Here is a 72,089-nt window from a genome sequence, read left to right as displayed (position 1 = left end):
CCTGCTCCATGTCGCTCTCCGATTCGGACGTCATCACGGAGGGCCGTTGACACGTGCGGTGAAACACGTCTGCGATGAAAATGTGAGATTATTTTTTTATTTTGTCTAAATTTTAAGATTTTTTTTCTTTTGTAAAGAACAGCGAGGGATTGAGGTGATAATTTAATTTAAGAAAGAGTTTTATGTTCCCCACGTTTTTTCTTTTATAGTTGTAATGGTTTGACACGGAGAATATGCATAGAATTTTTCGCAAGATTAATTTTACTCCGTACTTTTCAATTGCTTTCAAATGATGTTTTCGGGGTAGTCTTTTCCCCTTTCCGTACAATAATTTGTACGGATGGGACTAAGCGAAAAGGACGATAGAGTTGAGAAATTTGTTTCAAGGAGATGGAAAACGGTTGTCACGCGAGGCCAAGACTAGTTAGAAACTTGGAATTGGCTCCCTTGATTATTTAATGACATGATAAGATGCCTAGATGGATGACTCATAGGTGTTATAAGAAAAATCTTTGAGGATCACCAAGAAGAAATGACCGGACAGAACAGAAATTTCCGGCAATCACAAGATAATGAATTATGAAATTGTACCAACTTCCAACTAAGGTGATGTAATCGGAAAAAAAAAAAAAGGAAAAAAAAGTGCGCATAGCTTTTCCAGGTTGCTTCATCCACTTGTGTAATCGAAAAGATCTGTCACCAACTTAAATAGACATGATATATTATTTTGATTGCATTCCCAAGCTATGAAGATGACAACTCCACCGTTGGTCCATCTATTCCCTAGCTTCTCTAGTAAATTTTTTTGTTTCTTATGGTTCTTGTTGACCCATCCATAATGGCTTGACTGAAGCCATTTGAGTTCCCACCTTGAACAAGGCTCTGTTAGTATGGGATAGCTTAGAGCCTTCATCTGCTATTTTGAACAAAACAAAAGCAAGATCTATCAATAAAACCAAATTGTTGACTGTTCGACCTTTTACTTTCTTAGAATTTAAAGATCTCTATATCCAAGAAAGCTCATATAATGACCAGTTGCTTTTAAACTACGATAGAAACGAATTGCAATTAGTGCAACTTCTTGCAGGTCAAAGAACTGATAAAATGGATATATCCAGTCCTGTTGCAAAAGGAAGAGAGCAGCCCCAAGCAGCCATAATGCATTCAGCCTAACAAGCATGGGTGGAGTTGGGTCCACTCTTTCCATCAAACCAATAAATAAAGTGACAAATTGTACATAGAATTACTCAAAACCATGAGTGCTAAAATCATCAACCTGAAAATTCATTTGCACTTCGACTGTAGGAGATATTGTTAGTATCTTAAAATTTATGCATGCCCCTTCTTTTATAAAAGGGCTCGCAATCTACTCCCATCAGTAACGCTTCTATTGCGGCGTTCTCACAGAACAGCCCATTCCTTTGGCATTCCTCTTTGACCCCATTCATCCTGATACAAGAGTTGTAACTTGTGGAGCTGGTTTCAGTATCAAATGCAACGACCTTAAGTAATAGACTGAATGCGCGTTGGTGAATCTGGCATGTAAAGCCAAAGTGTTAGAGAAGCTATATTGTCAGCTAGGACAAAAGACATGAGACCTAGTGCATCAGTCAATGTTTTGAGTCCATAACCAAACAATTAATAACAATCACAAGAGAGAGAGAGAGAGAGAGAGAGAGGGGTGTGGATGAGGAAGAGAAAGTCAAAATGATAACCAGAAAGCTAGCGTATTTTTGGTAGAAGTCTATGCGGATGGCAGAGGGCAAGGCAAAAAAAACAAGTAACACTTAGAACTCAGAGGCAACGGGCCATCACCAATGTCATACTTCAGTGCCAGGGAAAGACAACTACTAGCAGTTTTCCTAAGAAGCAGCAGCAGCAGCATTATTGCCACAGGAAACTGATAGCATCATCATATTATATTAAGGGGAAAATGAAATTTATGATGCAGCCTATTACCAGGAAAAAGATGATGCAGCCGTATAAATATTAACTTGATGACGACTGCATGCCTTTGACGAGAGAGCCAAATAAATAAATGCATTGACAAAGGCCTGATTTTCTGGCCAGAAAGAGAGAAAATGAGAAGGTTCACAATTCAACTCCATATTATCAATGCTTAAAATGATCTTCTGATGGTGACTACTTGATTGCCTATAGGCTGAAAGGAAAATAGATTCTAGCAACCAGCTCGATGTAATAGTTTATCTATTAAACCATCCCTCCAGAGTCATCACAAATGAAACCAAAACCTGTCTGTAGAGAGACTAGAGATAAAGTGGACACAGGAATATCTAGTTTCAGACAATTATTTAATGGTTTGTCAAGGGACTAACGGTTGAAGGGTTACCTCCCTTCATCCCCCAGCCACTCCAAAACATTGGTATTCAGAACATAACCGGACATCAGATCAGCATCACTGAATGGGCACAGTAAAAGCCTGAAGTAGCGACCTTGTCACCTTCAAGCTTTCGCATAACCAAATATGTTGCTACTGAAAAGATGATTTTTCCCAAATCTCCTATCAGGAGGGAAAACTCTGATTAGAGTACTTATAAAATAGAAATTTCTAAATGCAAAGGAGATGCATTTTAATAACTAAGGATCTGTTTCAGTAAATCTGCCAGATCCGGCAGCATAGGCTAGCGAGAGGGAAGGGAAGAGAGCATGAGCGAAGGGAGGGAGAGTATGCGGATGCTGCATGTCCCAATACCTGCTGGAAGGAAAAATAAAAAGATCTCTTGAGTTTATTTTCCCCTTTCCCTTCGCACAAGGATTGGGCCCTGCGACCCCCCATGTGCCCTCTCTCCCTCCCACTCTGTAGCATTCTCTCCCACGCACACTCTTCGTCCACCTATCCTGCCAGATCCTGCAGCAGGATGCTGCCAAAAAAAAGCAGAATTTTGAAAAAAAATGTCATAGACATCTAAATAATGGGGAAAAAAATACATGGAACAGAAGAGGTCAAAATTTAACATGCCCCCTCAACAATAAGCAATATTGCATCAACATAAAATCAAAAGCTTACCAGCCACAGAAAAAAAGAGAACAATAGCAATAGAAGAAGAGAACAATAAATTGTCTCTCAAACTTTTGGAAAGCACAAAAGCAGGAAAACAATGATCAAGTGCAAGTCCTCACAGCAAACAGTGGCACAAAAACTCAACTTCAACAAACTGTATATCCCACTCACCTTGCCTTAGTTATTAAACTAGTGCAACAAAAATTTCTTTTGCTCCCTTCATACAGGTCTTCCATCGACAACACAGTATAATACACCCAACTGTTGAAGATAATTGAAAGAACTCACACAAAATCATTTCTCTTTTTATTTTTTTATTTTCATATATAGTATATCTATGTCCATCACTCTTAATATTCAGGCTCTTCTTTCGCTCCACATTAACGAGTTCTGTCCATGATTATATTTGCCAGACACCTAAGATGTATGTGATGAGTGAATATATGTACCCCTTATTTTGTTTTATTCCAATTCTGGAACTCATACTTGTGCACTAATGCAGCATCCGTGACCGAGTTACCATCTTTTAGTTACACAGCCTATGACAAGAGTAACTTTAATGTTTCAAACTCAATTCATGGAGTTATTGTTAGCCTTTTACTCAACTGTAAAAAACAATTTCCTTTCATTTGCAAAACTTTGGCTTTGACTATATTTTAATATGAAAGAAACCAAAGAAAACCCAAATGACATCAAGAAGCATTTTATTGTCAGACTGTGTGACTCGGAAGCATGCTAGAAAAAAAACTGATAAGCAATTTCTGAATTTCTTAATCAGTTCCATTTTTTAATGGAATTTGGATCGGTTATCCAAGAGACATCCAAAGTAAAATTAGCTAAATATGTTTTCCTTTTGTATTTTATGAATTGTTTTGGCAACTACAGCATAATAACTTCAGCAGAGGAGGATGGATACAATTGCAGATGGCCATGCCATTTGAGCAAAAGAAGATATGAGATGTTGATAGTTGCAGTGCACTCGACCACATTTCTTTTTAATTAATTTGAAATTGTCCAACTCCAATGCAAAATCAGGATCCTCATAATAGTACATCATATTGGAGATCTACATACAAAAATAAGTATGTTGCACTAGCAAATTTGTCTGCTATGGTCTTGCCCAAACAATTTTTCAACATTGAAAGGTTCTTAGTTTAAGACCAGATGCAGATGAGAGAAGATATTGATTTATCACTGCGTTTAAACCTCACAATAAAGTCTCCATTGTGAAGATCTTGGAACAGTGAATCCAAAACAATAGAAACATGTTAATCCTAAAGAAAAGAGCTTAGTTTACCGGTTTCACGAAGGCATCAGCTGGCTCCTCTTCGCCACAGATTCCATCCCTCCAAATGGCCCCGACTTCCGACCACCTCGCCGCCGCCGCCGCCGCATCCATCCGCACCGCAGGCGAGGACTACGGCGTTATCTCGGCGGCATCGGCGGCCGATCGGCGCCGCCACCAGTACGTCCGCTTCGAGAGCCATCAAGATTGAAGGAAAATTTGGCCATCAATTTGGGAGCGATCGAAATGCGGGGAGATCGAAAAGCGAGGATGAAGTGAGAGAGCTAAACCCTAGCGAGGTCGCGTTAAGAAGAAAAAATGGTTTTAGATTGACCGCGCGCCTTCAACTGCGAACGCAGCCAATCTCGATGTATAGCACGTGAACGGTTGTGGAAATCCAACGGCCTCTAGGTGCGTCACGGTTTATTATTAATAAAAACGCTTCGTAACCCTATCATTGTACCAAAGGGCCACTGCTACGTCTCAAAAAATTATTGGCCATTTAAACCGCGTATCCCACCGAGCCAGTAAACTAGGAGTGGTAATCGTGTCCACTCGGATCAGATATTTATTGGGTTGGACGCAGGACGGATCAAAAATTTAACAATCTAAATTTAATTTATTTGTTAAAAAAATTAAATTTGAATTCAAACTATTTATTAAATAAATAATTCAATTCAATCTGTATAATCTATTTGTTAAACAAATTAGATGAGTTAGATAAATTTATTATTAATAAAAATACTTGGAGCCCATCATTGCATCAAAGAGATCCACTGGTGTATCTCAAATTTTATTGGTGATTTAAACCGTGTATTGCACCGAACGCATAAACGTGTTAGATACCAGTTGGATTAGATGCAGTTTGGATAAAAAAATATTAATTTAAATTTAATTATTTATTAAACAAAATAAAATTTAAAATTTATATCAAATCTATTTATTAAATAAATAACTTAATTTGATTTATATAATTTATTTATTAAATAGGTTAAATAAATTAGACAAATATTAACGGCTGTCACGATTTATTATTAACAAAAATGCTTCGTAACCCCATCATTGTACCATAGGGGCCACTGCTACGTCTTAAAAATTATAGGTGATTTAAACCTTCCAATCTCATCGAGCCACATTGATGGAGGCCCCTTCGTACTTGGTGGTTCGGACCCGTAGCGTTGGCCTTTCGTTTCTTTTTTTATTTTTTCTTTTTGAAGCTCGGAGAACTGTTAGGATCCAAAGCAACGCTGTGTTTTTTGTTATATATATATATATATATATATATATATATATATATAGAGAGAGAGAGAGAGAGAGAGAGAGTAAAAACAAACAGAATAAATATAAATAACTGATTGTTTTACCAGCATCCAAAATGAAAGCCAACTCAGCTGATTGAGGTTGAAAGAATACGCCTCCTTGAAAAATAGCCCGGAAGCTTTCTACTCCGCGAAATCTGACGGTGTTAGTGCAATATTTTTTAGGTAGTGCATGCATATAGAAAAATAAATAGAGCTGCCGATTGAGTCGCCTCCTATGCAGTACAGCATTCTGAAGAGATCTTCTCCACAGTTTTGACAGATTATTATTTTTGATTCTGTTGATTGTATGTATACTAGAATAGGATGAGCAGCTGTTGTATTAAAAAAATATTACTAATAATAATAATAAAAAACTGCAGCATACCGGGCTATTCAGTCTAACGCTTGGTTACCCTCGCAGTATACATGGGCCGCTTTAAAAGCAAAAAGACTCCCCTTTTATTGAAAGATATCCTATAATAATGGATGACGCACATTCCTCCAAGCATTATTCGCATTAATCCAAGATGGTACAGCAGCTGAATCACCTTTTGACCAGACCTGCTGTGCATTGCATTGTTGAATAAATGCAGCAAGACCCAAGCAAGCTACAAGCAGCTCTGCAAAAAGAAACTGAAGAGCTGGTTATCTTCTTACCATAAGTGCATAACATCTTCCCAAACTGATCTCTCTGATCAGAAATCCAGCTGCTGCAGAAGGCCCACAAACTGAACCATGCATCAAAAGTTTATTTTTAGCACACCCAAGAGAAGAGGCAGCCACAAGATATAAGTAAGATTTGAATAGATGTTATATTGATAAAAAGAACCATCCAAGTTACTTCACTGTGCAGAAATTCCTTGTTCATTTATTAAACATAGAACCGTTCTTACCACTTGCTGCGGTGTAGTGGTAAGAATGATTCTATGTTTTAGCTTAACGTTATTTTCTTGAGAAAATCTATCTTGAATTTGTTCCCCTTTAATGGTTTTACTTCCTACAAAATATTAGTTTGTGATCCACATCAAGAAGTCCAAGCAGTTGTTTTTAAGGAAGTCCTGTGCCTGCTAACCAATCAGTAGCAACATTAGTCTGCCTAGAAACATGTTGAACAGTGAAGTTCTGAAGGAAGGAAGTTATCTCCTCTCAGCAGAGGAACCATTAAATGGGATAACTTCTTTAACCATTGAATGACAGCAAGGGAATTTCGAGACAAGGACTACCAAACTTTGTAGTTACCATCACAATATCTTCCCAGGCTGCACGAAGTTCAGTGTAGGAACAAAACTTGAAGAAAAGCATGAAGCACCAACCTCCACAAAGTTTGCTCTGATATCATTTCTATCACAATTCAAGACCTTACCTTACAAGATTAGTCGGAAAGTATTTTTTTTGGCTTCTTAGTCCTGTATAAATATCCAAAAAATTTTCAACGAATAACCGACGTGAAACTAAACACATGCTCGTACGGATTCTCATGAGAAGACTAGAGTTGCAAATGTTCTAGGGCTGAGGGTTAGAAAAAGATTCAAGCCATTCTTTTGCCAGTCTAGTAGAGCAGTTAGCAATGTTATCAAGAGTCAAAACTTGGTCCTCGGAAGTACTTGAATTCCTAGCAGACCAGGGAGACCAACTGCAGTAAGCTACAATGGATTTCTATAGATTATCATGGGATTGGGAAAGAAATTGTAGAACACCTTCTAGCGAATCATCAAAAAGCACCGCATTCCCAGTAGCACCAGCAATCAAAAACCACATAAGTCAACAAGCCAATTGATCTACATCCAGTAATCAGCGTTGAAGTAAGAAAAACTTGCAAGGCGGTCTTTTTCACAGTATTTTCCACCAAAAATAGTTTGACTCTTGGTGATGTAGCAAGTTTCCAAATGATAGAGAAGTTCACTTGATCTTCCCTCTCTGAAATATTTTGACGTATTAGCTCATTATAAATCTGATGTGCCTTCGCTGAAGTTGAGGCGGATTGATACCAAGTGCCGCAATCCTCGGCAATCTACCTTAATAATGGGAGAGAAGTAATTCTGCTGACCAAATCATGATTGACGCACTCATGGAGAATAGTAAGATTCCCACTTAGCGGGCTCAGTAAAGAGAGTACTTGTTTTTACGACATTGATGTCCTCTTTTTTTCCTTCTAGTTAGGAAGTGACCAATCCTGCTCAATTCAGGCATCTAGAAAGATGTTAAGATCTCGGTCCATATTTTCAAAATAAAATATTAAAAACTGACCATTGTGATAAATGTGAGATTAAAAACTATATTTAACTATTAATTTGAAATTTATTACTTAAAAACATATCTACCGAAGTCAAAAAGTGATTAAAACTATCTATCGGTATGAACATATAATATCAGCTGATTTCTCATATAAAGACTATTTATCAATTTATATTGGTCAATGTAATAGGATCAAGATTTCTATAATTATTATAATGGAAGATGCTCAATTCCTATATTGAACCAAGAATTATTTTCCTTGTTTTTTTCCCCCAAGAAGCAAAGCACCTCACATGTGAGCGACCATCTTCCTTTAGGGCAAATCATGAGAGTATATGGTTAATTTGTTGATACCATATTTCTTCTTTTAATTAGAAAGTAAAAAATAGTGCTCAAGATTACGACTAAAATAATTGCAGTAATTGATCTTTAATACACGAATTATAAATTATAATAATGAAAAAGGGTCTAGGAGTTAGTAGATAAATGATTAAGATCTCATTAGTCATTGATCAACAGTGTGTTTAAAAGTGGACTATTTGTCAATCAGCATCTCTTTTATAGAATAAAATTTTAGGAGGTGAAATCTCATTAGCTGAAAATGAAGGGGAAGAGGACATTTGCAGGGCACTTCACTGTCATGAACCATTTTGTTGCTTGTTTTATAATCTACATAATGGCAATCAAAATAGGGGCGGTATAAAATTATTATAGTTCACATCTACACTGCTCATTTTTTATTATGATTGATAAAGAAGCACTATTTTGTTGTTAAAGGACGAAAGAATTATATAAGGTTTCAATACTGTTCCAAGGTCATTTAACAATTTAATGTTAAAAGGACTGATGCATGTAGGCACACTGACATATTTTTATATCGGTAATGAGACAAGCTAACTGGTGTGAGAATGAATTGTTACAGCACAAAACCTTATCCAAAAATACTGAAAACCTTCTGCTTTGTGCAGCCTTCTTACTAGTGATGTGGCTGTGCTCATGCGAAAGTAGTGTGAATAGCTGATGTATACATGTATACATACATACATACATACATACATACATACATACATATATATATATATATATATATGTATATATATACATAATATAAACCTTTCAGTTTCTTTCTCCTGTCCTCTACTTGAAACTGCATATCCTTTTCCTTCTCGCTGTCAGCCATTCGACCGACATTTGACACAACCCGGCCTCCTCTCTCCGACTCTCTTTAGCCGCCTCCCTGCAAGTACCCACATTGAGACCGCCGACATTGGCTCTCTCTATTCCATTTTCCTTTCCTGCTCGTCCTTTGCTCCACGATCGTATCTAGTCGTAGGTGTGTTTAGCTTATTTAATTTTGTGGAGTTTGGGTACCCCGTCTCTCCGATCCCCTACCCCCCACCCTCGCTGCATCTGTTCTTCTCACCCGGATTGATTTATGTGGGGATTGGATCATCTGGACAAGGGTGGATTTAGAGTGGAGTTCCACATTCTAATTCTTTAATTAAGATGAAATCCTAACCTTCTAATTTATTTTATTTTTAGAAATTTAATTTCGATCGAAGTAGATTAGGGTAAACATGGAATTAGGGTAATTTAAGATTTAAAAAGAAATAAATGATTGATTTAAATGCTCAACTGGTGCTTGATCATAGATAGGTGGGTTTCTAGATTTTTACGAGGATAATTAGTTTCCTTAATTATGTTAAATTATTGATATTAATTTGATTGGATATGCTTGCCATTTTGTGGCTCGTGGGCATATCCTGATTTGGGTTCTATTGCCCGTTAAGGGTAAGAATTTTCCTTTGCACACTTTTTTGCATGAATGTACACTTTGATATGCTTATATTTATTATAGAGGATAGAAGAACTTGATAATATTTTTATATTGTTTATTGTAAGTTCGATGTATACATGAAATTGATATAAATGTGGCTTGCATAATTTGATGGTTGATGGTAGTGATGGACTAGCCATATTTATCGTTCCTCATTACAGGCTAGAAACGTAGTATTATCCCCATCAAAGACCGAAAATATGGTACCATCGTTTTTCCGTCATAGGCTAAAAATGTGATCAGGGATGGTCCAAAGTCGAAACTAACTTGAAACACTTGGTATACACTTCTGATACTTATGGATGAGTGAGGTATATGGGCTAAACTCGTTAATATCATTACTCCATCACAAACTATAAATGTGCCATCGTTTTCCCATTCTGAAAATTTTGCACCATCGTTGCCTCATCATGGGCTAGAAACATGGTCCACTCGAAGCTGAATTCAAATTAAACTATATTTGTTAATTGACATCTAAATAATGGGGACACAATACATGGAACAGAAGAGGTCAAAATTTAACATGCCCCCTCAACAATAAGCAATATTGCATCAACATAAAATCAAAAGCTTACCAGCTACAAAGAAAAAGAGAACAAAAGCAATAGAAGAAGAGAACAATAAATTGTCTCTCAAACTTTTGGCAAGCACAAAAGCAGGAAAACAATGATCAGGTGCAAGTCCTCACAGCAAACAATGGCACAAAAACTATCAACTCCAACAAACTGTATATCCCACTCACCTTGCCTTAGTTATTGCATTAGTGCAACAAAAATTTCTTTTGCTCCCTTCATACAGGTCTTCCATGGACAACACAGTATAATACACCCAAGTGTTGAAGATAATTGAAAGAACTCGCACAAAATCATTTCTCTTTTTATTTTTTTATTTTCATATATAGTATATCTATGTCCATCACTCTTAATATTCAGGCTCTTCTTTCGCTCCACATTAATGAGTTCTGTCCATGATTATATTTGCCAGACACCTAAGATGTCTGTGATGTGTGAATAAATGTACCCCCTATTTTGTTTTATTCCAATTCTGGAACTCATACTCGTGCACTAATGCAGCATCCGTGACCGAGTTACCATCTTTTAGTTACAGAGCCTATGACAAGAGTAACTTTAATGCTTCAAACTCAATTCATGGAGTTATTGTTAGCCTTTTACACAACTGTAAAAAACAATTTCCTTTCATTTGCAAAACTTTAGCTTTGACTATATTTTAATATGAAAGAAACCAAATAAAACCCAAATGACATCAAGAAGCATTTTATTGTCAGACTGTGTGACTCAGAAACATGCTAGAGAAAAAACTGATAAGCAATTTCTTAATTTCTTAATCAGTTCCATTTTTTAATGGAGTTTTGATCGGTTATCCAAGAGACATCCAAAGTAAAATTAGCTAAATATGTTTTATATTTTATGAATTGTTTTGGCAACTACAGCATAATAACTTCAGCAGAGGAGGATGGATACAATTGCAGATGGTCATGCCATTTGAGCAAAGAAGAGATGAGATATTGATCGATGCAGTGCACTCGACCACATTTCTTTTTAATTAATTTGATATTGTCCAACTTCAATGCAAGATCAGGATCCTCATAATAGTACATCATATCGGAGATCTACATACAAAAATAAGTCTGTTGCACTTGCAAATTTGTCTGCTACGGTCTTTCCCAAACAATTTTTCAAGATTGAAAGGTTCTTAGTTTAAGACCAGATGCAGATGTGAGAAGATATTGATTTATCACTGCGTTTAAACCTCACAATAAAGTCTCCATTGTGAAGATCTCGAAACAGTGAATCCAAAACAATAGAAATATGCCATCTCTATGATTCCATGTTAATCCTAAATCTTTCCAATGGCTGCAAATCATGTTTTGACGGCGTAATATTTGCATGTTTCTTAGCCGCAAGGCCTTGTTATATTTTCAGGATGGAAACAGCATTTATGAAACCAAATCTGCAAGAGTGACGTTATCATGAGGAATAGGATAATCATTTCAATTGTCAAATTCTAGGACCATATTATAAGAGATGCCATGCCAAAGGATGAGGATGCTAGGCTGTTAGAGTTATGACCTTTTGCTTTGATTCTTCCACAGTTCTTCAGAATCTTGATGACTCAGGTACAATTGAAAATATTATTAATTATGTGTTTTTATATGGTCCAAGCCTTTGTGCAGATAGCACTTGTAGGAAAAATACTTGTTAGTGATAGCTAGGCTGTGGGACCACAAATCTGCTCCTCGGGAGGAGTGCTCCTTTGGAGAGAAAGGGATGTACAAATGAAGAAAGACAGACATAGTGTTAAGGAGGGTTGGTGAAGAAAGAAAAAAGGCCCTTAAGAAGATGCATGGAAGTTGCGAGGAACGATTTAAAAGTGCCCAGTCATATGGAATTTATATACCTTGCTAGGAAGGCAATTATACTGACATTCTGTCCCACTTCAATATAGTTAGATCGAACAGACTTAATAAATGAAAAATCCACCCCTGTCTATCTCTAGCAATGTTATGAGGGATAACATGTCTGAGTTTGAATGTGATCAAGAATGTCAGGTTGGGAATATTTTTGCCTTAACATAAGAATATCCTACATTGTATTAATCATACTCCTCGAGATTAACTCTACATACTCAATCAGGATAGCAGTACTTTACGAATTGATTGTCTGTCTTCTATAAAGAGGGTCAGTGTATGCATCAACTATAATCTATATTTCATTCTGCATAGCTTCCATATCATGTCAAGCATGTGCATATTAAACATGTGACAGCATAATCTAATCTTAAAGAAGATCAATTCAAAATCAAAAGAATGGCTCTATCCATTTCTGGGCAACTTTGTCATGGTTTACGGTGACATATGTTCATCCATTAAGAAAAAAAAAAGCAAGCGTACAGGTGAAATTCACAGCGTGAGACACCTGAGAACCATATTAACAGATTCAACAATCAATGGTAGAGTTTTTTTTTTAACTTTAATAGGATTTTTCGATCATGTAAATTGGGTGTTTCATCTTATAATCATTTTCCTTCTACACAAAAATCATTATATTTTTCTTTTATGTACTTTTACAAATATGATTTTTGATTAATGCAATGGATCCTGGTAAATGTTCTCAAGCAAGCATGCGTATTCCTTGATGGACTAAACCATGATAAAGACCGGCATAAAGGGTGCTGTAAACATGCCTAGAAAAGCGTCTGACATGTTAGCTAGATCTATGACACTGTGTTTTCTAATGCCAATAGCTCATCAAAGTTTTCAATTTTATATTTTGGCTTTGCGAATAAGCTGAAATTATCGTGCATTTCAAAATATTTTAAAGCTCTCGGAATATGAACCTTTTAGTTAAACATTAGAAAGGTCCAAAATTTTGAATCACAACAAAGAAAAAACAAAAACTGAGAATAAATGGTCGTGACAAGTTCTGCAAATTGATTCAGATACACTAATGTGTTGATTAATAAAATAAAGAGTTCTATAACTAATTCAATGAATTAGTCTAAGACCCTACAAAATCTCTAAATTTCTTGTATATATACTAAAACTTTCCAAAGCATAACAAGAACTAAAGAAAACAGCTTAGTTTACCGGTTTCACGAAGGCATCAGCTGGCTCCTCTTTGCCACAGATTCCATCCCTCCAAATGGCCACGACGTCCTACCACCTCGCCGCCGCCGCCGCCGCCGCCGCCGCATCCATCCGCACCGCAGGCGAGGACTACGGCGTTATCTCCCCGGCATCGGCGGCCGATCGGCGCCGCCCACCAGCACGTCCGCTTCGAGAGCCATCAAGATCGAAGGAGAATTTGGCCATCAATTCGGGAGCGATCGAAATGCGAGGAGATCGAAAAGCGAGGATGAAGTGAGAGAGCTAAACCCTAGCGAGGTCGCGTTAAGAAGAAAAAGGGGCTTTAGGTTGACCGCGCGCCTTCAACTGCGAACGCAGCCAATCTCGATGTATAGCACGTGAACGGTTGTGGAAATCCAACGGCCTCTAGGTGCGTCACGGTTTATTATTAATAAAAACGCTTCGTACCCTATCATTGTATTGTACAAAAGGGGCCACTGCGACGTCTCAAAAAATTATTGGCCGTTTAAACCGTGTATACCACCGAGCCAGTAAACTAGGAGTGATAATCGTGTCCAATCGGATCAGATATTAATTGGGTTAGACGCAAACCGGACCAAAAATTTATAAATTTAAATCTAACTTATTTATTAAATAAAAAAATTAAATTTAAATTCGATCTATTTATTAATAGATAATTCAATTCAACTTATATAACCTATTTATTAAACAAATTAGATGAGTTAGATAAATTTATTATTAATAAAAATACTTGGAGCCTATCATTGTATCAAAGAGGTCCACTGTTGTGTCTTAAATTTTATTGGTGATTTAAACCGTGTATTGCACTGAGCGCATGAACGTAATTGTGTTAGATACCGGTTTGGATCAAAAAATTATTAATTTAAATTTAATTTATTTATTAAACAAAATAAAATTTAAAATTTATATCCAATCTATTTATTAAATAAATAATTTAATTTGATTTATATAATTTATTTATTAAATAAGTTAAATAAATTAGACAAATTTTAACGGCCGCTGGGTGCATCACGATTTATTATTAATAAAAATGCTTCATAACCCCATCATTGTACCAAAGGGGCCACTGCTACGTGATGCAGAAGGACTGCAGAAAGGAGAGGAAAGGGAGAAGAAGAGGAGGAGGAAGAAGAAGAGAAGGGGGAGAAGAGGAGGGGGAAGAAGAAGATAAGGAAGCTAATTTTGATTCATCATTCATCAAAAAACTAAACATGAGGGTTGACCCATATAAATAGGGTCATAAAATAACAAATAGATCCCTACAAATAAAACAATCCCGAAAAAGGCCCTAAAATGACAACATGCAAATAAACCCAAATGACAATATGCAAATAAACCCAATCAACATAAAATAAATCGAACTAAAATAAATCAATCTAAAATAAAATCAGGCTGGCTGAATCGGCCAGGACCCACTGAGCTGGCTGGATCCTGTGGCGACCGGCTGACCTGGCACTGATGTCCGCACCACTACGTCTTAAAAATTATTGGTGATTTAAACTGTGCACTGTACCGAGCGCATGAACCTGCCAATCTCATCGAGCCACATTGATAGAGGCCCCTTGGTGACCGGTGGTTCGGACCCGTAGCGTTGGCCTTTCATTTTTTTTTCTTTTTTTCTATTTTTCTTTTATAAGCTTGGAGAACTGTTAGGATCAACCGATCAAAAGGCAACGCTGTATTTTTTGTTATAAATATATATATATATACACACACACACACACACACATATATATATATATATAGATACACACACACACACACACACACACATATATATATATATATATATATATAGAGAGAGAGAGAGAGAGAGAGAGAGAGAGAGGGGGGGGGGGGGGGGAATTACCAGAAAAAGTTTAAAAAAAAAATAGAATAAGCTCCCATATAAATGAGAGTGTTTTATTAGCATCCAAAATGAAAGCCAGCTCAGCTGATTGAGGTTGAAAGAATATGTTTCCTTAAAAAGCAGGTCGGGAGCCTTCAACTCGGCGATATCTGATGGATGGTGAGAAATTGCAATATTTTTTAGACAGTGCATGTGTGTCGAAAGACGAATAGAACTGCTAACTAAGTCGCCTTCTATGCAGCACAGCATTTCGGAAGGATTCTATAGACCGACTGAGATACTCCTCTTATACAATTTTGCCAGATTATTATTTTTAATTCTGTTAGTTGTACCTATGTTTGAATAGGATGGGCAGTCGTTGTGTTAAAAAAAAAAAACTACTACAGCATATCGGGCTATCTAGTCTAACGCTTGGTTATCCTGACGGTAAACATGGGTCGCTTTAAGACCAAATAAACTCCCCTTATATCCTGTAATAATGGATGATGCACATTCCTCCAAGATGATTCGCATTAATCCAAGATGGTACAGCAGCTGCATCACCTTTTGACGAAAACCTGCTGTGCATTGCATTGCTGAATAAATGCTGCAAGACCCAAGCAAGCTACAAGCAACTCTGCAAAAAGAAACTGAAGAGCTGGTTATCTTCTTACCATAAGCGCATAACATCTTCCCAAACTGATCTCTGATCAGAAATCCAGCTGCTGCAGAAGGCCCACAAACCGAACCATGCATCAAAGTTTATTTTTAGCACACCCAAGAGAAGAGGCAGCCACAAGATATAAGTAAGATTTGAATAGATGTTATATTGATAAAAAGAACCATCCAAGTTCCTTCACTGTGCACCATTATGAGCATCAGTAACAGAAAATCCTTGTTCATTTATAAAACATAGAACCGTTCTGACCACTTGCTGCGGTGTAATGGTAAGAATGATTCTATGTTTTAGCTTAACGTTGTTTTCTTGAGAAAATTTATCTTGAATTTGTTGCCCATTAACGGTTTTACTTCCTAAAAAATATTAGTTTGTGATCCACATCAAGAAGTCCAAGCAGTTGTTTTTTTTTTTTTTTTTTTTTTTTTTTTTTTTTGGTAAACCGGCTTCTCACTACATACGACGATGAGAGAGCCCAGAACTGTCACAAAGCAAAACACGATCAAATGCCTGCGGCACATGGTCGGGGGAACCCCAAAAAACAAAACCAGAATGGTGGGCAGCATAGGAGGCGACCCAGTCCGCAGCCCTGTTCGCCTCCCGAAACACATGTGAAACCCGGAGTAAGTCTAGCTCCTCCCCCATGCTCCGGATGTCCCGAAGTAATGGGTGCAAATCCGACCTGGTATGTCGGCAACGAATCCAGTCCACTACTGTGGTCGAGTCACCCTCTAGAAAAATCCGTCGGGCACCCAGGTGTACTCTAGCATATACAAGACCCTCCCATGCCGCGTGCAACTCCGTCACATGGACGGATCCATCAAAGGTGCGCCGGCCTCCGGCCGCAATCAGTCTGGAGTCATGGTCTCTGATAACAAAGGCCACTCCACATCTGCTCCCGCCCTCCGCTACGCTGCCATCGAAATTCACCTTGAGAGAACCAGGGGGTGGGGGCGCCCAGGATACCAGTGGTATCATCGCATATCTATGCGGGGAAGAAAAGGCGCCCCAGGTATCCCTATCCTCTCCAGATGAAGAGTCAGCTGCAGCGCTCACCAACTCAGCTGCATGTGCGAAAGCTCTAGTAACCACCGATCGCGGATAGAAACCTCTACCCTCAAATATCCTCGCATTCCTATCCAGCCAGATGTGATATGCCACGTGAGCCCATACTACTCCCCTGTCTGCCATGTCGACTCTCCGAGCTGAGTCCCTCACCTGACTCAAAAAGGCCTCAGTAGAGATGAAAGACTGGCGGCGGGTCGCTACGAGGCCCCACACCTGACGCGCCCGCGGGCATGTAAACAGAACATGACCGATGGTCTCCTCCTCCCCCGGGCATCCCTCACAATCAGCTGGTATCGGCACCCCCCTCCTCGCCAAGGTCCCACGGGTAGGTAGAATGCCCCATGCCACCCTCCACAGAAATAGGGCAACACGTGGGTGCACACGTAATCGCCAAATCCAGCGACCCTCCAGCCGGCGTACAGAACCTATGTCCACTAACGCCTGGAGATCACTAACTGTAGCTCTCGCCCTCCCAGTCGAGCTCCATACCCTCCTATCTGTCATCCCCTCAAGGGGTATAGGTGTGGCCAGTACCCTCTCGGCTAGGTCGTCACCGAAGAGGAGATGGATCCGATCAACATCCTATCTGGGCTCCCCGGACACTAGAAGATCGCTCACTCTGCTCCCGGCTATAGCTCCCGGATCAAACATAGTGGGCCATCTGGATAGCGATAATCCGGCCAACCATCTATCCTCGACCACATCAATACTGCGACCATCGCCCACCGCCCAAGAGATATAAGGAAGGACCCGAGGAGCTCGGGTGCACATCTCACGCCAGATGTAGGAACACTGGCGCCCTGGTCTGAAGGAGTCTCCAGCACACCGCTCCCCATACTTCGCTCTCATCAGCCTGCTCCACAGCCCATCCGGCTCCAGAAGGAATCTAACCACATGCCTCGATGCTAATGCCTCCCGTCTAGTAATAAGGGAGCGAATGCCCAGCCCCCCGATAGCCGTCGGCTGACAAAGAACCTCCCAAGCAAGCAGATGAATGCCGCCTCCCGGTGCTCGCCCACCCCAAACAAACCTCCACATCCATTGCTCCAAATGCCGTAGACATGCTATCAGAACCATAGTGTTCGAAAGCAGGAACAAAGGAATAGAGCTCAATACTGACCTCACCAATAAAACTCTGCCCATCATGGACAAGGTGCTCGCCTGCCACCCCTCCAGTCGCTGTCGAAGTCTGAGCTCCACCCCGGAGCAGTCTGCTCGGCGCAGTCGCCGACCGGTGATGGGAACCCCTAGATACCGCATAAAACCGTCCTGCTCCTCAATCCCCAAAATCTCTGCGATGGCTGCCTTCACCTGAGGATCAATCCTCGGACTGTAGGAGATGGACGACTTTGCTAAGTTGACTCTCTGCCCGGAAGCACTACAGTACTCAAAAAGGATCCTCCGGATTGTCCCTGCCGACCTCGTACTCGCACGTGACATCAAGAAGCAGTCATCAGCAAATAACAAGTGGGACAACTGGAAAGTACCTGACCTCGATGAGTAGGGCTCCAGCTCAGGGGTCTCAGCAACATGTCGAAGAGCACGGGATAAAGCATCTGAGCAGAGAATAAAAAGCAGAGGTGACAGCGGGCAACCCTGCCGCAAACCCACAGAGGACCCGAAGAAACTCGTAGGCGTACCATTCACTAAAATAGCAAAGGAGGGGTCCCTGATGCAACTCAGCACCCATCTGATCCACTGGTGATGAAACCCAAAAGCCTCCAAGGAGTGTGCAACAAAGTGCCAGTCCAATCTATCATACGCCCTCTCCATGTCCAACTTAATGCCCATCAACCCCCGCCTACGTGGGGCCTGCCTGAGATCACACATAAACTCCTGAGCTATCAATATATTATCTGAAATACTCCGGCCCCCAACAAAAGCCCCCTGCTCAGGACTAATCAAGTCAGTCAGTAACCCTCTCACTCTCCTTACCAGAATTTTGGCTATGATTTTGTAGAGGGTGGTGCAAAGGCTAATGGGCCGAAAATGGCTCGGCTCTGTAGCATCCTGCTTTTTTGGAATGAGAGTAATAAGGGTCTGTTTCCACTCACTAGGAACAGTGCCTGAGCTAAAACACAACATGATAGCCTCTGTCACATCTGTCCTAACTATATGCCAGTACCTCCTGAAAAAAAGAGGGGGGAAGCCATCCGGCCCGGGGGCCTTGTCCTCAGCTAAGGACCAAAGGCTTTCCTGAATCTCTGATACTGACACCGGCCTGATCAACTCATAATTCTCCTCATTAGAAACCTTCCTGGACGGGGGAGGTTGGGTAGGCAGCACCCCCCCACCGGTAGGCTCAGTCCATTTGGATTTGAAGAAGTCCTCCAATATCCTCCTAACCAAAACAGGGTCATCAGTCAACTGCCCACCGCTCTCTCTGATGCTATAAATCCTGTTCCTCTGCCGGCGAATAATGGTGGCCTGATGAAAAAACCTGGTGTTACGATCCCCCTCCATAATCCACTGAGCTCGCGATTTTTGTCTCCAAAAGGTCTCCTGCTGTCGTAGCAGTGAATGATGCGTAGCCAACTGCGCCCGGAGCTCAGTCTGCTCCTCCTCCGACAGCCCACCGTTCTGCTCTTCCCTCTCCTGAATAGCTGCAATCAAGCCTTCAGCCCCTTCGATCCTCCTGAAAATATTCCCCACCTCCACCTTGTTCCATTTCCGCAAGCGTCGTTTGGTCATCTCAAGCCTACGTGACACCCTATGAATAGCATCCCCACGAACGGGCACCTGCCAAGCTTCCCTCACCACCTCCCAAGATTGTGGGTATGAGAGCCACAATTTCTCAAACCGAAAAGGGCCACAACTATGGACAGTGGGGGAAGTACATACCAATAAGGGGCAATGATCTGACGCAATCCGTGGCAGATGACATACCCTGAAATCAGGCCAGCTCTGAACCCACCCAGCTGTGGCGAAAACCCGATCAATACGCTCCCATACCCTAGCACGACCCAGTCTGTTGTTGCACCAAGTGAATCGCGGCCCGGAGAACCCCAGATCCACCAATCCATTATCCATAATGAAGTCCTGAAACTCCCTTACCTCCAGTTTATTCGTGAACGGTCTACCTCCCCTCTTCTCCAAGTGGCTGTCAATACAATTGAAATCCCCGGCCACTAGTGTTGGATAGCCATGCTGGATAAGGCTACCTACCTCATCCCATAAAATTCTCCTCTCCTGATAGTCAGTACTAGCATAGATAGCAGAAAACACCCATGGCTGCCCATTCCCCTCCGATATAATCATCACAACATTCTGATTACATTCATTGAAGACATCTAATTTGCAACCATCCAACCGCCACATGACAATAATGCCTCCTGACAGTCCACATGATTCAATAGCATAAAATCCCCATGAACTGGGAATCCTCCTTCTTGCTTGTTCCAGGCTTCTACCAGAAGGTCTGGTCTCAAGGATTACACAAATGGTTGGTTCATGCGTATGAACTAACCTCCGAAAAGCCGGCCTAAATGACGGTTTCCCGGCACCCCGGCAATTCCAAACAAGAATCTGCATATCAATTGTTAGAGAGGGAGTGACAGCCCTCCCCTGGCCTAGATCCCTCAAAGGAAGCCTCCCAGCCTCGCATGGCCTTCTTCAACTTGGAAGCAACACGTTGATGGGCCGCCACAGTGATTTGCAGTCTCTCCGTCTCAGCACCAGGTCCACCTTGTTCACTCAGTCGACCATTCACAGAGCCACCTTCTCCCGCACCTCCGCAAGGTTCCTTCCTCACCAGCCCCTTCTCCCCCGCCTTCCGCGATGCCAGTTTCTTCCCCTTCTTCTTCCGGGTGCTGTCAGTCTGCTTCACTAGGTGATCACCTCCAACCCCCCTGCCAATGTCATCCGGGACAATGGGCTCCTCCTTAATAGCCTTCGCCTCATCTTCCCGAAGACCCTGATCACCTCCGGCGCCACCCTGGGATGCAACCGCCACCCAGTCCTTCCGAGGCTCCGACCCTGCAACTTGCTGCAACCGTTCAGAGACCCTGTTTTTGCCATTCGTGGCTATCGGCTCACCCACCGTCGGCACCCACAGATCGGAGGGGGGTATCAGGGTTGGCTCGATGAAGCTCGGGCAGTGTCGTCGCCGATGGTCAGCACTGTCTCCCCCAGCTTCGGAGTGAAGAGGGAGAGGAAGGAAACCTGAGAGACCCCCGTCCGCCCGACTCGGGCCCGCAAGCCCCATCTCCCCTTGGTGTCTTAGGCTAGCGGCGGGTTTGGATAGCCCAGCATCAAGGCCCACAGCCTCATGGACCATTGTCCCCTGGGCCTCCATCACTCGACCCAGTTTATCTCCCGAAAGCCCATCAGCCAACTCGCCGAGTTGGACCGGCTCAGACTCAGTAATAAAGGGAGGGTCAACCAGGCTTACCTCGGAAGAAGAGGCCGAGTCGCCGCCATTGGTGTCCACCGCCGGTGCTTTCCCCCGGTCAAGCGCAGCCACCGTCTTCCGCCCCTCGATCCCCGCCGGGTCCTCCGCTAGCCGCTGGCTACTCGACGAAGCTCCGGTCACATGATTAACATCAGGTTGACCTCGGGTTGGTTTTGCCCCCAACCCAGTAGTCGTCTTCTTCGCCGGCTCCCCGTTGATAGGTTTCGACAGGCGGATCCGGTTGGTCACCAGCCACGGCCCATACGTTGGCCGCAATGGACGGTCACGACCCACATCCACATCCGCCGGAGTCTGTGGAGGCGCCCCCTTGTCTGTCGGCCCTTGTAGCCCTCCCCCTTCCGGTGCCGGACCCTGAGGACTGCAGCTATCCCTTCCATGGCCAAGGCACCCGCACTGGTAGCAAACCCCAGGCAGGTTCTCGAAGGTGAAGGCCTGCCAGATCAGCCCTGAGACCCCTTGAAGATAAGTCCCCGGCCGTAGTGGGGTTAGGGCATCCAGTTCTAGTTTGACCCTAGCATAACCTAGCCGCCGCCTGCCGTCCGTCATTGCGTCTACCGCCAATGGTCGTCCGGCTACACCAGCGATGTCGAGGATTGACTCCCTATCCCAGAATTCGAGGGGAAGAGCTGGCAATCTCACCCAGGTGACAACCCTTGACACCACCTGAACTCCGGCCACGAAATCGGGCCGCCACTTCTCCATGGCAACGAGTTGCCCCGCTACCAGCCATGGGCCACACTGTAACACCATATCCCGCTCCTCCTCCTTCTTGAAGCATATAGCCAGGTGGCCCGCTGCCATAGGAAAGCCCTCGATCCCGTTGCCAATCCTCGCCCTATACTGAATCTCCTTTACCATCCTATCCACCGGAATCGGGCGGCCAAGACTTCGTGCCAGAAGGGTTGTCGACGCCCATGTCTTCCGGGCTCTATCGATCCTCTCCTGGGGGAGCGTCAGTACCTCCCTGAAGACCCTCTGGTTCTGCCGGAGTTCCGTCTGAGAGATCTCGAAGGTGGTCCACTGCGGCCGCCGCGGGGGGGCCTGGACCACCGCCGACCACAGGGGCTTGACAGACCCTTCTGGTTTGTCCATCAGCCGCCGATCCCCACTCCCCCCATTCGCTCTGGTCCCAACCACCTCCTTCCCCTTCTGGTTCGCCGCCGCCGCCCGCCTGGTCTCCGCCCCCTCCCCGCCGCCGCCGCCACCGCTCATCAGGGTTGGTCTCCGAGGCCCAGCAGTTGTTTTTAAGGAAGTCTACCTAAAAACATGTTGAACAGTGAAGTTCTGAAGGAAGGAAGTTCTCTGAAAGATATCTCTCAGCAAAGGAACCATCGAATGGGATCACTTCTTTAACCATTGAATGACAGCAAGGGAATCTCCTTCAAGGATGAGACAAGGACTACCAAACTTTGGAGTTACCTGTTGAATTAAATTAAATATTTTAAAATTTTTAAAACTAAATTAGTCAACGGCCAAGTGGCAAGCATCCGTGCACAAGTAAGGGAGCAAACATGGAAAAATTCCCAAAGAAAGCAAACCATAACAAGTGTCATGCATCCAGCACAAGAGAAAGAATGGAAAGGCCCCTCGAAGAAGGAAGGAAGCATGAACGGCCAAGATGCAATAAGCCGAAAAATCAAAGAAGCACAAGAAGACACGTCATCAATCCGCGGGAGGAGAATCTTCTTCTTTTGACATGCCTGAGCCTATATAAAGGGCTCTAGGGATCATTTCAAAGAGAATCAAAAAAATTTTCTCTTCTCCCTATTCTAAGAGTCTAGATAAAAAGGGCTCTAGAGATCATTGGGAAGAAAAAAAATAAAATTTTTTTTTCTTCTCCTCATAATTTTTCTAAGTTTCTTTTGAGGTATCTGCAAGCGTGAACGTGCACTTTTTTCTTCCCTGAAGGCGCACTGACGGGGAAAACGTGGTTCTTTATTGGGTCGTCGTATCTCTAGGAGATCTGTGCCAGCAGACCCGTGCGTGGGGGGCATAAACTTTCCTGGGACAACGCATCAGTGTGCTTCGATCCACAGGCCATCTTCTCTCTCTTTCTTCATTTTATTATTATATTGTCAAGTTAATTTTTTGCTAGTTTATTCTTTTTATTTACTGTTTTTGAATATTAGAAATATTTCATTTATCAATTATATTTGTGCATCTAGGCTAACAATCCAGAAAAGTTTATGTACTATTAGCACTAGATTTTAGATTGCAATATTTATTAAATATTTTGCTGCATAATTATAAATTGTTCTATTTTAGCTGTTACACATTTATGCTAGCTTTACTTTAGTACTTAATTTTTCAAGCAAAATATTAGATTGCCTAACCTCCAAGAGGTTTATTAATACCTCCATTTGGACTCCTCACGGAGTAATTTCCAGATTCCATTCAAACGAAAATTCGAAAATTGGTTAATCCATAGGAGATAGCTTAATATTGCACTTAGGATAAAATTGAACGATATCTAGTGAAATTATCTATTGAATAATGGTGTCTAAGAAAAGCTTGTCAAAAAGGCATACGTGCCCAAGAAAAGCTGGTACTTAAGTAAGCCAAGTGCTCCACCACCGATCTGAAGCTGATCTGATTGTTATTCTTTGGATTTTCAACTAGACATCTAAAGTTCAAATTAAATATCAGTGCAATAATTTGACATAAACCTTCTCATTTCCACAGGTGTCAAAATTGTATTAAGCTACAAACTAATGGTTTCCCACACATATGAAAATCTTAGTGTTAAACCTGAAAAATTTGATGGTCAAAACTTTAGAAGGTGGCAGAATTAAATACGGTTCTGGCTCACCACCCTAGGCTTGATCTCCTCCATTGATGGGTCTAACCCATCTGCTTCACGACCTTTCTACTCGCAACAACCCAAACCCTGCTCCTTCTGATGCTGCCTCCTCCACTAAGACTCCAGAAGAAACCAACTACCACTGTCTTCATAGAATCCTAGGAGCCCTTTCTGATAGGCTTTATGATATTTATTATATAGCTAAGAGTGCCAAGGATCTCTGGGATACCCTAGAAAATAAATATGGACTTGATGATGCCGGGGTAAAGAGATTCAAAGCTTCTGACTTTAGCAAGTTTAAATTTGTTGATTCCAAACCTATGAATGATCAAATTCATGAATATGAAACATTGATTCTTCAACTCCAGGCAAATGGAACCCACTTAGATGAGTCTTTCCAAGTTGCCTGTATTATAGACAAACTTTCCTCTACTTGGTCAGACTTTGACAAGACTTTGAGCCTCACCCAAGGTGATCTGTCTCTAACCCAAGTCCTAAATTCTATTAGGATTGAAGAACAACATCGCCTTAGAGAAAAATCTAACTCCTCCAATCTTTTGCCCAAAGTCAATAATGTTGAATCCAAGCCCAAATCCAAAAATCAGAACTTAAGAAGAATGACAAATGCGAGATATGTATAGAGGCCAAATTACCTAAAAGACCCTTCCACTCTGTAAGTAGAGATTCTGATCTCCTTGAACTCATACATAGTGATATATGTGACTCAAGAAGAACCTAAAGGGGTAGAAACAAATATTTTATAATTTTCATAGATGATCTTTCTAGATACTGTCACCTTTATCTTATCAAAGCTAAAAATAAGGTCTTAAATAAATTCAAAGTTTATAAAGCAGAGGTTGAAAACCAACTAAAAAAAAAGATTAAAATCTTAAGGTCTGATAGAGGAGGTGAATATACCTCATTTGAGCTGATCCAGTTCTGTGAAAAATATGGGATAATTCATGAAGTGGTAACTCCTTATTCACCCCAATCTAATGGAGTAGCTGAGAGAAAGAATAGAACCTTAATGGATATGGTCAACTATATGTTAATTAGTTCAGGTGCACCAGAAAATCTTTGGGGGGAAGCACTAGTAACTACATCTTATATCTTGAACAAAATTCCATTCAAATATAATGATAAAACCCTATATGAAATCTGAAAACATAAAAAACCTAACTTAAAATACTTAAAAGTGTCGGGGTGCTTAGCTAAAGTAAAAATTCAAAAAAAAAAAAAAAGGATCCAAAACAGTAGATGCAATATTTATAGAACATGCAATTGAGAGTAATGTTAATAGATTTTTAGTGTTTAACTCTCAAATAAATGAAATTAATAACAACACCATAATGGAAGCAAGAGATGCAATCTACTTTGAAAGTATATTTTCCTTTAAAATAAGGATAAATGATCAAATAAATACCAAAAATAATTTAGGGACTGGTTCTAGCAGAACCAGATTTAGAGAAGAAGAAGAAGAAACTGAACCTAGAAGAAGTAAAAGAACTAGAGTTGAAAAGAACTTTGGAGAAGACTACTACATATTCCTAATAGATACTCTCCTACTTCTTTAGAGGATGCCTTGAAATCTCTAGATTTTCAACAATAGATGATAAAATGCAATCCACAATTCAAAACCACACTTGGAAATTAGCAGACCTACCCCCAAGAAGTAAATCCATATGGTGTAAATAGATCTTTAAGAAGAAACTTAGGCCAGATGGAACTGTAGACAAATATAAGGCTAGGTTAGTAGCCAAAGGTTTTACTCAAAAATATGGGATAGACTTCTTTGATGTTTATGCCCCTGTAGCTAGAATCACTACCATTAGGATCCTTATTGCCTTGGCTTCCATTCATAAGATGGTTATACATCAAATGGATATCAAAACTGCTTTCTTGAATGGGGACCTAGATGAAGATATCTACATGGACCAACCCGAAGGTTTCATTGTCCCAGGTCAAGAGAAAAAGGTATGTAGATTGATTAGATCTCTTTATGGTCTAAAATAAGCCCCCAAACAATGGCACCTTAAATTTGATGAAATAATCCTAACTAATGGATTTAAAATTAATAATACAGATGAATGTGTATATTATAAAAAGAAGAATAACAAAATCATAATTTTATGTCTATATGTAGATGATATCCTAATTTTTGGAACAGACTTAGAAATTATTAATGAAGTAAAATAATTTTTATCTCTAAAATTTGACATGAAAGATTTAGGAGAAGCAGACCTAATCCTTAATACTAAAATCATGAGGAATGAAGATGGAATAACTTTGTCCCAAAGCCACTATGTGGAGAAGATTCTTAAAAAGTTTGACTACTCTGGTTGTCATCCTGTATCTACTCCCTATAATCCATCTCTTCATCTAAAGAAGAACTTAGGTGATTCGGTCAATCAAAGCTTGTATGCTCAGATCATTGGTTCTTTAGGATTTCTTGCAAATTATACTAGACCTGATATTGCATACTCTGTGAATCGACTGAGTAGATATACTCACAATCCTAATAATGATCATTGGACTGCTCTAGAAAGAATTCTCAGGTACCTTAAGGGTACCATATCTCTGGGATTACACTATTGTGGTTATCCTGCTGTTCTGGAAGGCTATAGTGATGCCAACTGGATCAGTGATACAGTTGACACCAAATCCACCACTGGTTTTGTCTTCCTTTGTAGGAGGTGCAGCTGTATCATGGAAGTCTACCAAACAAACTGTAGTGGCTAGGAGCACCATAGAATCTGAAATGATTGCCCTAGATACCACTAGCATTGAAGCCGAGTGGCTTAAAGATTTACTCTTGTGACTTCACCATTACCTTCTATATCTATTCATTATGACTGCAGATCTTCTATATATAAATGCAATCAAGAAAATGCAAATGTGAAAATGAATAGGCACTTGAAAGTGCGTCATAAATCATTGAGATACAAATTAAAGAATAACTTGATTGTACTAAATTTTGTAAGATCCGAAAGGAATCTAGCTGATCAGCTTACCAAAGAATTGTCTAGAACAGTAGTTCCAGAGTTGTCAAGGGGGATGGGGCTAAGCCCATAAGTAAAGTCACCAAGTTGGTAACCCAACCTGAAAAGGTTCAATGGGTAGAAACAAGCTAGATAGGTGACTAATGAGGAGCACTATTTATTTTTCCCATCCCTAGGACAACAGTGCTCATAAAAAGCAAGGGTTAGGTTGAGTTTTTACTCTTAATGAATCCGAGATCCATGAGGCAGGGTACCTACTTGCTCGTACCCTTTTTTAGGATTCACCTATATGCGTGTAGTCGTGAGGCCGCGACTGTGGGAAGTGGGTTGTTCCTTAATAACACACATGAAGAGATACATGCGCATGTCCGTAAAGCGCAAACCTGCTTCGAGCATGTTCACGCTATATTATGTGTGCTGTTGATGAAATCTGAGCCATGGACCAAGGTTCAAGGCATAGTCCACCTTGGCTCCACAGAGGTAATCAATTGTCACTAAGTGAAGGTTCAAACCGAAAGGTACCTACACATATTACATAATATAAGATACTCAGCATTTTATTTTGATTTTTTTTATATTTCGATTTTAAATTTTTAAATATTTAATTTATGTGGGGGATTGTTGAATTAAATTAAATATTTTAAAATTTTGAAAACTAAATTAGTCAACGGCCAAGTGGCAAGCATCCGTGCACAAGCAAGGAAGCAAACATGGAAAAATTTCCAAAGAAAGCAAACTATGACAAGTGTTATGCATCCAGCGCAAGAGCAAGAATGGAAAGGCCCCTCGAAGAAGGAAGGAAGCATGAACGGCCAAGATGCAATAAGCCAAAGAATCAAAGAACCACAAGAAGACACGTCATCAATCCGCGGGAGGGGAATCTTCTTCTTTTAACATGCCTGAGCCTATATAAAGGGCTCTAAGGATCATTTTAAAGAGAATCAAAAAAATTTTCTCTTCTCCCTATTCTAAGAGTCTAGATAAAAAGGGCTCTAGGGATCATTGGGGAGAAAAGAAATAAAGAAAATTTTTCTTCTCCTCATAATTTTTCTAAGTTTCTTTTGAGGTATCTGCAAGCATGAACGTGCTCTTCTTTCTTCCCTAGAGGCGCATTGACAGGGAAGACGTGGTTTTTTATTGGGTCGTCGTATCTCTAGGAGATCTGTGCCAGCAGACCCGTGCGTGGGGGGCATAAACTTTCCTGGGACAAAGCATCAGCGTGCTTCGATCCACAGGCCATCTTCTCTCTTTTTCTTCATTTTATTATTATATTGTCAAGTTAATTATTTGCTAGTTTATTCTTTTTATTTACTATTTTTGAATATTAGAAATATTTCATTTATCAATTATATTTGTGCATCTACGCTAACATTACCATCATAATAGCTTCCCAGGCTGCCCGAAGTTCAGGGTAGGAACAAAACCTGAAGAAAAGCATGGAGCACCAACCTCCACAAAGTTTGCTCTGATATCATTTCTATCACAATTCAAGACCTCATCTTCAAAGGTTAGTTGGAAAGTATTTTTTTTGGCTCCTTAGTTCTGTATAAATATCCAAAATTTTTTCAACGAATAACCGATGTGAAACTAAACACATGCTTGTACGGGTTCTCATGAGAAGTCTAGAGTTGCAAATGTTCTAGGGCTGAGGGTTAGAAAAAGATTCAAGCCATTCTTTTGCCAGTCTAGTAGAGCAGTTAGCAATGTTATCAAGAGTCAAAACTTGGTCTTCGAAAGAACTTGGATTCCTAGCAGACCAGAGAGACCAACTGCAGTAAGCTACAATGGATTTCTATAGATTATCATGGGATTGGGAAAGAAATTGTAGAACACCTTCTAGCGAATCATCAAAAAGCACTGCATTCCCAATAGCACCAGCAATCAAAAACCACAGAAGTCAACAAGCCAATTGATCTACATTCAGTAATCAGCGTTGAAGTAAGAAAAACTTGCAAGGCGGTCTTTTTCACAGTATTTTCCACCAAAAATAGTTTGACTCTTTGTGATGTAGCAAGTTTCCAAATGATAGAGAAGTTCACTTGATCTTCCCTCTCTGAAATATTTTGACGTATTAGCTCATTATAAATCTGATGTGCCTTCGCTGAAGTTGAGGCGGATTGATACCAAGTGCCGCAATCCTCGGCAATCTACCTCAATAATGGGAGAGAAGTAATTCTGCCGACCAAATCATTATTGAAGCACTCATGGAGAATGATAAGATCCCATTTAGCAGGCCAAGTAAAGAGAGTGCTTGTTTTTGCGACATTGATGTTCTTTTTTTTTTCCCCTTCTAGTTAGGAAGTGACCAATCCTGCTCAATTCGGGCATCTAGAAAGATGTTGAGATCAAAACGAGGGGGCTTGGCTTCCAAGTTACACGGCTTGTTTCTTCCATTTTTACTTTCTATGATTTCAATCCCATGATTCTCAAAAAGTCAAGTGTAAGATTTTTAAATCTCAATATATCAGTTTGTCCATAACTAGCTGAGATCAAGATTAACCAAGACCTCGGCTTATCTTGATTGATATTGTAAGCGAAAAAAATTGGAGATTTTTTAAGATCTCGATCCATATTTTCAAAATAAAATATTAAAAACTGGCCATTGTGATAAATGTGAGATTAAAAACTATATTTAACTATTAATTTGAAATTTATTACTTAAAAACCATATCTACCCAAGTCAAAAAAAAGGTGATTAAAACTATCGGACGGAATGAACATATAATGTCAGCTGATTTCTCATATTTTATCAATTTATATTGGTCAATGTAATTGGATCAAGATTTTTATAATTATCATAATGGATGTTGCTCAATTCCTATATTGAATCAAGAATTATTTTCCTTGTTTTTTTTCCCCTAAGAAACAAATCACACGTGAGTGACCATCTTCCTTTAGGGCAAATCATGAGAGTATATGGTTAATTTATTGATACCATATTTCTTCTTTTAATTAGAAAGTAAAAAATAGTGCTCAAGATTACGACTACAATAATTGCAGTAATTGATCTTTAATAAACAAATTATAAATTATAATCGTGAAAAAGGGTCTAGGAGTTAGTAGGTAAATGATTAAGATCTCATTAGTCATTAATCAACAGTATGTTTAAAAGTGGACTATTTGTCAATCAGCATCTCATTCATAGAATAAAATTTTAGGTGGTGAAATCTCATTAGCTGAAAATGAAGGGGAAGAGGACATTTGCGGGGCATTTCACTGTCACGAACCATTTTGTTGCTTGTTTTCTTATAATCTACATGATGGCAATCAAAATAGGAGCGCTATAAAATTATTATAGTTCACATCTACACTGCTCATTTTTTATTAAGATTGATAAAGAAACACTAGTTTGTTGTTAAAGGACAAAAGAATTATATAAGGTTGCAATACTGTTACAAGGTCATTTAATAATTTGATGTTAAAAAGACTGATGCATGTAGGCACACTGACATATTTTTTTTATCGGTAATGAGACAAGCCAACTGGTGTGAGAATGAATTGTTACAGCCCAAAACCTAATCAAAATATTGAAAACTTTCTGCTTTGTGTAGCCTTCTTGCTATTAATGTAGTTGACTGTGCTCATGCGAAAGCAGTATGACTGTATGAGCAGCTGATGTACCAATATATATATATATATATATATATATATATATATATATATATATATATATATATATATATATATATATATATATATATATATTGGAAACTTTTCAGCTGAATTCAAATTAAACTACATTTATCAATTGGCATATGTTGAATTGGATTCCTAATAAGAATTATTAATGCGAATGAACAATTTACTGAATGTATGGAGTTATCAATTTACTGGCTCCATTATTATTATTATTTATTATCTCCTAAAATGAAAAATCGAGAAATTCAAGTACTAGTTATTTTGAATATGTATTTTATAGTGTTAATTTTTTTTATCTCATTCTAATTGCTACACTTATTGTCAAACAATTTATTTCGTCCATTATTTAATATATGCTCTCTTATAGCAAAGAAATTCTTACCAAACTATTATCTTATCACATATTTTTATATCTCTTTTCAGAGCCACATGATGCATTCACCCAAGATTTAGATAAGGCAGTGAGAGACGAAGAATGTGCAGAACATTTCTGATATCATTGGATGCTAGACCTTTCATTTTTCATAAAAATATATAATAAGTTGTTTATCCTGTTTTTGAAAATGATGATTAAACTTATTTAGTATTTCTTACATATTGCATAGGGTTATATTTTGTGAAATGTTTGATTATATCATGTGCAAACTCGGGTGGCAGATTTGGGGCATGACACATAAAGTTTCTAAATTAAATTTATTTTATTTTTTTAAGATGCTAGCAATAGAAATCGCCAACAGAAATGGAAAAGGGCAGAAAGTTCCAGCTGGAACCCAATATTCCAATATAATAAAAATTTAATGCACTCTAAGATCGAGGAAGCATTTCAAAATTCCACTTGCTTTGGCACGTGGGTTGGAAACAACCCACTCGGAGCCCAGCAAACTCCACCTCACCGACGAGCCGGCATGTCTGACTAAGCAGCTGTCGGAAACTAAAAACCAAAACTAAAGCTGATCTCAGCGATTTTCCGTTGGGCTCAAAGTAGCCGTCCCCCCCTACAACCACAGTACCATAAGAAACCAGTTTTTTTTTCTTGGACAATATCCACACTGCTGTAAGAAACCGGTTTAGCCAGTTCTGGACCCCGCGCGAAGAGAGCAATTTTTTTTATTTATTTTAAGCCGATGTCACGTACAAATCAGGTACAAATATATTAAAAAAATTAAAAAATAATAAGTTTCAGAGTGCATCGAATAATCCTCCCTCTTCTAACCACAAGGTCTCTCCAGAATGATTAGCTTTATACGAGACTACCCAATCTACTACTCTGTTAGTCTTTTTCTTTTTTTCTCTTAACGCATCTTTTAATGGCCTTGCACGCTACAGCCTTGACATTCCTTCATTTCTCTTTAATCAATTTAATTGCCTAATTTTTTTTAATTAATTCACTTTTCTTTTTTTTCCCCTTAATTTCTCTTTAATTAAGTTTTTCCTCAATTTTTTATAGTATGCTTGCTGGCAAGAAAAATTACAGAGAAAACTTATTTTTTATTTGCTATTTTTTCTTCAATAAAAAAATAACATGTCTAAAAAGTATGTTGCTAGATCTAACGAAAATCTTATTTTTACTTTTCATTAGTTTTATTTCAACCAAACATACTCCTAATTTTAGTAACTAACAAGAATTATCCAACAAAATGATAACGTGTTGGTTGATGCAGTCTGGAGTTACTAAAAGTTTGTTATGCACTAAAAAAATTGATTGAATTTATGTATTTTTTATTGTGAAAATAACACTTATTTTATTAATAATAAAATATAATAGCCACTCTTGCCGGTTGCCATCAATATTATTTAGGGTAACAACTAATTATACTGTTATAATGGTTGTGTAACATTTTTAGGATGGTATCTATTAGATTATATATAAAACTAATAGGCAATACTTTTATTATCATTTTATTATAAGACTGATATATAAAGAAAATACATCATTTTGGGGCATTTGCTTTTTCTAGAAGATTTTCTTTTAAAATTTAATTATTATCAGTTTTTCCTGGAAAATATTTGTGCCATTTTATTTATGCTCCTATCCAATTGTTAGTATCCATTATTTTCATTATAATGCTAAATCCAATTCGCATAGGCCGGAACGATTGAACAAATGTTTAAAGGCTCAAACCTTGCCATTGGCTCCTACGGCGACCGGCTATAGCCGGTAAACACCATAGTGACGTCAGCATATCATCACGGCCTACTGCCGGTCAATACAGTAGAGATCTTTTGCACAGTGGTTGTGGTTATATAGTTCCTAATCCTAATTAATTAATAAGTACGATAATTATAAAAGTACGAAAATTCCCGTCCGCTTCCCCCTCCCCTTCCTCTCGTATATAACAACTGCAAGAGTTCCCCACCTTCGTCGTCAAAGAGCCGGCACTCGGAGACGGACAAGGACTCGATCGGCGAGTTCTGTGGAAACCCTAATCCCCAATCCTAACCCTAGAAATCCACCAGCGATAGCAACAGCAACCTCAAGATCCCCTACCCTTCCGATCTCTCGCGCTCGATCGCTCCTCCGAATCCAAGAAGAGGATCCTACTTTCGCCTTGAATTCCGCCAATTCGCGCAGTTCTTTGTACAACAAGATTTTGATATCTTGGTGTCCGAGGCGCATTAGCGAAGGTTTGATCTGTAAAAGGTTTTTTTTTTATTTTTTGCGACAAAAAGCTATCTTGGTTTTAGATTTGAGGAGATCCCGTGGGATATAGTTGTACGTGTTTCTTGTACTTAGATCGCCGGATCTAATGAGCAGAACTGGTGGGATCGTTCCGAGTTGGCTTTGAATCGGGTCGGGATCTTGAATTCTTGTTGAATTCGCCCGTGGGATGTAGATCTTCTCTTTTTGGTGGGTTTGGATCTCTGGCATTGGAAGGGGAGGGGGAAATTGTAAGGTTTCGATTCTTCGGTTTTGGGTTTTCTTTGTGCTTTCTTGATCACCGTACATTGGATGAGAGGGATCTGGAAGGGAGAGGGGAGATGAGAGGGAGGCCCGTGGCGGGGGAGGGACAATGACTGGAGGGTCATTGGGACTTCGATCGTCGGGGAGTTATGGATCATTGCAATCGCAGCTACATAACGGTGCCGCATTGCCGATTCAGTCGACTTCTGTCTCCGTCTCCGTCCGCAAGCCACAGAAGACGCTCCTCCAGAGCTCGAGAGAGAAGGAGAGGTTCCTGCTGTGGATCTGCAAGCTCGCTGGCAGGAGGAAGATTGGGATGCTGCTGGTGCTCATCGCTTCAGCTGCAGTCATTCTGTCTTTCATCTCTGATATGAGTAAAGGTCTGACCTTTCTTTCAATTTTTACCTCTCTTTATCCTGTTTACTGATCTACAAGTAGATGCTTTGATCTTTGAATTAAGTACGGCGACATCGCTGACAGACATGTTGGACGGGATTTTCTGTAGCTATCTGTGAGTATAAATGTCAGCGCAAGCAGAGATTTTCCAATGTTCTATAATTTTGTTGCAGTTTCAAGTGAAGTTTTACCTGCTATTCAAATTCTGGAAGGTTTCATGCTATGTTTCTTGGATGTGGATGGATCATGTGTTGATTCTTGTTCATTTCATTGTTGTTAGGTTATATTTTGCTCTTTCAAGAATCCAGATGGTAAAGAACATAAACGCTTATCTTCATTTATTGGTGTCTTCAGGGGTAGTACAATATAACTCTGTAACTATTTGTCGCCCATAATTTGAATTTGCTCCTGGTTATGGGCACCGCCCACGATATTGCTTTGATTCCTAATTTAAGGTTCTCCAGGTATCAGAAGTGTGGATGGAAGTTTAGGATAAATAAATCATTCGTTTCTGTTGCTTGAGATTATCAAACTTCAACCAAGTTGCCCTCTGCTATTCTGCCAACTGTGACTAGTTATTTACAAATACCTATTATCATCATGAAAAGAATTCTGCTTATGTATTATGTCCAAATATTACTGCATCAAAGTTGAAGTGCTTAATGCTCTTTGTTTCTTTTCGATTATGATTTATTGTGCCAGCAATTTATCATAACATGTAATCTTGTCTGTCATGGCTGCTTTCAGATGAAGATGGATCAGAAGGTCCTCAGACTAACCTGGGTTCTTCATATCATGTCTGGGGTCTTGTAAGCACTGGCGGGACAGCATTGCATAATTTGACACCTCCCTTGACTTCAATAAAGGAGTCCAAGACAGAGATAACAGCAATTCTGAACCAACAATCTGCAAGTGGTGATAATGAAACCCAGCATCCTGTTCCGGTTCTTCCACCCAGAGCAATTTTTACATGGCATCCTTGTGAAAATTTCTCCTTTTCTCCCCCACCAACTGATAGGAAACGTACTGGCCCACGCCGTAAGTTTGATTTGATTATCAAAACTTTTAATTCATTTCCCTCTTAATAATTTTATCATGGCTCTGATGGTTTCATTATTTTAACCTCTTTTTTCTGTAGCATGCCCTGTGTGCTATATACCTGTAGAGCAGGCCGTGGCCTTCATGCCAGCTTTGCCATCAGTATCACCTGTCCTTAAGAGCTTAACTTATGTTTCCGAAGAAAACTTAATAGTGAATGAGACAAATGGTGGTACTATATTTGGAGGACATCCTTCTCTGCAGCAGAGAAATGAATCTTTTGATATTAGAGAGTCGATGTCTGTGCATTGTGGGTATGTTAACTCTAACTTGTTGCATTTGATAACTTTTACTTTCAATCCGTGTACATACTTGGATCAATGAACGGAATATTTTTTTTAGCTGATGTTATCATCTCAGTCAACATATTTTGTTATTGTCAGATTTGTTAGAGGTAAGAAACCTGGTCAAGGGACTGGGTTTGACATAGATGACGCTGATCTTATTGAGATGGAGCAATGCCGTGGGGTAGTTGTAGCCTCTGCTATTTTTGGTATCTACACTCTACTACGTGCTACTGCTGCTGTTGTTTTCTTTGGATTTTTTTTTTAATCCTTTGCTTCTATTTATCCAACTGAAAGAAAAACCTTACTTTAACATGATGACCAGGAAATTATGATATGATGCAACAACCAAGAAACATTAGTGAATATGCAAAGAGAAATGCATGCTTTTATATATTTGTGGATGAGGAAACAGAAGCCTACATAAAGAACACCACTAATCTGGACAGCATTCAGAGAGTTGGGTTATGGAGAGTGGTGGTAGTTCGAAACCTTCCTTATGTAGATGCAAGACGTAATGGAAAGGTACCCTTTTTCTTTTACTCTATAAGATTTTCTTTCTTAGATTTTAAACAATAAGGTGCAGTTATTGTCAGCCTTCTTTTGGCACACCTTTATTTTTCTTTAGAATTTGCATGTGCAAATATGTTCATTTATTGTTTGAAATTAATTGTTTCTGTTAGATTACATATTTCATTATTTTGAAAATGATTTTCCTTAGTCTTATACAGGATTAGGGGTAAGTTGGTATTTTGTGTTTTAAGAGTTTTACATATCATATTTTAGTAAAATAATGAGCGGAAATGAGAGACTGGAGATGTAAAAGGTTCATGAGCCCTGATAACTAAGAAACAAATATGTAAGCGTTCTTAAGGGCCTAAATCCTACACCCACAGATAGTACCAACACTAAATAGCGGAGGGCGTCATTTTTAAAGATACCAAATCCACAATGTTTATTTCTTTCAAGCACATCTTCAGCGATTTTTGAATATATCTGAGAGAAACAGGCAGCTCTTTAAGGTAGAGCAAGACTATTTATCAGTGTGGCTCATCTATCATATCCATTTGTCTAAAGAAAATTCCTCGACAATGAGTTGATCTCATCAAAAGTCCTGTCCCGAAGTCATTTGCTAAGTGTTGGCTTGGTCCTTGCGACTGTAAAAGAGGCAACTTGAATTTGTACCTTTGGGCCTATGCTTTGTCAAAAGCATCCAAAGTTTAAACATGTGTTACAGGTCATATTCTTTGATATGGGGATTGATTGGCGGAAAGGACTAAACAGAAGTAGGGAAGAACTTTTTATTGTTGAAGAAACACTTGTGGTCATTGGAAGCAATCTTAATGCCTCACAAATGATAAAATTGTGTAACTCTTGAATTTGTAAATTTGTCACTATTAAAAGTGTAAAACGTGTACATTGCTATCCATGCAAGATAGAGGAGATTGTGAGGAGGCTAAAATGACATATTATGGCTTGGCTAGTTGTAGGATTTTGTTTTGGTTAATTAAGTATTTTTTTGCCATATAATATAATTTCTGTGGTGATATGTGAACAGAATTACAATTTTGCTAATGGATAATGAGGGTTGGGGATATGTCCATGATTTCATGCACATATGACTGTTGCTATTATGTTCCTTATATATGTTATGGGCTTATGGAAACAGAGTATTTGGCTAGACTTGACCACGGTTCTGGAACTACCGGTTCCGGTTTCACAAAAATCTAGAACCTTAACCGTAACCGAAAATAGTCGATTCGGTTCCGGTTCTAGAACCGCCGGTTCCAGTTCCGGTTCTAGACAGTTTCGATTCCAATTTTTCAACATAAATTATAAAATTTTGAAAAAAAATAGATTGTGTAATTAATTTGGAAAAAAATTATAAATACAAATAGATTGTGTAATTAATACAAAATGATAATTTGTACCTCATTTTATTATTTACTATCAAAGTAAATTTTAATAATACAACTAGATAACATTATAAAAAAAATAAGTTACATTAAATAAATTTGGAACTAGTTTATTTTATTATAAATGGAAAAAAAGGAAAAAATTGGGCTTGAACTTAATTAAAATTAAGCTGCCTACGTATCCTCTTGGGGTTTAGAAGAATCAAAGTCCTCGTAGTTCACTTACCTTCATGGTTGTGCAATTAACCTCCTTACCTCAATGATCAATCACTACCATTGCTGCCGGCTGTAGACGATCCGCTAGTTCCAATGTCAAATAAGTCTTCATTGTCCTCAAATATGTTATCTTGTAATTTACGTTCTGCCTTTCTCCAATCGTCAACACATGCTTGGGCTTCCAAGTTATTCGACCTTAAACAAGATCGTCGCTCATCTAAGATTTGACCTCCAGCACTGAATGTTTACTCAACAGCAACGATTGAGCACGGGCAAGCTAAAATCTCCTTAGCAGCTGCTGAGAGGACTGGAAATTGGTTTGAATGCTCCTTCCACCATTTTAATATTGAAAATTGCTGATCTGAAATGCTATCACCAAACTCAAAAGAAGTGGTTAGATAATAATCAAGTTCCACACTGGAATCTGATGAACTCCTCGGGCGCTTTTGGCGTTGCAAAATCATTTGCTGTGCAGTATTAAGATTTGCAACATCTCCAATGCCTCCAATATTACTGGATTGTTGAGGGATGACATTCTTACCATATTTTGCATTGTACTCATTATATAAATTAATAATATTATTTTTAACGGTAAAAATAATATTTAAAACATCAATATCTTCTTCAAAAGGACCTAAACAACTATAATATGCATGCAAATAATCTGTCAAATCATCTAATTTACTACGTGGATCAAAAATAGATGCAACAAGATTAAGAGGTGGAATATTTTATAATAATTAAGCCATTTCACTTTCGTCACAGAAATAGGAGCTTGCAAATCATTATATTTCTCAAAAGTTTTAATAGTATCAGCAATATTAACACTTTCTAAAACAAGTAAATGAGCAGTAGGATAATAAATACTAGATAAATTATTAGTAGCATCATTAAAAACTTTTAAAATGGTCATATTTTTTTTGCAAACATCCCACTGATGGAGAATTAAAACCACACTAGAAACATTATTTGCAATAAAAGTACATAATAATTCTTTGTAAGAAAAAGTTTCATTTAAAAGTTCATATGTGGAATTCCAACGATTTGGAACATCTTTAGAAAATTTTTTTGGCCTCATATTATGAAACCGACAAAAAGAAAACCACTCCTTCATAATTTGTGGACGAAACCATTTATACTCTAACGCATTTTTAATTGGCTGAAGATCTTGATCAAGGGATTTTAAAGCATCTTGAACACATAAATTTAAAACGTGACATGCACATCGTATATGAAAATATTTACCACCAAATGAGGGTTTGCAATATTTTTCAAGATGAGAAATTGAAGCAGTATTTGATGGTGCATTATCATAAGAAATTAAAAATACTTTATAAACTAAATTATACTCGTCCAAAACACATTTTTTTAGTTTTCAAATATTTTCAGCAGTGTGTCTTTCATCAAAACCTCTAAAAGCAATAAGTCTTTTTTGCATTTGCCATTCATCATCGATCCAATGACATGTGATATCCATGTATGAATGGATTTACCAATGATCACTCCATATATCTAAACACAAAGAAATATTTCCATTAAAAGATGAAAAAAATTCAGATAAATCTTGCTTGCCTTTTTTATATAATTTGACTATGACACGTACGAATGTAGTCCTAGAAATTCGTTTAGCAGCAGGTTTGAAAGCTTCTTGAGTCATAGCAACATATTCAAGATGTTCAGAAAATAAAAATGATAAATGCATTGTTGAAATTATTTTTGCTAATGAATCCCTATATTTTGCATCATTATATTGAAATAATTGAAGAGAAGGACTAGATGCAGTGTACCCGGTCATTTGTGTTTGTGAGCAATCGATGCCTACTTCTGCTGCATGCTTGCTATTAAGGTGCTTGGTGAACGATCCATATCCACCATCGAGTTTAAATTTGAATATGTGACTGCAATAGTTGCAAATTACTTGCCATGAACCATCTGGAAGTTGCACTTTCTTGAAATGCTTGACAAATATGTCGGATTTTGGAGCCCTTCCTTTTGATTGTGGATTTGATGGTGGAACTGTAGAATGACTTTCTTGAGTAGCTGCATTTGGATGTAATTCTTGTGGATTTGCCTCATAATTTGGATCAATATCTTCGAAAGATTGAGTTAAATCGAACTCATCAATAGAGGGGGGTTGGTAATTTGGCTCGAAAGTATTGGACATGTTATAGCACTCAACATTAAGGGGAAGATCTGATTCGAGAATTAATGGAGGAATGTAATTTGGATCCCAAGAATTTGAGTTTGGAACATATTTTTCCTTGCCTTTATTTGAGCGGGAGGAAGACAATTTTGATAATTGGATTGGAAAAAATGAAAATATGGGAAGGAATTTTATATGACAAAATTATGTGGAAGGTAATTATTTTTTTCTCAAAATTTGATTGAATTTTGAGAGAAAAATCATTAAGTTATGGAATTTGTAGAGAATTGGAATAGATTGAATAATTGAGAGAGTGAAAAATTGAGAGAGAGAGATTGGAAGATTGAATGGTGTGGTGAAAAAATTGATTTGGAGAGGTATATACAGTGTTGGGGGTAATTTTCGTTTCCCAAAATGCTCCTCAAACTAGCCATTTTTTAGTTGTTAGGAGGGGTAAAATTGTCTTTTGGATAAAAAAGTAAAAAAATTTTTAGGGGCCATATAGAAATTTTTCATATGGCCGTTGGCCATTTGGAAATTCAAATAGTCATGTGACTGTTTGAATTTTAAGGGAGATGGCGCCATTCTTTTCATTTCATTTCTTTTTTTTTCGGGTTTGAACCGGAACCGAACCGCCGATTCCGGTTCCAGTTCAGTTCCATCAAACCTGTAACCTTAACCAAACCGTATTTCTTAAGGTTCCGATTCGGTTAAGAAACGTGAGACACGGTTCGGGTTTCGGTCCGGTTTCCGGTTAGAACCGGATCGTGGTCAGGTCTATATTTGGCCATTGACAAGGAAAAAGAAAAGCATATGGGCGTAGAATTGAAGCTGGCTGCAAGTAGACCTGACCACGGTCCGAAACCGGAACTGTGTCTCACGGTTCTTAACCGAACCGAAACCTTGAAGAATACAGTTCGGTTAAGGTTCCAGGTTTGATGGAACCGAACCGGAATCGGAATTGGCGGTTCGGATCCGGTTCGAACCGGAAAAAAAAAGAAAAGAAATGAAAAGAATGGCACCATCTCCTTTAAAGTTCAAACGGTCACATGACCATTTGAATTTCCAAGCGGCCAACAGCCATATAAAAAATTTCCATATGGCCCCTAAATTTTTTTTTACTTTTTCATCCAAAAGATAATTTTACCCCTCCTAACAACTAAAAAACGGCCAATTTGAGGGGCATTTTGGGAAACGAAAATTACCTCCAACACTATATATACCTCTCCAAATCAATTTTTTCACCACACCACTCAATCTTCCAATCTCTCTCTCAATTTTTCACTCTCTCAATTATTCAATCTATTCCAATTCTCTACACATTCCATAATTAATTATTTTTCTCTCAAAATTCAATCAAATTTTGAGAAAAAAATATTTACCTTCCACATAATTTTGTGATATAAAATTTCTTTCCATTTTTTCATTTTTTCCAATCCAATTATCAAAAATGTCTTCCTCCCGCTCAAATCAAAAATATGTTTCAAACCCAAATTCTTGGGATCCAAATTACATTCCCTCATCAATTTTCGAATCAGATCTTTTCTTTAATGTTGAGCGCTATAATATGCCCAATGCTTTCGATCCAAATTACCGACCCTCATCAATAATGCCCAATACTTTCGATCCAAATTACCGACCCCCCTTTATTAATGAGTTCAATTTAACTCAATCTTCCGAAGATATTGATCCAAATTACGAGGCAAATCCACAAGAATTGCATCCAAATGCAGCTAGCTACTCAAGAAAGTCATTCTACAGTTCTGCCATCAAATTCACAATCAAAAGGAAGGGCTCCAAAATCTGACATATTTGTCAAGCATTTCAAGAAAGTGCAACTTCTAGATGGTTCATGGCAAGTTAATTTGCAACTACTGCAGTCACACGTTCAAATTTAAACTCGGTGGTGGATATGGATCGTTCACCAAGCACCTTAACAGCAAGCATGCAGCAGAAGTAGGCATCGATCGCTCACAAACACAAATGACCGGGTACACTGCATCTAGTCCTTCTCCTCAATTATTTCAATATAATGATGCAAAATATAGGGATTCATTAACAAAAATGGTTCCAACAATGCATTTGTCATTTTTATTTTCTGAACATCCTGAATATGTTGCTATGACTCAAGAAGCTTTGCAATCTGCTGCTAAATGAATTTCTAGGACTACATTCATACGTGCCATAGTCAAATTATATAAAAAAGGCAAGCATGATTTATCTGAATTTTTTTTCATCTTTTAATGGAAATGTTTCTTTGTGTTCTGATATATGGAGTGATCATTGGCAAGTTTATTCATACATGGGTATCACATGTCATTGGATCGATGAAGAATGACAAATGCAAAAAAGACTTATTGCTTTTAGAGGTTTTGTTGAAAGACACACTGCTGAAAATATTTGGAAACTAATAAAGTATGTTTTGGACGAGTATAATTTAGTTTATAAAGTATTTTCAATTTTTTATGATAATGCTTCATCAAATACTGCTTCAATTCCTCATCTTGAAAAACTATGCAAACCCTCATTTGGTGGTAAATATTTTCATATACGATGTGCATGTCACGTTTTAAATTTATGTGTTCAAGATGCTTTAAAATCCCTTGATCAGTATCTTCAGCCAATTAAAAATGTGTTAGAGTATATATAGTTTCGTCCACAAATTATGAAGGGGTCGTTTTCTTTTTGTCGGCTTCATAATATGAGGCCAAAAAAATTTCCGAAAGATGTTCCAAATCATTGGAATTCCACATATGAACTTTTAAATGAAACTTTTCCTTACAAAGAATTATTATGTACTTTTATTGCAAATAATATTTCTAGTGTGGTTTTATTTCCCCACCAGTGGGATGTTTGCAAAAAAAATTATGACCATTTTAAAAGTTTTTAATGATGTTGCTAATAATTTATCTGGTATTTATTATCCTACTGCTCATTTACTTGTTTTAGAATGTGTTAATATTGCTGATGCTATTAAAACTTTTGAGAAAGATAATGATTTGCAAGCTCCTATTTCTGCGATGAAAGTGAAATGACTTAATTATTATAAAAATATTCGACCTCTTAATCTTGTTGCATCTATTTTTGATCCACATAGTAAATTAGATGTTTTGACAGATTATTTGCATGGATATTATAGTTGTTTAGGTCCTTTTGAAGAAGATATTGATGTTTTAAATATTATTTTTACTGTTAAAAATAATATTATTAATTTATATAATGAGTACAATGCAAAATATGGTAAGAATGTCACCTCTCAACAATCTAATAATATTGGAGGCATTGGTTGCAAATCTTAGTGCTGCACAGCAAATGATTTTGCAACGCTAAAAACGCCCAAGGAGTTCATCAGGTTCCAGTGTGGAACTTGATTATTATCTAACCACTTCTTTTGAGTTTGGTGATAGCATTTCAGATCAGCAATTTCCAATATTAAAGTGGTGGAAGGAACATTCAAACCAATTCCCAGCCCTCTCAGCAATTGCTAAGGAGATTTTAGCTTGCCCGTGCTCAACCGTTGCTGTTGAGCAAACATTCAGTGCTGGAGGTCAAATCTTAGATGAACGACGATCTTGTTTAAGGCCGAATAACTCGGAAGCCCAAGCATGTGTTGACGATTGGAGAAAGGCAGAACGTAGATTACAAGATAACACATTTGAGGACAATGAAGACTTATTTGACATTGGAACTAGTGGATCGTCTATAGCCGATAGCAATGGTAGTGATTGATCATTAAGGTAAGGGGGTTAATTGCTCAACCATGAAGATAAGTGAACTACGAGGGCTTTGATTCCTCTAAACCCCAAGAGGATACGTAGGCAGCTTAATTTTAATTAAGTTCAAGCCCAATTTTTTTCTTTTTTTTCCATTTTAATTTTTTCTTTTTTTTCTTAATTAATGTAACTTATTTTTTTTATAATGTTATCTAGTTGTATTATTAAAATTTACTTTGATAGTAAATAATAAAATGAGGTACAAATTATTATTTTGTATTAATTACAAAATCTATTTGTATTTATTATTTTTTTCCAAATTAATTACACAATCTATTTTTTTTTTAAATTTTATAATTTATGTTAAAAAATCGGAATCGAAACCGTTTAGAACCGGAACCAGAGCCGTCTAGACTGGAACTAGAACCGGAACCGAACCGACTATTTTCGGTTACGATTAAGGTTCTAGGTTTTTGTGGAACCGGAACCGGCGGTTCCAGAACCGTGTTCAGGTCTAACTGCAAGTCTCTCTCTCTCTCTCTCAAAAAAAAAAAAAGAGGATGCCTGGAAGCCTTTTCTAAAGGTTTTAGATTATGGCTAACAACCTAAATTAGCCATTTTAGGCCAATGGCATATTCAAGCACTGCCCTAGGGAGGTGGCAATATGAATAAGATATGGATATCATGTCATTAATTTCTTTTAGCTTCTCCGATCACATTAAGGGCTTTTTTTGTTAAAAATTGTAAGGGCCTCTTTGGGTATTCCTGCAGGAATATCCTGCAGGAATCGGCTAGTGGGGTGTACGAGGGAGGGAAGGAGGGAGGAGAGGGAGAGGATGGAGAGTTGGTGACTACAAGGAGATAGGGATGCCTGATAATCTCTATCACTAATGATGCCGGATGAGATGGATTTCCTACTGGATTACCCAAACAGGACCTAACACTTCAATTGATGGTGAGGATTTGCTGTTTGGAACATCATTCATCTCATCTTTTTGACTTGTTAGGATTGAATTATATATTATCGATGTATGATTATTTCTCATTTATCAAGTTATTGTACAAGAGATTTCTATGTTGCCAAGTCCTTTTCTTCAAATTTCTTGCAAATCTCTTTTTTCTTGTTGTCTTAATAAGGAAGCACAAGTGTTGATAGTAGTTGTTCTTTTGGTCTTAGATCAATCGACATGAGAAATTAGTGGATAAGTCGTTCAAAGAGTAACTTTGCTAATTATGACAAAGATCATAAACTTTTTAGCTAGACTTCAAGTGCCACCTGGTATTACTATATTATGCAACATATATGCTGCAAGGTGGCTGGCATGATAAACAGGACCCTTGTTGAGGAGGTGTATTAGTCCTCTCATCATTGATTATCATTGCGATTCATAATGAAATTGAATGGCGCCCTTCTACACTTTCCCCTCTCCTTTGGAAGGTTCAGTTTCACATCTTTACTTAAATATCCAACAAAGACATTTTGGATGCAAATGGCAAGGGTAGAAAATCAAGATCCAAGATTCAAAGAGGTGAACATAGGTTTCTGCTAGGTTTTCCCCCCATAAATTCAATGAAATAGAATGAGCAAACATATTTTGAAGAATTAATTTGCATGTGAGCAATATTCGGATTGAAATAATTTTATGCAGAAAGTAGTTTTTTCCACTAATAACTTAATAAATCCAAAATTGCTTGACTTGTTCCTATCCCTGCTTCGCCATTCGATGGATTATCAATATCCCCTAAAAACAGTAATTTTCATGTAACCTGTAATCATTGTTTTTCTACGAACAATAAAATAAAAAAGTTGGAAAGTTTTCACTTTAAAATTTGAGCGCCTTCTTAACTTGAATTGCTTACTGTTATATCATGCTAGTTCTTGATAGTCTGTGCATTGAATATCATTAATTTGTGTGATAAACTTAGTTGTATTAGTTATTATAGTGTGCATCTAACTTGATTACCAGTATGTATTTCTATGTGAATGTTGAAAACACATCTTATTTACACTAAGAAGCATTTAAAAATAAATGAGATGTTACTGATATATTTTTTAGTGTATCCTAGTCTACCTTTGGAAATTTTCTCAACAATGTGCTCCAAGTGTTATAAATATTGTTTGTGTGGATCACCGGTAAAGCTAGGAAAGAGTTAAGAGTAAGCATGTTAAACAAAACTCTTGGATTATCTCTTAGAGGATAATGCAGTAGAAAGCTAGTTGACATTGTCTTATGTAGTAATTGATAATACAAGGCAAGGAGGTAAGGGGTGCTTATAGTTGCCTGGTTGTACCGAGGGGTTGAAACCTATGAAAAAATTGGATGCAAGTTGTGAGTTTGAAATGGCTGCATTGATGACTGTCATAGCAACATTTGGGGAGTGAAATTTCATAAAGCTGATTTAGAGGGACTGGATTAATCTTATTTATTGCGATTCTGATTAGCAGGCAAAACATGAAGCATGTGGTATGACTGACATAATATAGTTAGAGACCGAATTATAGTATGTGATTACTTGCTTTTGCATTCTCATGTTTCTGTTGTGTTTCTTCACATAATATCACTTTGTATCTTAGAGTGGTTTTGTTCTTTTAAGATGGTTGAAAGCAAGATCCATCGTACCGACCCGTACTAGCTGTACCGTATCATACTAGTAAGGTACCAATATGATATTGAAGTTTGGTTCAGTATATGAGTCGAACTAGTCTATATTGGTCTAAACGGAGTGGAACCATCTCGTACTGCCTGGTATCCCCTGAAACGGGGGTGTATGCTGTACCAACCGACCCGTCCCACCCAACTTTTGGGCAGTATCATGATGAAAAATGGGAAAAAAAGGGGTTAGGAGCTATGTCAATACGGGTGCATACCGTACCATGCTGAATTGGTAACATGTCAAAATAGTATCTAGTATCATCTTATATTCAAATTTAGATGGAAAACTATTTTGTGTTTAACGAATTAGTGAATATTTTACCATATAAAAAGCTTGGTAAGGATCCCAGCTTGTTCTTCGACATTCATTTGTATATGTCAAATGATCCTATCGAATTTTTATTGTTCTACAATTATGTAATTTAACTCAGAAAATCTTATTAATTTTCTTCTGGGCACACTCTTGTTGTAAATGTTGTTTTTCAAGGCTTGAAAATTTTCCCGAAGGATTTTAAATTTTGCCCCTATATTTGGTTGGTAACAAGAGATCCATTTAGTCAAAGGCAAAGAAAGTGGTGCTCTGTTTGATGCTTACTAGAGATGCAAAGACAAGTATTAAGTCTTGACAAGTCCAATAGTGACTGTTGGAAAACAGCAGGAAGTGGCTATGAAGTGTTTTAATCAAGTCTGTCACATTAGATGGATCATACCAGGAGTTTGGTGGATGATGATTTTAAATAGATTACTTTTATTGATACCGAATAAGAAAGTGTCTTGAACTAGCAAGTATAGAAGTAATTTAGAGTGAACACTAGTAGAGCATATTGTTTATGAATATTAACAAGCTTGAAAGTTCCTGAGAATTGGAACACCCATAAGAGGAGTTGCCTTTGGTGAAAAACAATCCAAATGCCAGGAAAAAAACACTGAAAAGTTTTAAACAGAGTCCTGGAGGCCCATAACTGTTTTACAGTTTTAGCATCCTCAAACCCATCATCCATCTTTTCTTTTTTTTTCCTGCCCTCAAAAATTCTCTGCTCCTTGTGATCCAATGAACTTGTTTAGTTTGTCACTCTATTATAAAGGTGATCTAGTTCTGGCAATGAAGTTCATCAGGGTTATGTCAATCATCCTGGAGTCCCAATACTTCTTTCAATCTTTGCACATGCCAAGAAGTAAATCTACATTTGATGAATGCTTTCTCATCCCTCTAGGGAAATGAAACACACTTATCAGTGTGGGACAAATGTGATTCATGGAGTTAAAAAGATTTAGAAATTTTATATTGTATTCTAGGGTTTTCATTCAAACACATATAAATTTTGATTTCCTTTTTTGAGTCATCAATAGTTTTAGCGTTGATTTCCATTTCTGGCTTTTATCTGCTTTTCTATTATTTTAAGGGTGGCTTGCCCAGACATACCATTGATCCCCTGGACAAGGGCTTGCCTTTCCTTATACTATGCTGCAGCTGCAACTTTCGTTGAATGATTCGACTTTTGGACTTTGGACCAGATTTAGAACTACACAATTAGAAGTGCAGCATAAATAATCCATTAATCAAAGTAGTACAAATGGACTTGACTGATTAAAGGGGTCCCGGAACTGCTTCATCTGCCCGCCTTTTCTTCTCTGCTGCACATTGTTGTCCTTGATATTCTCAAAGATTATAGCACTAGGCTTTTTTTTCTTGTGCAACAAGCATTATTCTGCTGATGCCATGTGTTGCTTCAAAATGAAACCCAAACAATTTCAGATTTTTGATGAGATAATCTTCTTTCAGTGGGTTGCTGTTTGCTTAGTTCATGTTTTGCAATGCTAAAGAAGTTATTTAGATGGTTTCTGACAATAGACTTTTGGCAGGTTCCAAAACTGCTGCTCCATAGGCTTTTTCCTAATGCGCGGTTTTCTCTTTGGATTGATGGAAAGCTTGAGCTTGTTGTGGATCCCTATCCAATTCTTGAGAGGTATAATACAAACTGAAACCTTAGCTTCTTATCCATATCTAATTAGTATGCATGAATCAATTTATAGGGAAGCAAGTAGGTTCTTGGAAGAGTCTTAGTCAGCAGCCTTCGTTAATAAGTATAACATGATATCATGTATAGATCTATTATATTGTTTTAAAGGGAAGTTGAGACAAAATGAGTCTTAAAAAATTCTTGTGAACTAATAGTAATGTGTGCAATTATGATAGTAGCTTTCAGTGTTTTGAAAAGCAGAAATTGTATGTGTGCCATCAGGTTAATGCATAGAGCATTTGCGCCATGCGGAGCACATATGCAGCCACATATGCAGTTCATATTTTTTAAAAATTTTAAATAAATAAATATATAAAGGGTTAAAAATTAGAAATAAATCAGAAAAAATAAAAAAAATAGTTATGCGCATTCAAAACTATTTGAGATTGACTGCATATTCTGAATTCTAACATGACATGCAAACCTAATAAAATAACCAATGAAGTATAGGCTAAGCTCAAACTTGCGACAAGGAATAAACTATAAGTTGCAACAAAGTATTGTTAGAGGTCTATAACAAAATTTGAACTTTGAAGTACATGTTTCATAAACATAAGTGACCTGGAATACATCTACAGCCAATACAATCATGCAAAGTTAAGGTATTAATTGATGAATATACTATCCCCAGCACTTATTCATGTAATTTTAATTTCTTGTCTCATCCAATGAGAGGATTAGCCTCATATCTATTAGTTTTGAATCAGATCTGAACCTTATCGAGTAGATTGTGCTTTCTTGAGATTTATGCCATCAGAAGTCCACCGCTGCAGCCTTATATGTGGTATGTGGCTGCGGCCCGCTTATGTGACCTAGGATATAAAGGGACCTGATATGGCTTGTGTGGTGTGGTCCGGGGGCCACCTCCGCATACACAACTGCATAAACCACTTTTTGAAACAGTGCTAGTTTTGCGACAATATTGTTGCCTGCAAGTCATAATAACTATGAACAGTAATTAATGACTGAACTTATATGAGCTACCAGACCATTCTAGATAATAAATATTTAACTCATACATCTTACGTAACAAAAGCATGTATATACCTGCAAACATACATAGCATATTATTTTGGGTCTATGGACATAAAGTGGTGCCTATGCATTTTAAGCAACCATGGCAGCCACTTTCAGACCTACTGCTTCTGTTGGTCTGGCCGAGGTGGTATACCTTGCCTAAATGAATAACTTGCCGGCTGTGATTAGACTTGTAATGGCAATTGTCTGATGTATGCAAGCAAGAGTTAAACATTGTAGATAGCTAGGTAAATGCTCACGGAGTAATTATGCCACAAGAATTTAAGGGACTAAAACATTAAATCCAAGTTAGTAGCAATCTACCCATTGTACTTGAAACATTTAATTCTTCATGTGAATTTCTTTAGGCCCTACCGATACTGCAGTTGGTGTTTCGCCAAAACTCTTTGTAGGTGAAGGAGTTTATCAACCTTCATGAAAAAGCACTCCTGTTGGACCACTAATCTTTAATGGAACCTACTCTGGCTTAAAGCTAAATTGTCATCTATTCTTCCTCCTCCTCTTCCTCTTCTTCTTCTTCCTTTTTGATTACTTATGACCAAATTGGATTATGTTCTGGCAATTGCTTCTGTTTGTTCTATTGAGCTTTCTTGTGTTGGGAAATAATAGCCTTATTACAAAACATTGCACTATGCAACCCAAGGAATGCCGTACCGGTCTGGTACGTACCGGTCCGGTCCTTGACCGGTACCGGAAACAGATGAAAACCGGTATTTTCCGATTTTCATCTGCGAACCGGCCGGTACGGAGCCCGTACCAGTCGGTACCGGCCGGTACCGCTTGGTACCAGCCTCGTACTGGTGCGCACCGGTACAGTTTTTTTTTTTTTTTTTGGTGGAACCACAGCGCCTCGCGCTGTGGTTTTTGAAACCACGCACCGCGCGTGGTTTTAAGGAAGAAGTGGCCCACGGGCCACTTCTTTTAAGCAAAAAAAAAAAAAAAAGCTGTGGCCTGTTGGCTTGCGGTACCGGCCGGTACGGTACCAGTCCGGCCGGCCACCGGTATGCCGACCGGTACCGGTACGGCGGACCTTGATGCAACCAATTCTTTGATTTTTTTTCTTTTGGTAAAATTTCACGTGTACAAGCAATCCTCCACCTTGTGTTCTGGGTTCTTAATTCTTATCTTGTTACATTCACTGTCACTTAAAAATACAAGCTAATCTTCACACTACCAGGTTCCAAAAATAGTAGTTTGGCCTGACCTAGGATGCTACACCTGCATTTTTTTTCCGGTAAAAATGTATACCTGCTTCAGAGTCTTACCTGCATCCTGAGGCCTTTTGAGGTCTTTCTTTCATGTCGGAATTTTTTTAGACCGTGCACTCTATTGAGGCAAAATAAAATGCAATAAGCAACACAGTTGTTTTTTTGTCATCTTTGAATCTGTACTTATCACGTTTCTAGAAATATTAAAATGTTGTTTGTTTTTTCTTATCTTAGTATATTAGGTATGCCTTCTGGCTCCTACATTCTCTCTCTATCTTTATCTCTATCTGCATCTCTCTCTCTCACGCACACACATATGCTCAAAAACAGGCACTCATGCCAGCTCCTCTTGTGCTTCGCCTAGAAGCATAATATCTGTTACTATTTTGTAACTCAGAGAATAATGAAATTATCCTATTTTGAAGCATTAATAAACAGCAATAAAGGATAATATAAAACATTTATCTTCACTGATAACTTGACCTTGACCTCCAAAAAGTTTTAGATTGTTTTTGAATATATGAAAGTGGAAAGTATGAAATATAGCAGAACCATAGGAAATACAATTTTAGATCTCAAGAAGTTTTTAGAAAGTGCACATTTAATATTTTTATTCAGTATGGAATGTGCTCTCCTCAGAACTTTGTGATCCATGTTCCATTGGACGAGGCCTGAGGTCTGACCTCAAACAAGAACATTTGGAAGCTATCTCAAATAGTTACGCTAAGAACAAGTTACATTACAGAAGATATATTTGTAGATTCCATCTTGCTACTTTTGTTAGCTTGACTTGGAATGAATTTATTTTGTCATCAGTGTTTTTGTGGGAATTCACTTGGATTTGCTCTGTTCACCTAGGAGAGAGTATTAACACCAACTCTTTTGATAGGTTGTTCATTACTTTGCAAACAGAGCATATGTAGCATATACAACAATTTTGGACCCTTTCTTTGCAGCATTGAATTGATACTCGCTAATAGACACATGCACCACATTCACATGCACTCTCACACTCACACGCACCTTCACGCAGATATGTACGTGGTATGTACGTACATGCATGCATTCGTACCTTTCTGTGCATATGTGTGAATGTCCATGTGTGATTTTATTTCTCCATTGTTGGACGTCATTTCATTATTACAATGTTACCAATAGTGCAGATTTCTCTAGGAGTTGCATTGTGAATGTGGGTTGGTGGTACTTGCACAAACTTGAGGTTAATTGTGAACCTACTATAGGAGACTTTGATGGAGAGATCTTCAATGAAACAGTTAGAATATCATTCTTTTATGACTCATCATATGATGAAGTGCAATTTAGCTCATATTTAGGTGCTATGCTTGGAAATTATGTTAAGTTTCTTCAGTGTTGACATTTTGGTACCTTGACTTATTTTCTCAAAAGTTATCTCTTATTTCTTTCAGGTTCTTGTGGCGGAAGAATGCTACTTTTGCAATCTCTAGGCACTACAGACGCTTTGACGTTTTTGAGGAAGCAGAGGCTAATAAAGCTGCAGCAAAGTATGATAATGCCTCAATTGACTACCAAATTGAGTTTTATAAGAGAGAGGGTTTGACACACTATTCCCCAGTTAAGCTTCCTATTACAAGCGGTGAGTGCTGGATTTTGTTTTATCTTCAATACATTTCCCCAGTGAATGCTGAAAGTTTGCGCCTGTGATTTTTGTTATCTGCAGATGTCCCTGAAGGCTGTGTGATCATCAGAGAACATATTCCCATCACCAATCTGTTCACCTGTCTGTGGTTTAATGAGGTTGATCGTTTTACCTCTAGAGATCAACTCAGTTTCAGTACTGTAAGAGACAAAATAATGTCTAGAGTAAACTGGAGTATCAACATGTTCATGGACTGTGAAAGGCGCAACTTTGTTGTTCAGGTACTTCATCTCCATATGCCTATATTTCATAGGATTGCCACTACAAAATGGTGCCCCCGAAAAGTTCAAATGCTATTCTGCACTCGTGAACTTGTACATGTTATTCTGCTTGCTTTTCTGAAAAACTATGTTCAAAATTTTTCTGCAATACTTGTTTTGTTTCCTATTAGATTTGGTGAAATTAAGTTAATTTTTCAGTCCAATACATTTATCATGAATGTCTTTGCAGGCATACCACAGAGATTTGCTAGAACAAAGGCTTGCTTCCTTGAGCCGTCCACCGCCCCCTGTGGCAATTCATGAATCACCTGGAAATTCAGTTCCACAAAATGTTCTGCATGGGATTGCAAAGGCTCCTCCATCCAGGAAGCTGCCCATGAGGCGTGGGAGGGATAGGAAATCAGGTTCAAGGCGTCACCGTATCAAAATTGTAAGAGAGAGCAACACAATCTAAATTGTGTGATTTTTTTTTTCCCCGGGTCCCAACATTATTCATTGCAGGACACAATATTTGGACTACCGCTCAGTAGCGGGCTCTACTTACGGAGTGCAAAAGGCTCTCTTATTTTTGTCAAAAATTGTTGATAGTCATTCATTTTTGTTGTAAATAACCAATTTAAAATAAATAGCATTTGAGTTGCTAGTGCTTCCCCCAAGAACCAATCTGCCTTCTGTGCTTTGATTGAAGGGGAGAACTTCGCTATGCCTATCCCTTCTGTTTTGATTAAACAATATTTCAGTTCGTGCAGGATGTAAGCTCTGTTTTGTTTGTCCTGTTGGGTTAATGGAACAATTTTTCTGTCGTAATAATTAGCAGTCAATTTTTTCAGAACCAGTCAAAGTTTAATATGAACAATTTAGAATGCAGACTGAGTAGTCTCAAGTTTCCACCATTTTGTTCGGTGATTGATGTGAAATTCAGATAAAAACTACGCAAAGATACGTGAAGAAGTAAAGGCTAGTGGATTGGCTGAATCTTCCTCATTTTATGCCCGTTATTTTCCGACTTTCTTGCACAGGGTACCACTGAGTCGCATATGGCTGTTGCGGCCCTGAGATCATTCTTCTTCTGCAAATGTTTCCCTCTACTTAAGAGGCATGGTTAATTTTATTTGATGGGAGGTCAAGCAACCAAGAATTCACGTTCATAGTTACTGGGAAACCTGTCTCTTATTCGGGTAGGATTTTCCTGGGAAACCGAACTAGAAAACCTGTTCAATTCTTCTGAGAAACTTGTTGGGAAATCGGAATTTGACAAGAAAGATTGGACTCCAAATAACTGATCCATGAAAAGAAGGGCACGGCAACGAGTTGGAGGGGAGAGCTGGAAGACTGCGAAGAGAAAAAAAAAAAAAATCAATGGTCTTGATAATTAGTTTAGCTGCTTACCAATCGACCCTAAATTGGGAAATCAATAAAATCTATTTAAAATTAGCTTATGAATGGTTCTCTATTGGTTTTGATTATTGCATTTGGTAAATTATCTTTGAAATATACTTTGTATAATATTTTTGCTCTCTTTACAATCACGCTTATCTTTTCACATATTAGGATATTTCCTCTTTAACCGTCACTTCCCCTTTTCTCATTTATACTATTTCTTGTATCAGTCTCCCTTAATAGCAACCATGATCACGAATCCTACGGTGTATATTTGTCGGTTGCCAATGCTAGAACCCATCAAATGTCAAGTGATCCAAGATTATTATGAATATCTGATCTCTATGATTGTTTTTATCCTTCCTGAAGGCATTTTCTACTGATACATTCGTACGCGATCATGCCAATCTTTTCTGGTTCTGGCCCCTAGGGTTCAACCTGCTCGCTACTCTACAATGATTCATTCATAGAAGGGCTTGTAAAATTTTTGAAGTTCTCAATGAAATGATACGATTCATGCTCGCATTGTGCACTCTTTTCATGCTGCTGCATCCGATCCCGTCCTAATTAATGCACCTCTAGTTATGTTCCTGATGTGATTGCAAGGGCCATTTGATTTGCTTTCATAAACCTGGGCAGATTTGTGAGGACCAGTTTATGAAAAAAATCTCTATCATATACTGCACGAAAGATCTGGACCTTGTGCATTTGGAGTCCAGCATGTATGTTAAGACTTTGAAGCATTTCATGTGGAGTGCTAATAATAATGTAACAACAAGGAAACAGACGATCCTCAATAGGGCAAGCTTAGCATCCTTGTTAGGGCTGAACAGCAACGTGCTTGGGCACTGCACGCTGATTGGCTAATTCTGTCTCCTAAGGATTGTGTGACTTGGTTTGTTGTTTCAGCATTTCTTCTTTAACAGGTGCACCTAGATGTTGATCACTCGATCATATTATGCATGCACCTCATAATTCAGTTGTATGGAAGTTGGAACCTCACAATTTAAAAACAATTTAAAATAATATCATGCTGAAAGTGCCATGGATGTATATGTGATGGATGATTAGAAGAGTGGTTTTTGTATATTTGATTATAATAGAAAAATAGCAAATTTAAGAGTGACTTATATTTGGTTGAGTATTTACTTTTTTTTAAAAAGTTATGCGAAATACTTGTCATGTCTTTAATAAAGAAAACTACTTTACCCATTCCATCTAAAAGCTTAAGGGCACTTTCGAAAAAAAATAATCCTAATTTCTAGCTAGTGAGAAATGGACTTTCCTATACCCCACATAGATTTTTTTTTTTTCTTGAAATGTAGAATCTTATTCCTATAAAACTACTTTTTTATTTCGCGTCTTTAAAAATTTTAACTAAACATAAGACAATTCTTTATTTTTCCATTGATTATACTTGTCTCCTCCTTTTTCATGTCTCAGGTGCTTGTATAGAGACTAGCTTCTAATCATATCGGTAAGTACCTTTTTTTTTTTTTTCTCATTAGGGAGGAAGTGCCTTTTAGCTTCATAACCCCCGTTCTACCAAATCCAAAAGGAAAAATCACAGGACTCTCCTACAAACTTATGCTCAGGCTTATCTCGTATTCGTATATTTCACTAAATGCTGATTGGAACTCAAAAGTCCTCCACATGAAAATAGTGAGGGCTACCGAGATTTGGTTTGGCTCCGAATAGCAAAGTGGGAAAAGAGGCACCAGCGACGGTGCTTGGTTCCTCCTCCAACGACAATAAAGAGAGGCGATGCCTCTTACACGTATCTTCCTGGCGAAGCGGGGTGACGGGAGGACGCTGACCTACCTGGGAGTTCCCATCATTGGCCGGCGGCCGCGAGTGGCAGAGTGCTCGGGCCTGGTGTAGCGGGTACAGAGCAGGCTTGAGGGATGGAGAGCATCTTCCCTATCCATGATGGGGAGATTGACTTTGATTAGATCAGTGTTGGGATCCATACCGTTGTATCTCATGGCCAACACTGTCATGCCAAAGACGACCCTGTTGAGGATTGAGCGTCTTCTTCGGAGCTTCTTGTGGGGCTCACACGGTGGGGGCCATGGAGTGCATTTGGTGGCTTGGGAGCAGGTTTGCCGTCCTATTAGTGAGGGTGGTCTCGGGGTGCAGTCTCTGATGGAGAGGCGCGAGGCTCTCATCGCTCGGCATGCAGTACGGTTTCTACTTGAGCCACAGAGCCTTTGGAGTCAGGTGATGGTCGCCCGATATGGTCGAGGGGGCCTAGAGGGGGCATGGAGGGGCCGCCGTGTCTCTTTCATGTGGCGTGAGATTGGGAGGCACTTACCGACTGCATTAGCGAGCACCAGGTGGCTGATCGGCGACGGGCGGAGCATTGATGTGACCAGTGAGCCATGGGTGGACACCTTGCCATTGAGGAGTTGGCCGACCATGGTTGATGTAGAGGCAGTAGAGGGACTACGGGTCAGTGACCTTTTGGCAGGAGGTGGAGCAGAGTGGGATGATGCTAGACTTCGACAGCTATTTGGGGTACACCTCGTAGCGAGGATCCGGTCCCTTCCGTTACCAGGATGTGGGGGGCGGGATGTCAGGGTATGGGGCACATCGAGCCAGGCCAGTGTCAGGCTAGGAGACCTCTCCCGTGTCATCCAGTCAGAGCAGGAGAAGGGGCCGGATTGTACATGGATCTGGAGGCACGGTCTCCACCCGCGGGTAGCCCTCTTCTTATGGAAGGTGTTCTGGGATCGCCTTCCGACGAGAGCAGCGCTGAGCAGGCGTGGTTGGGGGATCCCTGCAGAGTGTGGGACGTGTGGGGCCGTGGAGTCGGTAGACCATGTGCTCTTTCAGTGTATATGGGCGAGATTGACATGGCAGTGGGCCGGGATCCCGCAGGAGGCCCGGAGTGACAGGCCACAGTTCCTTCATATGATACGGCAGGGGCTACCTAGTTCGGGGATGTGTCAGGAGGCCATTAGAGCGACTTGCACAGCGCACCAGATTTGGCTGGCAAGAAACGCTCGTACTCTCGGTGAGCGCAGGGTGTCACCGAGGTTTGCTGCGGAGCTTGCTCGTGTTCAGGCTTCTGAGATTGTACCCACCACCTCTTCAAATAGACCTTTGATAGCTCGGGACACCTGGGGCCCCCCCTCTGCTTCGGCAGCCCACCAGATGGTGTTTTTCACCTGGGAGCCCCCACCCCCGAGTTTCCTCAAGGTTAATTTTGACGGGTCGGTGTTGGACAGCGGCATGCGGGGTGGTGCAGGCTTTATTATACGAGGCCCGCACTCCAGGGTAGTTGCAGCAGGTGGCTGCCAGCTGTTCGACACGTCGGTTCCGGAGGCAGAGCTTCGAGCAGCTTGGGCGGGCGTGCGCCATGCGAGGATGATCCTGTGGGCCAGGTCGATCATTTTGGAGGGCGACTCCGCCACGGTCATCGGATGGATTCGGAGGGGGGCGACGGGTGATGGTACAGACCACCCCTTGATCCGCGACATAGGGAGTATGATGAGAGGTGAGAGAGCCTTTCAGGCTCAGCATGTATTTAGAGAAGCTAATGGGGCAGCCGACTGGGTGGCGGCCCATGCGGCCCATCACTCAGGGTACACCCTTTGGTCGGGGGAGGAGGAGCTGCCACATGCGCTCCGCGAGTTGTTATATTTTGATTTTCTTGGATGTATTCGTACACGTATTGTATGAAATATCCGCTTTCAGCACAAAAAAAAAAAAAAAAGCGGGGTGACGGTAACAGGGTTGTATGGCTTTTTAAAATCTAGCTCGCACCGGAATTTCCGCATCTCTTGCAGAGAACTCCTGGATCCGCTCCTCTTGTGGTTTTTAGCACTTCTCTTTTAACCGAGTTCTTAGTGTTATCAAATGTGCATGCTATGCCAAATAAACTATAAAATGAAAAAAAAAAAATCTAATATGCAGCTAATAATAACTTTGGACTGGACGTTTCGAGATCATAAACTTATGTCAATAAATATCTTACTTTATATAAGTTTTACACCTTTAAAGTACAGTGTCCTCCCCGTCTTCAATTGCAGCTTGCAATTGAAGTTGATTTCCCTTGCAATAATGTCTTTGTTGGTTTTCTATCACCACAGTTAATTATTGTTTTCTCGAGTGGTATATCAATAGTTGAAGAAGCTTGAAGGATTATTATATATTTTGCTGTGCAAAATATATTATAACCGCATAGAAAAATAAATATAACCATGTGCATAAGTTTGTACAATCTCAGGACTCGTATAAAAATGGACGTCAGAATGAACGGACAAACATAAAATTTTCGGTGGCAAACCACTTTCTGATTAATTCTCATGAGAAAATCATGGTATTAATCCATATTTTATAGTGGATCTCCAATCCCTTTCCTAATGTAATTCGATTATAAATGAACGATGTCACGTTGCTGGAATGCGTTGCAAGTCAACGTAGACTTTTATTTTATTTTTATTGGTACCAGATCTGTGACTGGGCTTACGAAACGCGGACGGAATTAAAAAGTCGACGTGGGCTTTTATTTTTATTGGTGCCAGATCTGTGACTGGGCTTACGACAGGTGGATGGCCTTACAAAAAGTCAAAAGAATGTGGTTTAAAAATTTCCGTTGCCGGGACTCGAACCCGGAAGGCACGATTACTTGTTTTCTCTCTTTTCTATAGAGACGAAAAAAATTCTAGTGACATATAAACGAAAGAGATTCGAAAAGCAATTGGAGTTTGGGTAGCTTTGGAAATCCAGTAGTTTGCCCATCGACAGGATCCTTTGGTACAAGCCCTTTGGGGAAGCAAGTAGCAACTTGAATGAAGAAAATCACATTTAACAACATAGTAGCAAATATGGCCACCCTTATGTGTCAATACGGAGGAAGAGGAATCTTCGAATATGACCACCCTTATAGAGTATAATCAAGGATCTCTTCCATTCGCCTATCTCTATTTGCCCCTCGCGATGGGAAGCTCCCCAAAGAAAGTTAGCTTATGGCTCGCATCTTGGAGGGTAAATCTCTCTTTTAGGGGTCTGGACTAACTTTGATGAATGTGGTGCCTTCAGCTCTTCCCCCATACTTGATGTATATTTTCAAAATTCTGAAGTAGGTGGAACACAGGATTGATAAGATTTGGAAGAAGAAAAGATACTGTAAAAGGTTTCCACTACCTAGTAACCTGGGACAATATCTGCAGAGACAGAAGAGGAAGGGGTCTTGGCATTAAGAACACAAAAAATATGAACTCGATACGAAATGTTAATGTAATTTTAAGGTTCACATAACAAACTCATAATATTTTTCTTTGTTAATGTGATCATGTATTAGTCGGTATTATTTTTTTTTGTTAACATGATTTAGAGATCACACGAATAATATTTTCTTTTATTAGCATAATTTTATTTAGGCTATATTATTATTTTTTGTATGACATCTGTACACGACTATATAAAACCTCCGAAATGTATCGAATGGGATAGAATAGAAAAATAAAATTATTATTATTTTTTATTTTTCTCTTCTTTTGCAAATTTAACACGAAATAGGTTCAAAAATTTCTTCTCGTACATGTGCTACTTGGAGAATCAAATCAAAAGCTCTTGCAACCTAGAAGAATATTTGTAACGAGGGTTAAAAGAAAAAGTATTTTCAAGTTTTTTTCAATTTGGAAGGATATTAGCAAATACCTTCATGCCTTCTGAAACTGTACGGCCTTTATATTAGAAAATAAAAGAGACATTATATTTCGGCAGGACACATACTATACCTCTAGCCAAGTTATTCGGTGACCTCTGCTCCATGGCAGTCAAATCAATTGTCTGTGTTGCATCCTAATGGAGTTGGAGGACTCTGGGTGGGAAATTATATTACTTGGCCTGCTTTCCCAACCTCAAATGGCGCAATTTCAGAATCGGATTAATCTTCTCCCCCATACAAGACAATCAGGGATCACTGATACTCCCATCTAGAAGCTTAACAGTAATGGGTCCTTTACTGTGGATTCCTACCATAAATTCATGAACAACGGAGGGCTCCTTTGCTAGTATTATAAAGTTATTTGGAAAGCGGCTGTCCTGGAGAAGATTTAACTTTTTATGTGTCTTGCTTTGAAAAATCAAAAAAAATCTGGGCGATGAATGCGGGTTATCCTCTCTCTGACTGTAATGTGGAGACAGTATCATATCTACTTCTAAGATTTCCTTCTGTCAGAAGCATTTGGACCCCTACCAAGTCTTCTCTCAATATTAGAGGATGACCATTAAACATGCATGCTTTTTGGGCAATTTGGAGGAGGAAAAAGTTCCAACCTAGTGCAAGAAAAGCTTGAGATCAATTGCCGATTGTAATGTTTTCGCAGGATCTTCAATGTTTCATCCTTTCTATTCTGCAGAAAATCTCCCAGATATATAATTGTGGGAGTACTTGGGATCAGAGAAGGTGACCAAGGGACAACTCAAAACTTTGGACTGGCCATCGTAAGATGCCTTTTGTTTTTTGAAGGTGTAGAGACTGGGTTCGGTTGGCAAATCTTCCATTGTTTCTTGTCCTTGCTGTACTTCTTGTCATACTCGTTAATTCATCTTTAATTCAATAAATTGGGGAAGTAACTTACTTCCTCCTTATCCCCTTAAAAGAAATAAAAAAATAAGAAAACAAAACAAGTACGCAGTAGCAAAAAGCTAGATGGTTATGGGGTGCTATCGGACACGACATCGAAGTATCTTAGGATCTAAAACTCATCATCAACTGTGGCCATGGCTTATGCAACCAACCGACCGGGACGCTGGTGGCAAGTGCGACACAGACCTTTCGTGGAGTACAAGTGAAACCAGCTAGGTTTGATACGGGCGAGAGTGACAGAGATCTAGTCTCCTGCTGGACTTCTGGTAAACCTAGACAAAGTCCAAACAAAGGTTATGTCTGGGGAATTCAGAGAGGGAGAACAAAAAAAGGGCAAAAAAGGTTGGGTTTGGGACTCAGGGTTGGCAATTCCATCGCATGGTCCTGTCCTCTTTATTTAGCAACGCATATACCGGGCTGCCAATATATATGCCATGTTCCAAGGATAGTCTACTATAACTTTAAATATAATGGAAATAGAGTAGGTACCCACCTTCCTCTTATCTGTAAAACGACCAACTTTGAGCAATCATTGTTTATCAGTTGAACAATATTTTCTTAACTTAAAAAAAGGACTTCATGAATTGATTAAACGATAATGAGGTGGTCATAGGCTTTCTTTGATCGAGAATGAATACGCTCAATGCAGCACGCTCAAAAAAAAAATAAAAATAAAAGTGAATGATAAACTTGCAGGACTGAAATAGTATATATCAGAAAAAATCCGGAGGTTTGTAAGTGATTGTTTTTCAATCTTCAATTTGAATACTTACAGCAAGTCAGCGAGGTAAGTGACAATATGTGGCAGAACTACTTCTTTCTTGCCCACCCATATGGATGCATGGTTGGTTCCATCCAAAGAAACCTTAGAATAAATAGCGTCTTCTACTGAATTATTTTGGCTTCTAAAAAACACTACTTTGGCTTTTCCAGGATGAGACTTTTTCAAAACCACTATTAATTTCCAGAATTGAACTGAGACAAGATCCCCAGCTGCTGAGACTATTCACTCTAATCTTCAGATTAATTCTCTTCATGTGTGTTAATTCTTAAGACACACTAATGAGGCATTCACATAATGGCCACGGTAGCAGCTTTAGAACGATACGGAAGCACGTAAATTATACTAGTACAGCCTATAGATGTCCTCAAACTCTATCTAAATTAAAAAAAATGAATGGCTCTCTTGGTTCATTTGAAGGAGGAAACATCTGAATCTCCTATACAATGCACATCTCCATAAAAAAACATCAAAGCAGAAGTAAGTCCCCACCATTTTGTCCTCATTCCTCACATGGCCAAGGGTATTTTATATGAATCGGTAAACATACATCCATACAAACAAGTGAATCCAAAAGGCTTGCTCTCTCTCTAGTCTCTTCGGAAAGTCTGAAGACATGTCATATGGATGATGACATCAACAGATGAAAATGTTCCTCTGACATGATGGGCTGGCTAGGCTCATACCAACGCTGCACCGAGCTCCCTTCCCTTCAAAATGAGCAGCAGCAGCAGAAGCAGGAGCTCTCATGGACCTTGTTCTAATTCACCCTCCAGACAAGTCAATAGTATAAAGGCATCCAAGGTCACCAGAACGATCGTACACTCTTCTTCTACCCTCATCTCCCTTCCTGCACTTCTTTAGGTTGCACTCAAATTGGCTCTGGATTCAGCAACTGGCATCAGTTGGCACTACTTGAAGGTGATCCAGTTGTTCTTGGTCAGAAGGCTCACGTGGTTGCTCTCGTGACCAGCAGGCCATTCTTTTTCTGGGGTCTTGTGCAGTGACCGAGAATGCAGAGCCTTTGAGTGCACCAAAGTCCTGTGAGCAGCTTTTCTTTTCTTTTCTTTTTCTTTAGTAAACTAGATCTGGGTATACGGCCTCTAAAGAACCCGGGACACACAGCATCTTTGTCATCTAGTTGCCTAAGACTTTAAGCTGGTGACTCCTCTTCCCTTCTGGATTCTCTGATATCAGGAACATTGGAGTGGAGATTGCGGGGGTTTCAGAGGGAAGTCACTGCCTTGAAATCAAGAGCTGTTGTTCGAACCAGGTCTCAAGACAATGTTGGTAAGCAATGGGGTCTTCTATCCTATTCTGGGGCTTGCATCTTGTGTGGCTTTCATATACTTGTCCTTTGGGGACTTGGAGTTCCAGTTCCATTTCCATTTCATGGAGCCCAAGATGAGCTTTGTGGAGAGGAAGGGGGCTCAGTTCACTGTGGATGGGAGGGCATTCTATGTGAATGGTTGGAACTCCTATTGGCTGATGGATCAGGCTGTGGAGGAGTACAGCAGGCCTAGGGTGAGGGCAATGTTCCAGAATGGGGCAAAGATGGGGCTTACGGTTTGCAGGACTTGGGCCTTCAATGATGGCGCATACAATGCCTTGCAAGTTTCGCCAGGCCGATTCGATGAACGTGTCTTCAAGGTAATCAGATTCTTTTTTCTTAAAAAAAAAACCCTCATTTACTATGTGAGCTTCACAAGCTTTTGTATGGATGTAAGTAATTTCTTGATAAATTATATCAGATATTTGGAGTAGTCTGCTTTCTACCTCTGAAGATCCAAGAGTAATATCAGATATATCATAAACATTTCTAGGTGTTTATACTTGATTACTTGTATTATTGTCTTGATTTCGAGTTGTTTCTTTTGATCAAAATTATATGTTTAATGGGTTCTCCGTATTTTCTGGGGCAATTGTTATTAAATTGAGCTTTAAGAGTTTTAAATAACCGAACGATTATTTGATTTGCTCTCTTGGAGATGAAAGGAAAAATCTATTCTCTTATACCTACTTCTGTCATGTATTCTACTTCTTTATTGATAATTGCATGATAAACCATCTGTTCTGTTTCTTACTGTAAGTTTTTTTTTTATAATACCGATTAGCATCCAATATTAATAAGTGTGGAGATGCAGGCATTAGATCGAGTCATTGTGGAGGCACGAAGACATGGCATCAGGCTACTACTAAGTTTGGCAAACAATTTAGAAGCTTATGGTGGCAAGACACAGTACGTTAAATGGGCATGGGAGGAGGGCATTGGATTGAGCTCCTCCAATGATTCCTTCTTCTACGATCCATCCATTCGTAGTTATTTCAAGACTTACCTGAAGGTAATGTATGTTCCTTGTCAGGTATCTTAATATCGGCAGTTCCTCTCGATGGCTTTTCTCCCCTGCTGATAGATAACTATTATTTGAATTTTGGTAACTCCACATAACGTAAAGAGCTATTTAGAAGGACATGAATTGGTCTCTGATTATATCTGCATGTAGTGGAATCACAGCTAAACTTCATGTGGTTATGTTTTGGTCGTACAATTTCTGAATTTATTGATATGTGACATTTATCTGCTCTAATATGTTTTTTTTCCTTTTCTGTTTTATTTATAGACTATATTAACAAGGAAGAATCACTTGAATGGAATTCAATATAAGGATGATCCTACCATCTTTGCATGGGAGTTGATGAACGAACCGCGATGTATGTCTGATGCAACTGGGGACACTCTCCAAGTAAGTCTACTTTAGCCATCTATTGTTCATGCGGATGCATTAACAGTACTATGAGAATAAGTTGTGATATTGTGTGGAGTCAAAAATTACAGAGTGAAATAAAAAAAATGGAAATAATAAAGATTTTTGGATTGGAAATCAGGCACTGAAAGAGTACTTTGATTGATGATGAACCCCTAGTTTCTGCTATACTTAATCAAAATTCGTTCTCTGATGATAAATGGGTTATCAAATGTTGAGCGCAACCATAATTCTTCATTCCTTATGTTTCATATCTGAAACGATGCTCAATTTTGTATTCTTTATAAAATTTTACAGTTCTCATATTCTACCGATAAATGCAGGTGACAAGAATCAACTACTTGCTTGTATTATTCATCTCAAGAACAAATTTGGCCTTTAATGAATTCACATTGATATTGTTTTCTATACTGCTGGAACAAACCAAATTTCTGCTAACAATATCACTGTATAAGTGACACAGAATTGTTTCTGATTTATTAATTCTTCATGTAACAAAGGATGGTTTGCAGCTGCTGTATCTTTAACAAAGATATCTTGATTAAAGGAACAAATTGGGCCTAGCATGCGTCTTTTTCTTTTTTTTTTTTAAAAAAAAGGGCAGACCTTTGAGTAGACAAACATGAATTAAAGAATTAAAAGTTAACCTTGAGAATGCGAGTACGAGTCAACTCAGAAAAGATTTCTAAGTGCCCTTTACCTTATCTGATGTTATAATGACTATGCCCTTATGAACTAGCATCTTCCATTGTTAACAATAATTCTACAATTTTTTCAAACAAAGGGTTCGATATTTGATAATGAATTAAGTGCTCTCAAGTAGTTTTGATTATACCAGTGAAATCAAAAAGTGCCATTTCAGTTTGGTCTTGAACTTTTATTTTCCACCATTAAGGATTAAGTGCCGTAATGTAAGCACATGGCATGGTTAAAAAAAATTCTCAGGTAGTAGCTCATCAACCTTCCTACTGAATGATTTCATGCTTATACTTAGCCTTGCAATCTTTATTTAAACTAGCCTTTTGAAAGTAAGGAAGCATGATTGGATTCTCTCTGCAATAATGTCAGAGCCCTGTGGTCATTCCTTTTCATGTGGTTGATCAAGGGAGATGCTTAAGTTCTACTAAATAAGGTAGGCTGTGGGAAGTTCATTGATTCCTCTGACTGGTATGGGTTTTCTTTGCTGCACACACATATTGTAAAGGCAACCACAAGGAAACAGATAAGCAGATGTTAGGCGACTAGAAACTACACAAAAACTGGATTTTACTTGTTAAAAGATAGAGAAGTATAAAATTTGAAACATTTTTATTTTTTTGAGAGAATGGGAGGGAGACCCATCCATGTTTTAATTTTCAATTCCAGATTTTTGGGAATGCACTGCCCAAGAATCAACCCTAGAACATGTGGTTGCTAAGTAGAGGGGGGTAACAGCTAGGGTAAACCTTGCTTCATGAAACTCCTTTTGTCATGGTATGTCCTATATTTAAAGGATACATTGGCATGGATGCTCTCCTCGGGACGTTGACCACGGGGCAGAGGCCCAAGGCAGGGGCTGGAGGCCCACATGGTGGGTTGATCTGTACATGTATATATTTATCAGTTCTAGAGTTGAGATATAAAATTTTTGTTGCTGGGGATTTCTGAGTGTTTGCAATATTGAAAAATTTCTCTTGGTGTTTCTCCTTGTCTTTGTACTCTTCCATCATTACAAAGCTTTCTCTAATAGCCTCAGCCGTGGACATTTATATGTACATATTTGTCTCTTGTGTGTTCTTTGTTTGCTTTGCCATCCCTAGTGCTAGATTCCTGGCATAAATCCTTTCTTTCAAGGTTGAAGGACATGAATGCGAAGTACTAAGAATACATGATTAAGAATAAAGTTCAAAGCAGTACTGCAGATAGATGGAGTCTATGTAGAGAAATTTTTGGATGATCGCAAGGTTTATAGGTCAGTTCAAGTCTCATAACCAACTAGGACCAAGTGCAGAAAATCCAATTATCATGCTTGTTATGCCTCATCATAATGGTTGTGCGAAACAATGCCCTCAAGAGAGAGTGATCAACATGTTCTGCTTGAAAAATTTGCTAAGCATATTCTGAAAATCAAATGCTTAATAAGTATGGATTTCAGAATTTCATTGATCCTGCTCTTTTGAAAGTATGCAGGATTGGATTGAAGAAATGGCAGCATACGTGAAAGCAATTGACAGGAAGCATCTTTTAACAGTTGGACTCGAAGGATTTTACGGTCCAACATGTCCGCCCGAGAAGTTGAGTGTGAATCCTGGACCATGGTTCAGGACACTCGGATCAGATTTCATCCGCAACTCCAAAATCTTGGATATCGACTTTGCTTCAGTTCATATTTATCCTGACCACTGGTAAGGCATCTTTTCATATATTGGCAACTAAGGAGTCATCATATCAAGCTTCCGAAACAGATCTCACAGTTAAAGGTGACAGGTTTGAAGCAAAAGTAAAAGATTTGTGCTCTTGCAGGTTGGTGCAAGCTGGTCTTGATGAGAAAATGAAGTACATCTCCAAATGGGTGGTCTCTCACATTGAAGATGGAGACAGTGTACTGAAGAAACCCGTTCTGTTCACAGAATTTGGACTCTCAAACAGGAACGAAAACTTCAATCACTCCCACAGAGATGTCTTCTACAAGAATATTTTTGACATCATCCATGAGTCTGCAACTAAAAATGGAGCTGGGGCAGGTGCCTTCGTTTGGCAATTTATGGTTGAAGGCATGCAAGAAAACAACGACGATTTCGGAATTGTCCCATGGGAGAGACCTTCCACGTATCAGCTGATTAAGGAGCAGTCATGTCGGCTGGCGTCGCTACATTACGCGAAGGATTTGGCAAAGAAAAGTTTCAGGAAAATCTGCTTAGAGTGAACAAACAATATCTCCCTTTCTCCTGTTTTCTGCTGAAATCCACAGGGGGGAAGCTGAGGTACGTTTTGGAGGCATATAGGTCTTCGGCACAAGCATATGGTCTTTATGTAAAAAGAGTTTTCCTTTGGTCTTAATACTAGTTATCACAAAAAAGAGATGCAAAATATGAATGAACTTTTAGTGGGAAATGAAAAGAAAAAAAAAAAAAAGATCCACCGCCGTTACTCGTTTCAAAGTTGTGTTGGAGTATTTCAAATTTCCAAGCCTAGTTTTTTTTTTCTCTTGTGCACTTTCTTTGGTTCCATATTGGAAAGAGATGAAACTTAAATAGTCTTTATATAGTCGTCCATTTTTTTAACTTGGTGAAGCAAAGAAAGTAAGTAGCCCACACGCGCACAAGCCCACAATGGAGGCCTAAGGTAATATTGTTTTTGCCGTTTGTTTTTTTGAATTTAAATTTTATAACGGTTTTGATTTTGTCTCTTGGTAAACATCGTGTCTTTTTAAAAAAAACGCTTCTTTCTTCTCTTTTTAAACCCTATCAGATCAGAGGATTAACATAATAAAAACTCACCGCATCTATATCTTCCTCTCCTTTTCATACTCCTCTCTTCTCTGTTTTTCTGAGTGATTTTAGATTGTCGCTAGTCACTGCATCTGCGAGTGTACGCTTGGAGTGATCCAGTTATTGTATCCTGGAGGATATGCCGTAATTACTTGCTACATCGAGATTCATTCTCCGAGGGGCGAGATCTATTTTTAAGGACAATGACAACAAGCCTCAACCTCGATAAGTTTTCTTACCATCTATTCTTTTCCTAACAAGTTGCACTTGGCTATCATTGTCAGTATTGAGTATAATGTAAGAATACTAGATATTCTATCACTGAAGTCTTCTTATGAGCTGCATGTATGGAACTTTGAGTGGTGATATGACAGCAAATTAAACTAGACAAAAGAATTCATACAGAAATAAGGCCAAATCCAAATTTTACTAAAAGCAACCCATTAATTATAACAGCTAATAGAAATTAGTAGGAAACTAGATAAGGAAGCCAGATACAGTGTCTTCCTCCCAGCCTTACAACAATAACACACCATTACAGAAGCACATCCTTACAACAATAGCACACCATGACACAGAAACACATCCAAATTATTTAGTCCAACATACCCACCCATATTACATGCATCTTTCTTTCTCTTTTGCTATAATACTCATAGATGTTGCTCATGTGCTACATTTGCAATCCACACAAGCACAGGTATCACCGCACTTGCACTTGCCCTCGTTCTCAGCGGCAGCTGGGGCATCGACGACATTGTTGAAGTAGCTGAAAGAAAAAGACGTAGGAAGAAACGTTATTTCAGGATCCGTGTACACGGAAGGATTAAAACCAAGTCTTCCTTTAGTTAAGAGTTTTTTAAGTTCCATGAGTACTTGATGGGGTGAAACTGGTCCAAACTCGATCCCCAAGAGTAGTCTCATCCTACGCTGCATGAGAAAGCTAACATACGACCTTCACGGTCCAGGTGTATCATGTGCATTTAATTTGAGTTAGTTTATGCCTGAGAGGCTCCAAATCTAAGCCTTAACTAGCTAGCATGCTCAATTCATAAAAAGCCTCTTAAGTGAGCATCAAAGGCAGCCCATCAACCTACCCTGGTCTTCATTGGAAGTTATAAAAAACTAAAGCCTTCAAAATTGTCCTTCATGGAAGGACGATCTCATTTTATATGTTCTTTGAATCTAATGTTTCAAATTGATAAAAATCCAGACTATTTTTCAGTTCTAACACCTTTTTAACTATGTAAACCAAAATTCGCTATATCTTTTACTTATTTGAGTTTTAGATAGTTAATCTTGCTATAATTTGCTATAATTTTGTTTGCATCACCAAAAGATTTTTCGAAATATTTCATACATCATAACTCTTCTTAAATTGGTTGCTCTAGGGAAGCTTCAAGTAGCACATACGCACTTGCACATACAATAGGGTTGTGATATCAGCATTAGATTATGATGTCATCTAAGAGAATTAGCAGTAAATTATGATCAGATGGTGGTTAATTCTTGAAAATAATAGTTAAATGAAAGAACAATCACAAATTTTTTGGCTTTAGATTTTAAGGATATAACAGATCGTGGGATGAAAGTCAAAATAAATCATGTGTTAATGCACAAGATAAACAATTTGGTCTCCACAAGCTTTCTTGGTCTAACGGGGAGAGTATGTTATAGCATCACCGAGAAGAATTACTTAAGACTGTCAAATATTAGAGAACCATTACCACAAGGTTTGAACCCAAGACCTCGTGCCATATGGACTGATTCAATTACTAGGCTACGATTTAATTTGTCTGCCATGTTTTCCTGAAACAAAGAAATATTTGTACCTCTTCCCGGTCTCGATGATCTCGATGCCATAGCCGTTTCCCTTCTTCCTGCAAATTCCAAGCCAGTTTCTTTGTTAGTATGCTAAAACTGAATAAGAGAAATCTATTCGTTGCATCTGATAGTCGGTTTCTCTCTGTTCTTCCACCAAATCTTGGTATATCAAATATGGGAGAACATATGCGGATAGGCCTCGATATTGCAGCTAAACTGCATCGTTAGGCCTCGATATTGGAGGTTAGGGGATTGGAACTTGGAAAAAATTCTGGAATCGATATAACTCTGTTGTGTTTTCTGATAAACATGAAGCAACAATATTAGAAATAATGAATTATATTGATAAAACAGCTCTTTCAGTTCTCCATATGCCACAATTTCTTGACTACCTTCCAACTTTATGATTTTGCTGGAATTCTGTACCATTCAAAGCCCTTTTTTTTTCTTTTTGCACGAAGTTAGAAGTCCCATCTTTCTCTTTCTTTTTTTTTTTCTTTAAAAAAATTCTTTTTATTAGATGAGGATGGGAATCTAATCCAAGTTCTTGTATCAACGAGAAAGACTTGCCAACCATATCGGAACAGTGGTTCTAAGACAAGCTCATCACATCAGAATACTAAAACCGAAACAAAGCTATGTCTAATACAAGTTTGGTCATGACTATATTAACTGAGGCTTGGAATCTTGGATACATACAAAAAAGAAGAGCTAAATAGGAGATGGTTACTCACACACACTGGCTCTTGTCAGCACAATCGCAGGTGTCGCAGGTCGACATGATTCGAGTATCGAAGCAGGAACAACTCGGATAGATTTGATCACACGACACGTTGAGGGAAGGCGGAGGGGATTTATAGACATTTACGGGGCCATGAGAGGCTGGCTTCGTAGCTCGCCAAAGCCCCACACGCTTCTCAGTGCCGTGCACACGCCTCCGAGAGGAACAATCCAAAAGGAATCTCAATAATGGAGGTGTGGTTTCCCACAAGCCACCTTTCATGTCACTTCTGGCTCTTTCAGACTAAAGACCCTACCGCTGGCACACGCAAGCTCCTTCGTTCGCATTCTTGGTGCAGTGCTCCTCAAGTGGAGCTCTTTGTCTGTCATGACACTTGATGGAGATTGGATTCAAAATTCTAATGGGTGGAGATAACCCAATTAAGCAGACTGGATAGACTTTTGCTTCGTTTTGTTTTGTTTCTTTCCTTGTTAACCTTTTACTTTTTGTGGAGAGAAGTTGCCTTAGGGTTATCTTTTTCTAGCTTCGCCTACTTTCTTCGTTGGACTTAGTCTCGAGTTGGTTTCATTGGTTTCTTCGGATCCTTTTCTGGTTGACGACGTCATAGCTCAGCTCATACGATATTCAGCCTAACTTATGAATATGTTAATCGCAAAAATCCCACACCCTGCAAAATGTTTGTAAAGATAACCAAAATCTAGAATTTTAAGTAGAACCAACTTCTCCTTGGCGGACTTCTGGTTTATGTGGACTTAGCTAAGAATTTGATTATAGTCTATCTGCATCGTTATTTTTGTGCCAAGAATGGTGGACAATAAGAATGCAAGCTATACTGTTAAATGCTTGCCCCGATGGTATCATTCCTTGTCACTCCTTGAAAGAAGACACGGGTTCAATTCCGGTTGGTGTAAGCCCCTGACAGGTGGGAAGAGTTGGGCAGAAGATGGAGATCAACCCTTCCTAATATCCGAAAACAAGCAATACGCATGCCATATTTTGTATCCATGATCAATAATCCAGCGGCCTCATATGAATCAGTGCCTAATGTGGATTTGAAATTTGGGACGTCATGACTTATGGAGACCTTTGGAAGCCTATGAACATGATTCTTGATCTGCTCTATTGTTACCTATGGTTATAAGCCAAAACGACCTTAAATCACAGCCTCTCCAGAAGGGAGCGCTAAAGAAGTATAAATTTTTTTGCCTACCTACTAGTTGATAAAAGCGCACAGCTGATCGTCAACGCGAGCCCATTTATTGAGTGCAATTTTGCATACATGATGACGGAGGAACTAAATTAGATATTTTCCCCCTTTTCTTGCTTGGTTCAATAAAATAGTATCACTGGCATCCAATCAAACTCTCACTATCATCCAGAGATATTGCTCGTCCTTATCAATGATTCTTATTTTTTTTCTTCAAGCAACCACAACTTTACATTGTCGGCTCTCTTCTAATCACCACCTACAGTTGCTTCCAATGACCTTCCGTTGTCTATATCATATCCCGGTGCATGCCTAATCTAACTTAATAAGAGGTGCATTCCAAGATGGCTTGGACTTGTCTCCAAGTTTCACAAGATCTACAGAGTTTTGGACTAGAAATATCTGAAACTATTGAATCCAAGTCAGCAGTAAGTTTGCTATAGAATAAGATTCACTGTCTCGATACCGAACTCCGTACTAGTGCCATACTAGCATAATTTTGGTACAGTACGGCACGTAGTTTTTTTTTTGACGTACCAAATGCCGGTACGCCATCCGTACTAGTATCGGTACTGAACCGGTACAGTACGCCCGCTACCGTTCGATTCGGACTAATACAACATACCACGCTATAGAGGGTAAAAAGAAGATAATTGGTTAGACTTGAATTTTATGACTACGACGTGTAAGCATTGGCTGAATAGAGCAGATCGAGGAATGACCAGGAACAAAGATCAGAAGTTCATTGACCCCACAATTCCATCATTTTCGGGATATTGGAAATCACCTCCTAGAAATTTTAGTTATTCGAAATCCTGAGACTGCATTGTTGGCAAAGTATCCTTACGGCCCTTTTGGTTCTTCACCACCGCCTTTGAGCCAAATTCACCCATTTACAGTTTTGCAAGAGGAGTAGAGCTAGGGCGGCACCTATTCAATCACCAAAATTGTAACTCATAGGCGTTGGTTGCCATGCTCGCATCACTTGCACCCCAAGCACGCTTTTGTTTGACTGACAGTTGCCTCTCCGCATTTTCCTTGCAAGAATAATTGCGGGCATCAACATCGAAGTGACAAGTGAATTGGCTAATATTTATCTAGT

At 38.9% G+C, this 72,089-nt stretch overlaps 4 protein-coding genes and 1 long non-coding RNA gene across 8 annotated transcripts in view; 3 read left to right on the top strand and 2 right to left on the bottom strand.

Annotated features, from left to right (window-relative positions):
• Positions 1–1,539, top strand: part of LOC103720175 (L-type lectin-domain containing receptor kinase VII.1-like) — a 4,413-nt gene extending 2,874 nt beyond the window's left edge. Inside the window, exon 1 of the mRNA XM_008809768.4 lies at positions 1–1,539. This exon is cut by the window's left edge and continues 2,874 nt beyond it. Within this exon, the coding sequence (XP_008807990.2) occupies positions 1–50 (50 nt within the window). The 3' untranslated portion in view covers positions 51–1,539.
• An 8,580-nt stretch (positions 1,540–10,119) lies between these two features.
• On the bottom strand, positions 10,120–13,727 carry LOC120110441. The gene is made up of 2 exons (XR_005511405.1): positions 13,288–13,727; positions 10,120–11,651 (listed from the first exon to the last, which is right to left on the bottom strand). It is a non-coding gene; the product is annotated as an uncharacterized LOC120110441 (long non-coding RNA).
• A 19,338-nt stretch (positions 13,728–33,065) lies between these two features.
• On the top strand, positions 33,066–52,880 carry LOC103720176. Its single transcript, XM_008809769.4, has 10 exons — positions 33,066–34,011; positions 34,775–35,065; positions 35,166–35,379; positions 35,509–35,618; positions 35,735–35,934; positions 47,915–48,018; positions 51,746–51,933; positions 52,018–52,217; positions 52,447–52,647; positions 52,719–52,880. The coding sequence occupies exons 1-10, from the start codon at positions 33,741–33,743 to the stop codon at positions 52,800–52,802; spliced, it is 1,863 nt and encodes a 620-aa protein (XP_008807991.2). The 5' UTR covers positions 33,066–33,740; the 3' UTR covers positions 52,803–52,880.
• An 8,686-nt stretch (positions 52,881–61,566) lies between these two features.
• On the top strand, positions 61,567–67,774 carry LOC103695577 (mannan endo-1,4-beta-mannosidase 2-like). 4 transcript variants are annotated; one of them, XR_005511404.1, is made up of 6 exons: positions 61,567–62,629; positions 63,124–63,321; positions 63,601–63,723; positions 65,914–66,128; positions 66,247–66,707; positions 67,287–67,774. XR_005511404.1 is itself a non-coding variant. In XM_039125399.1 (6 exons), exons 2-6 carry the CDS (start codon positions 62,264–62,266, stop codon positions 66,647–66,649), a joined length of 1,305 nt encoding a protein of 434 aa, XP_038981327.1. In that variant the 5' UTR covers positions 61,567–61,783; positions 62,177–62,263; the 3' UTR covers positions 66,650–66,884. The 4 variants fall into 4 exon arrangements, 3 of the variants coding, with proteins under 3 accessions (XP_038981327.1, XP_038981326.1, XP_038981328.1); XM_039125399.1 differs by lacking the exon at positions 67,287–67,774 and having other exon boundaries at positions 61,567–61,783; positions 62,177–62,629; positions 66,247–66,884; XM_039125398.1 differs by lacking the exon at positions 67,287–67,774 and having other exon boundaries at positions 61,567–62,022; positions 62,177–62,629; positions 66,247–66,884.
• Positions 67,615–70,098, bottom strand: LOC103695576. Its single transcript, XM_039125401.1, has 3 exons — positions 69,773–70,098; positions 69,047–69,094; positions 67,615–67,983 (listed from the first exon to the last, which is right to left on the bottom strand). Exons 1-3 carry the CDS (start codon positions 70,039–70,041, stop codon positions 67,881–67,883), a joined length of 420 nt encoding a protein of 139 aa, XP_038981329.1. The 5' UTR covers positions 70,042–70,098; the 3' UTR covers positions 67,615–67,880.
• Between the last annotated feature and the right edge of the window lie 1,991 nt (positions 70,099–72,089).

This window comes from Phoenix dactylifera, chromosome 4 (assembly GCF_009389715.1).
Source record: "Phoenix dactylifera cultivar Barhee BC4 chromosome 4, palm_55x_up_171113_PBpolish2nd_filt_p, whole genome shotgun sequence".
NCBI classification, from domain to species: domain Eukaryota; kingdom Viridiplantae; phylum Streptophyta; class Magnoliopsida; order Arecales; family Arecaceae; genus Phoenix; species Phoenix dactylifera.
The sequence above is the reverse complement of the archived record's forward strand: the minus strand, read 5'-3'. Positions and strand labels throughout refer to the sequence as shown.

Excerpts from the sequence above, each read along its gene's own strand:
- LOC103695577 (XM_039125399.1), top strand. The coding sequence starts at position 62,264 with ATGTTGGTAAGCAATGGGGTCTTCTATCCTATTCTGGGGCTTGCATCT. Across the intron at positions 62,630-63,123 it reads TCGATGAACGTGTCTTCAAG|GCATTAGATCGAGTCATTGT; the intron begins GTAATCAGATTC and ends GTGGAGATGCAG. Across the intron at positions 63,322-63,600 it reads ATTTCAAGACTTACCTGAAG|ACTATATTAACAAGGAAGAA; the intron begins GTAATGTATGTT and ends TTTTATTTATAG.
- LOC103720176 (XM_008809769.4), top strand. The coding sequence starts at position 33,741 with ATGACTGGAGGGTCATTGGGACTTCGATCGTCGGGGAGTTATGGATCA. Across the intron at positions 35,066-35,165 it reads GAAACGTACTGGCCCACGCC|CATGCCCTGTGTGCTATATA; the intron begins GTAAGTTTGATT and ends TTTTTTCTGTAG. Across the intron at positions 35,380-35,508 it reads TCGATGTCTGTGCATTGTGG|ATTTGTTAGAGGTAAGAAAC; the intron begins GTATGTTAACTC and ends TGTTATTGTCAG.
- LOC103695576 (XM_039125401.1), bottom strand. The coding sequence starts at position 70,041 with ATGAAAGGTGGCTTGTGGGAAACCACACCTCCATTATTGAGATTCCTT. Across the intron at positions 69,095-69,772 it reads GCTGACAAGAGCCAGTGTGT|GAAGAAGGGAAACGGCTATG; the intron begins GTGAGTAACCAT and ends TGGAATTTGCAG. Across the intron at positions 67,984-69,046 it reads ATCATCGAGACCGGGAAGAG|CTACTTCAACAATGTCGTCG; the intron begins GTACAAATATTT and ends TTTTTCTTTCAG.